Source organism: Aythya fuligula, chromosome 2 (assembly GCF_009819795.1).
Source record: "Aythya fuligula isolate bAytFul2 chromosome 2, bAytFul2.pri, whole genome shotgun sequence".
Classification (NCBI taxonomy): domain Eukaryota; kingdom Metazoa; phylum Chordata; class Aves; order Anseriformes; family Anatidae; genus Aythya; species Aythya fuligula.
The window spans coordinates 118,661,167-118,732,527 of record NC_045560.1 but is presented as its reverse complement, the minus strand read 5'-3'; the positions used below and the strand labels follow the sequence as shown (position 1 = coordinate 118,732,527).

General features: G+C 40.8%; 2 protein-coding genes across 4 annotated transcripts; one reads left to right on the top strand and one right to left on the bottom strand.

Annotated features, from left to right (window-relative positions):
• Nucleotides 1–1,826: 1,826 nt before the first annotated feature.
• Nucleotides 1,827–30,456, top strand: TCEA1 (transcription elongation factor A1). 2 transcript variants are annotated; one of them, XM_032182556.1, is made up of 10 exons: nt 1,827–2,013; nt 7,468–7,530; nt 13,086–13,191; nt 21,809–21,896; nt 22,906–23,054; nt 24,601–24,657; nt 25,163–25,317; nt 28,129–28,275; nt 29,178–29,249; nt 30,341–30,456. In XM_032182556.1, exons 1-10 carry the CDS (start codon nt 1,945–1,947, stop codon nt 30,347–30,349), a joined length of 915 nt encoding a protein of 304 aa, XP_032038447.1. In that variant the 5' UTR covers nt 1,827–1,944; the 3' UTR covers nt 30,350–30,456. The 2 variants fall into 2 exon arrangements, with proteins under 2 accessions (XP_032038447.1, XP_032038448.1); XM_032182557.1 differs by lacking the exon at nt 1,827–2,013 and adding an exon at nt 11,671–11,784 and having other exon boundaries at nt 7,467–7,530.
• A 5,097-nt stretch (nt 30,457–35,553) lies between these two features.
• RGS20 (regulator of G protein signaling 20) lies at nt 35,554–54,281 on the bottom strand. 2 transcript variants are annotated; one of them, XM_032181921.1, is made up of 5 exons: nt 54,240–54,281; nt 43,432–43,580; nt 38,893–38,979; nt 37,796–38,030; nt 35,554–36,502 (listed from the first exon to the last, which is right to left on the bottom strand). In XM_032181921.1, exons 2-5 carry the CDS (start codon nt 43,575–43,577, stop codon nt 36,314–36,316), a joined length of 657 nt encoding a protein of 218 aa, XP_032037812.1. In that variant the 5' UTR covers nt 43,578–43,580; nt 54,240–54,281; the 3' UTR covers nt 35,554–36,313. The 2 variants fall into 2 exon arrangements, with proteins under 2 accessions (XP_032037812.1, XP_032037813.1); XM_032181922.1 differs by lacking the exon at nt 54,240–54,281 and adding an exon at nt 52,693–52,733.
• Between the last annotated feature and the right edge of the window lie 17,080 nt (nt 54,282–71,361).

The window sequence follows — 71,361 nt, the reverse complement described above, 5'->3', positions numbered from 1 at the left end:
GTTTACTAATAATAGTTTCCAGAAGCACACATAAGCACCATCCTGAATCTTAGTAGGGGATAAGCTGCATGTAATCTTTATGTAACGTGTGGATATTCTGATTGCTTTCTTGAGGTAAACACTTTGATTTTACAGTGAAAGTAGTTAAATGGTCACTAGTGGCGTTCCCCAGGGCTCAGTACTGAGGACAGTCCTCTTTAATATCTTTATCAATGATCTGGATGAGGGGATTGAGTGCACCCTCAGTAAGTTTGCAGATGACACCAAGTTAGGTGTGTGTGTCGATCTGCTCGAGGGTAGGAAGGCTCTGCAGGAGGATCTGGATAGGCTGCACCGATGGGCTGAGGTCAACTGAATGAAGTTTAACAAGTGCCGGGTCCTGCACCTGGGGTGCAATAACCCCAAGCAGAGCTAGAGACTGGGAGGGGAATGGTTGGAAAGCTGCCTGGCGGAGAAGGACCTGGGAGTATTGGTTGATAGTTGGCTGAATATGAGCCAGCAGTGTGCTCAGGTGGCCGAGAAGGCCAACGGCATCCTGGCTTGTATAAGAAGCAGTGTGGCCAGCAGGGCTAGGGAAGTGATCATCCCCCTGTACTCGGCTCTGGTGAGGCCGCACCTCGAGTACTGTGTTCAGTTTTGGGCCCCTGGCTACAAGAAGGACATCGAGGTGCTCGAGCAAGTCCAGAGAAGGGCGACAAAGCTGGTGAGGGGCCTGGAGAACAAGTCCTACGAGGAGCGGCTGAGGGAGCTGGGCTTGTTCAGCCTGGAGAAAAGGAGGCTCAGGGGCGACCTTATCGCTCTCTACAGGTACCTTAAAGGAGGCTGTAGCGAGGTCTGTTCTCCCATATGCCTGGTGACAGGATGAGGGGGAATGGGCTAAAGTTGCACCAGGAGAGGTTTAGGTTGGATATTAGGAAAAACCTCTTTACTGAGAGGGTTGTGAGGCATTGGAATGGGCTGCCCAGGGAAGTGGTGGAGTCACCATCCCTGGAGGTCTTTAAAAGACATTTAGATGTTGAACTTAGTGATATGGTTTAGTGGAGGACTTGTTAGTGTTAGGTCAGATGTTGGATTTGGTGATCTTGGAGGTCTCTTCTAGCCTAGACAATTCTGTGATTCAATGATGTGGTTTGCTTTTTTTTTTTTTATTTCCTAACTATAAAAAAAAAAAAAAAGACATTCATGAACAGAAATTGACAGTACATATTACACGTTTATGTCAAACTTTGTGTATCTCAGTCGACCATATACAAAGTTCAGGCTGGTTGAAACACTGGGAAGGAACTGAGGTATTACAGTGTGGTATGTGGCTAACGCAAAAGTTTCTTCCTCATCCGCCTCTCAGTTGTACTGGTTCTTGAGCCTGAATCTGTTCTAAAATCTGAAATCCTCTATGTTATAGAAAAGATGGGCTTTTTAAAAGGCCTTTTCGGTGACGGGGAGGGAGGGCTTTATGTCTTTTCCAAGCCAGGCAGGTTGAACGCTGCCAGCGGGGCTGGCAGCTGAGGGCGGTGGCGCAGCCCTAAGATGTCTGACGCGGCTGGGGCACCTCGTGCCTGAACCAACCCCTCGGCAGGCGCTGAGCTGAAGCTTTAGGGCACACCACCGCGAGCAGCGCCTGGGGTCGGGGCGGCACACCCCGGGAGCGCGTTTCATTGCGCTTTGCCTGTTGCTTGGGGGCAGAAACGTCCCCCCCAGCCCCATTTTTCCACACACACGCTCTCTCGGCGCTCCTTAGCGCTGCCTGGCTCCCGCGGCCGGCGCTCGCCGAGCGCTGCCTGGCGGCGCCGCGCCCATCGCTGGTGCTGCTGGGGCGGGCCGGGAGGCAGCGCCGCGGCCTCGCTCCGGCTCCGGGACCGGCTCCGGCTCCGGCTCCGTGCCCCGACCCCGAGCCCCGAGCCCCGGCGCGGCCCCGGCAGCGGGCGTCCCTGGCGGGGGCACGCCATGACCACGGAGGACGAGATCATCCGCATCGCCAAGAAGATGGACAAGATGGTGCAGAAGAAGAACGCGGTGAGGCGCCGGCACCGGCCTCGCCTCGGCCTCTTCGCGCCGGGGGAGGCTCAGGGTGGAAACGAGGAGGCATTTCTGCTCAGAAAGAGCAGCCAGGCACCGGGACGGGTTGCCCAGGGAGGTGGTGGAGCCACCGTCCCTGGGGGTGTTCAGGGAAGGGCTGGACGTGGTGCTTGGGGACAGGGTTTGTGGGTGGCACTGGTGGGAGGGGGTGGCTGCACCAGGTGGTCTTGGGGGTCTCTTCCAACCTTCACAATTCAATGTTTCTAATTCAAAACTTATCTGTGTGCAACTTCTTAGTACCATACAGTAGCCACATCAACGACTTTTTCCTCTCTAAGATGATATAAATTACCAATAACGCTTTTAGTAATGCTTACCCATCTACGGGAGCACCAGCTGCATTAAACCAGTGAGGTTTATGTGTGTCCCGCTGCGTGTCCCAAATCTCCACAGCAAGCAGCGGCACCGGGTGCTTTCAGTAACAGCTGGCAGCAAGGACAGGGGCATGAAGCTAGTGGATGCTGGAGTTGTGGTCCTCTCCCTTCCCGTACTGAAGGTGTTCACATCTCAGTTCATACCCTTATGAAACTAGTCTATAGGCTTTTCTGGGATGTGCTAATTCACAGCTTTTCCTTTTCTTTTTTCCCTCCTACTCACAAGCACAAAAGGATTTGTGGTCTCACTTTCTCAGTTCTGAAGTTGGAGCAGTGGTTCATTTTGTGATGTATCTCAGGTGCCTCAAGTACCTGTAGGGAGCCTACAGGAAAGCTGGGGAGGGGCTCTCAGGGAGTGCAGTGATAGGATAAGGGGAACAGCTTAAAACTAAAAGAGGGGAGACTTAGAGTAGATATTAGGAGGAAATTCTTCACTCAGAGGGTGGTGGGGCCCTGGCACAGGCTGCCCAGAGAAGCTGTGGATGCCCCATCCCTGGAGGTGCTCAAGGCCAGGCTGGATGGGGCTTTGGGCAGCCTGGTGTGGTGGGAGGTGTCCCTGCCCATGGCAAGGGGAGGAAGCTAAGGGAGCGTTAAGGTCCCTTCTAACCCAGACCATTCTGTGGTTTTGTGATAAAGACATACAGACTGCAAAATGTTTGAATATCGCAGGAGGAGCAATGGTGAAGTACAGTCTGTGCGGTGTTGTTTGGAAGACTTCTGACAAGAGGAAGAAAAAAAAACCTCCCTGATAATCTGGAAACAACTGCTGGTGCTGGGGAGCATCAGTGGGGCAATACCGTAGGTGCTAAGTGACGGCCGGGCATTTTGTGGTGATCTGGGAGGCTTTAGGGTCTGGGCTGTAATCCTTAGCAGCAGCTGGGGTCACGCAGGCGGGTGCTGCAGCACAGGTAACCCGGTGCAGGCAGCTCACAGCTGTAGGGGCAGCACAGCATCTCCATGGGGGCAGCCTCGGTCGGATGCTGCAAAGCCCAGCACTGAGAGGGTATCAGCTATCCAAAGCATGTGTGTGTGCTGTGGTGGTGACCCTGAGCTGTGTGTTAGGAGAGGGAGTGCATCGGTATTTAACTCGGCAGCTCTTTCTCTGTGCTTTTCATGCTGATCTCTGTCAGTTGTAAGGTGTTGGTTGGACTTAGTCCTTCTCTGCAGTTAAAATGCTAGCTTTAGCAAAGTGACTGAGATAATTTCTATACGGAGGTACTTTGTTGTCTCACAAAGATGGAGCTGAGTTGGGAAATGTGCTCTTACATAAGCACACACTAGACGATCATGTTCCTGACAACTTCATGTGTTCCTTTCCCCATTTTTACTCAACATGAACAGGAAAATTTTAGGCAGTTTCCTTATGCTGCCAAGCACCTGTTTTAAAATCTAAAACATTTATGTTTCTCTGTATTTGGTGTGTGTCTTTGAGAATGATTTGATGAAACCCATCAATAAGAAAAGCTTTGATACCTTTTCCCCCTGACGTTGGCAAGAGACACCTCAATCTCGCATACAAGAGGTGTCCGTGTGGTTTGTGACAGAGCCCTGTTTGGCATTTCTTTTGATGAGATGAAAAGGCAGCCAGTGCAGACACCCTTCCTGAGTCAGGTTCCTGGTGACTTGCCTTGACTAAAGCTTTAATTGCAGCTGTGTGGATTTCACAACTATTTACTGAAGCGATAAATACAGTTCTTGGAGGACGAAATAATCGAGCAACGTTGTATTTAACACACTATGAGATGCATATTTCTGCTGTTACTTCAAGTATTGATTGCATATTGGGAATAGATGTCACCACTCCTCTAGAATTAATGTGGTTTCGTTAAAATGCGTGTTGGGCCTTCCTATAGCTTTTGTTGTATGTAAGTACACTCTTCTCTCACTGAGTTACTTTAATGAATGATTATGAAAGATAAGGTTGCACCCATGGATTAAAAAAAAAAACAAAACACACAAACAAAACAGCAGCAGTTGAGTAAGTTTAGGAATAAAGTTGTCCATGTTATTAAATGTTTGCTTCCCTAAGTGGAACAGATCTATAACTACATGTATATAGGCCTGTTGTCTTCAGAAACGTACTCCATTTTCTATAGCCTGAAGCATAGCTTTAAAATATACATACAGAACATCATTCTGCTGCTGTGATCTCGTCAGCTGAGGGAAGCTGAAAGGAGTGGTCTATGAAGGCTGTAGATTAAAGGTCAGGTAAACTGGAAGCCAATAGGAATGGGGCTGGAGCATTACCTTTCACTTTCTATAGAATTACAGAAATGTCTTGCAAAAAAGGATTTGTAATAATGTTTGTAACAGTGTTTAAAGCAGGGCAGTCTTACACTAGAAAAATTGGAATTACAGCATCCACTTTGCTTTGGGTTGAAGAGGATGTCCGACTTTATGATAAGGAAAGTGGTTGTGAAAATCTGTTTAGTCGCTGATACAGTTTGGACTTGGTTTAAATTTAATGCATCTAGTTTTTAGTACACCTGAAGACTAGAGAAGAGTTAAGGCTTAGAAAACACCAGTGCATTAGAGGTTTTGGCAATTTAGTACAGAAAACAGCATGAAATGTAGGTACTGGACAGATAGTGCGTTGTTTTGTGATTTGTTGCATGGCCTGTTAAACTAACAGCTCAATATATAGGTTTGGAAAATATTTAGGCTGGGAACAATGGAATTGTTTTGATACCTACAGTTGGAAAAACAATTAGAAATATATTCCATTTGACATTTTTGCCTGCAAGATGAGTTAAAAAGAGTGCTATAATCCCTACTTTGTATTACAGTATCATTGTTAAGCTGACTGCAGTACCAGACTACATTGTCCTGAGTTTGTTTTGCAATCACAAACTGTGTACAGTTTGCTAATAAGTTAATTGGTTTGGAGGTAAGTGTTACCTGATTATATTTTTGAAAATGACGTTTTGTTTTTTGTAGCTTGTTTGGCTAAGAAAATTTTCTTGAATTTTTTTTTTTTTTTTTGTAGCTGTAAAGGTAATAGGTTTGTTTCACTTCAATCTGTGTTTGCACAGGGGAAAAACAAACAAACAAACACGCTTATGACTGTTTAGAGAAAGATATGGATTAGTATACTAACTCAGTTCAGCACCTGAAAACAGCATGAGATTTACTGGCCTTGCACCACTGCTGCTAAAAGTCCTCCGGGGGAGTTTTATTTAACTTTTATTCAAAAATTAGACTCTTTTCCTGGGACAGCAAAATGTTAAAGCTTTGGTTTTATGAGTGAATTGGGTTTCTGTGAGGTGGGAAATACTGAATTTTTTAGTTTTAGATGGTTCTTTGCTGTCACACACTTGAAAACAAACAAACAAAGGTTGTAGTAGACATTTGAAAGCATCTGAACGTGTGCCTGTGTGGATGTGAGTTTTAAAATGCCACTTTTGTTTTACTCAGCCTGTTGGTGGTTGTTTTATGCGCTATCTTTAGCGGTTAAGTTGGAAGACCGTGCAGGTGCAGCAGCAGATTACGTGAGTTCCTTTGCAACAGGTGTCAGAAGTTGGTTGGGAAGAACTTAAAAACAAAGACCCATGCAAATGAAAAGATGCAAAATGCATGTTGTAATACATACTTTGTGAATATGTAAAATGCATATAGAAGTAAATAAAATAGGATGAGCTGAGAGAGAGGTAAGGAAAGGGATGGATTTCCAAAGAATGGAAAGATGGAAATTGTGTGGAGTTGGTTTCTAAACCTCAGTGATTTTTGTTTATTATTTAAAAAAAAAAAAAAGGCAATAAGGTAATGGGGTTAGTCTGGGCAGAGTGGCCTCTAATATGAGAAGTCCTTTGCCTTCTTGCTGTTCTTAGGTCACAGGTACAGAACCATATGCACTTGAATAACAGCAAGCATTTCTTAACCTTTGGGAGTTTGCTGTGCTCTGCCAACGCATGTGTAGCAAGGAGTGGATGGTGCAGAGATTTGCCTGAGTGAGGAAATTTGGAAGCCTATTGCTTGCATTTATGAAAACTTCTAAGTGAGGCCAGCATCACAAATGAACAAATTGTTAAAGCAGCTGTGTATATAGATTGTCATCAATATTTAGCAGATCAGCTAAGAGTATCATCTCTGAAATGAACTCATCTATCTAGGAAACTAGTGCTTTCATAATGTTAATTTATACCTTTCCTTATCTTAGCAGTGGAAGAGGAATAAAGAAAACTGCATGGCAGCTGTATAATAAACAAAAGCATTAGCTCAGTTGTTTCTAGTGCATTAGGATGGGCTCTGGCTTCCAGTCTGGAAAAAGTTGATGCTTGGCCTGTCTGGTGTAGGCTAAATACTCTTATCTGTCTGCACTAACCTATGCAGTCTAGTATGTATATTTCATTGAATTCATATTTAAGGTCAGTAGTTGAAAATAAGACTTGAAAGCAAGACTTGCTCAACTTTTTTTCTTTTTAATTGGGGCATTAGTTAGCAGACATGCATGCACAGTTGTCATTTCTATGGGGGACAGTAAACCTGTGTCTAGTCAAATAGCGTAATCAGATTGTCATTTTTAAACCAGCGTAATTTTATGTCTTTACCACATCACTATAAATACAGTTAAGAAAGTGAGTTATAATGAGCTGCATTATTGACGGGCTGTACAGAGCTTCCCAACTCAAATTCTTGTCTAAAACAGCAGGTGAGCTTGTTGTAGATTACCAATTGTTGTCTGGTTTGTTTCTGATGCTGTTCAGCAAAATGTGCCTGTGGATGCCTGTTGTTGAGGGTGTGTGTTGGTTAAGTGGCAATTTACAGGATGCTCTGACTGGCATTTGAATTATATGGGATGAAACGTCCCTAGTCTTTCGGTGAATACTTTGAAATCTGAGTTAATTTTTAGTTTGTGAAGCAGAACATTCCTTGGCCCAGAATTGTTCCATGGATAAATTGGGAACTGATGGTTTGAATCCAGTCTGGGACCTTTAAGGCACATAAGAGTATGTTGTTGATACTATTTTTAAAATACCTCATTGCTACTAAATTGACTGTTTCTTTTTCCTTTTTGCAGGCTGGAGCTCTTGATTTATTAAAGGAGCTTAAGAATATTCCCATGACTCTTGAATTATTACAGGTATGACTTTTTATTGTTATGCTGCAAAAATTAACCCCGTAATAACGAAGGTGAGGCCAGCAAATCTGGAAGGTTGCGCTAATTAAAATAGATTCCCGTGGAGAAAGCACTTGAAGAATCTGTTATTTTGGATAAGTAGTCTGATTTCACCCTGATTCAGGGCATTTAAGACTTAGCTTCCACTCTTAAAGGTCATCTTTTGAGTTAAAAATAATGAATGTAGTTACAGACAAAGGAAAAGTACTGCTTATAGATTTGCTTTACTTACATTTGTAGATTCTTATTACCAGAAATGTGATGCATTTCCCTCTCTGTAAGGGAGAATGCACCTGATTAGAGCTCCTCCTTTTTACCTAGTTTGTTCTGTAGCTGGATTTTAAGTGAAGAGAACAGTAGTTCATACCTTCAGGTAGGTTGTATTTGATCATTTCCTTTTTTATCCATCTAACTCTGAGTAGTGTAGTTATAAAGGTAATTACAGTACCGGTTTTGCTCCTCTATGCAGGTGTGGTGCTGTCTCACACTTGCAGGCGTACACTCTCATTTTGCTTATCTCTACATCTCTAACATAGTATATTACTTTTGTAAACTTTTCAAAAAAATAAGTCAATGAACTTCATTTACATGTCAAATTTCAAAGTTTGTCATGTAGTTCTGCAGTGTTTAACTTCTGTTTCAAATTAACTGGGTATTACCAATCTCTATGAAAATTTGCAAATATGGCTAAGTGGAAGACCTGATTTTTGCTGTGGTAGTCACTTAAATTCTAAAAGACTAAAAAGTATCATTTTGCTAAGTGACAATGGCCGCAGATAAAGAATTGGCTACAAAGATAAAAGTATCTGTAGCAGCATCAGTCTTTCCTATATATTTGTAAAATATATTTATTTTGGTTACATTATCAATAAAACCATTTGCCACAAAAAATAGGAATTTGAAAGTTTCACCTTTATGCATGAATGAGCATGGCTGATACAACTCTGCAACTTTTTTCCCTATGTCCAACCTTGTTCCTAAAACAAAGAAACAGAACACCTTCTCCAACCCTATTTTTTTTTTTAGTTTCTTTGTGTAAATCTTATTAATACTATTCGTGTAATATATATATTTATATGTATATATTTCCCCTTTGGAATGAAAAATCCCTGTGTAAGTGCTCCATAAATTCTTTATGTATGTAAATACTGCTTTGCAAATCTCATGTGCTTGGTATGATGAATGAGACCAGGAGTAGTTTGACACAGAACAGCAGAGCTATCTTTATTTACCCTTTAACCTGAAGGATCTGACGAATGTACAAGTAGATAACTGGTAAAGGAATTAGCAGGTGGCTCCATGCTGTTTCACACGTCCCTGAATTAGAGATAGTGAGGAAACAAGTGGTAGAAACAAAAGCTTGAGCAAGGTTGAGATAAAATAAATTGGCTACAGTGTTAAAGATGAGCTTTAACAGCTCTGGGGCAGTGGCTAATTGCTGACCGGCTCAAGGCACCTGTCTGAGGGTCTCTAACCAATTATACGTAGGGATATACATAAGTCCGGTCACTCTAGAACTTAATTTGATACTTTTTTTATTTTGCATCATACAAACATCAATTGTATGACAGATTTGGGTGCCTGGACAGCACGTGGGGCTACGGGGATAGTATTTGTAGTAGTGAAAAAGGGCAATAAATGTCTGCTGTTCAAGAGCCATCAGGAGTCTGTGTCTTGCATCCCTTCAGATAACTCATTCTTTTTTAGTTGCAATGAAAACTTTTCTTACTAGTGTTATTATCAGAGGGGACTCTTAAATCTTGATGAGTATAAACTCAAGTGTCTCTCTTCTGGGGCACTTGTGTGATGCTGATTTAATTTCTATAGATTGCATACTAATCCTGTCTTATTTTTTATTCTTTTTGAAAGAAGCTTATTTATTTCCATCCACATCACAGGTACCTGTTTTTAAAGTGGAATAATATTTCTAATGACAGGTTGTTTTTAATCTGCATTGAGGAGCACCATATGAGTTTTTAAAGAAGATTTCTCTGTAAGTCTAGTAGTAAGTCTAAAGGGATGAGCTATTTTAGTCTTGCTTAGTAGACTGACTGTAGCTTTAAGAAGTTTTTCTGAAGTATCCATTGCTGTATCCCAGATGCTTTTTGGCTGTGTAAGATTTCATTTAAACTCAAATTTATATTATTTTTGTTGAGAGTTTTATCAATATGTAACATCCGTTCTATGTTTCTTTGTTGGTCTCCCAAAATTGCTTAAACAGTGGAGGACTTGGAGCACCAGTTGAAATGGTGGGTCATTAGTGTGCTGATGTTAAGGAGAATGATGGTGAGAAAGTGGGAGTTCTAAATTCCTCTAAGTAGGTTGAGATATCTGTTGCTATGTTTGGACTGATGAAGCACAAGAAAGTATGAAAATCATACTTTGATGCCCATTTTGAAAACTGCTCAAAAATGGACTACTCTGAGAAATTCACTGCAGACTGATGTGATAGTTTCATTATTCCTTTGTAATAAAAGGAGTGACAATTCCTCTTGTGACATGACTGGCAGTTCAGTCTGAACCGGGGAGATCCTCTGACAATTTACAAGTGCAAGGAATAGGAAGGTACATGGCAGTAATTTTGGTTTGTGCTTGTGTCATTGGCCTTTCTTACCTGACTTCTGCCACAGGAAAACGAAGGGATTACATCCACTAATCTGTCATATCTAACAAGTTATGTGTGAGCAAGGCAATGTGCTTCCTTAACAGCTGTTGAGCTGAGCTATGCAAGGAGCCTGTAGCCTTTGTAGCACGTGATTTATGTGGGGATTAGAATTACAAATCTGTTTAGCAGCTGCACAATATTAAAGACGTCGTTTCTCTGATGCTAATTGTGGGTAGTGCTGCAGCTAAAGAGAGACAGCCTTTATTTTAACCAACAGGTTTTACTGGAAATCGCATGCACACATGCGCACACCCCTGTGCAGAAGTAAGCCATGATCTATGGTCCTTGTTAATGACTCGCCAGTCCACTGGCAAGTTGTGGAGACCTGGGAGGTTGTTGGTAGTTATTCTCTAGGACTGAATTTGGCTTTCTTTTCGTCCAAGTGCTCACAGATTCTCTGTCCTATTACTTTCATACAATTTAAAGTTGGTACCACCAGTGCTTGCCTCAGTGGTTGCCTTTCTTCCTTTCATTTTGGCTGCCACTGTATGCTTTGTTTCGGGTTCACGTATAGGTTACTTGTGGTGACTTGTGTAGGCTGTTTGGCCTACAGCTTGAATGCTTTGGAGGTGAAAACAGATGTTTATGGAAGTCTGAGCCTCTTAAAGAAAAGCAAAAGAGGAGTGCTTCGGAATTTGGAGTGAAGAAGAATGATCCATACAGAGACCTGCATGTTTATAAACTGGCACAGAGATGATTCAGTTTCACAGGTTAAATTGGACTGGACAGAAGTACCAATCTTCCACTTAAAATGGCTCTCACAGTAACAGTTCCTTGGAAAACTGAGGAATTTCAAATGCTGACAGCCGATTTGTAGTTGAAGCGTGGTCATTTGGAGAATACAACAATAACCTCTTGTGACTACCTGTGTCAGTTTTCAGGCAAATAGGTAGGAAGATCATACCTTCCTGTCTTTTTAAGTGAGGTCGCATCATGTGTTGAAAATAAATGAAGTGAGTTTACATACTACTTCAAGAAAACTGAGAGTTTAGACAGTTACCAGCATAGGTTCTGCTCGTGATCAGAGAAAAAAAAATAATTAAATTTGAGTTTTACTTGAGATTTTCTACATTAAGTAAAAATGTAGGTTGGTGTCCTTTCCCATTTCTGATAAAAGTAGGCCATAGTTATACCCAGTTATCAGTTTTTTTTTTTTTTTTTTTTTTTTTTTTTTTTTTTTTTTAGGTACATTTTTTTCTCATTCAGATATGACAAGTACTTTATGGATTTCCAAATGTATGTTATTTTTATTGTCTGAACATAATGACCAGAGTATATATTTAACATGCCAAGGCAGTTGGTCAGTACTGCTCTGGTCAGGCCTTTGTGTGATGTAATTGCTGATGGCTAAAGCATATCATGAAAAGAGCATGCAGTCAAAAGTAGAGGAAAAAATGCAAAGTGCCAGCCCGTAAGTGAAGTCCTTGGCTTGTCCTCAGTGCTCAACCACAGAAGGGGAAAAGTGAAAGCAAGAGGAAGAGCTGCTGCATCTAGTTGGTGTTTTCTGTTAGTCTGAGTGTGCAGAGTCCATCCTGAAAAAATCTTTTATACAAGTGAGTAGCCATCTGTTTTCTTTAGTCTAAAATATGCTTAGCACTCATGTTCAGACCTGAGATTTTGATGTGCTTCCTTAGCTGCTGAATATTTCAGTACATTTCCAATCACTTAGCACATCCGTGGAGCACAAAGAAGTGTTTTGTGTGGGCTGTAAGGAGTAATTTACAGGAACAAATCATTTCCATTTTTAGTGTAACACAAAGATTTAAGTTTTCCTTTAAAGGATAAGACGTCTATGACAAACCATTTCAAAAGTACATAGAATAAATTATATTTAACGAGTCTGCCAAATAGTAAATGCAGCAAAGCTGAGCATCTTAAGAACAATCTAAAAATTTACTCATCAATCAAAATACAAAATCGTAGCAAAATGCTTATTTGTCTTGTTAAATGCTTTATTCCTTTCCCAAAACTAAAAATGTGGAAATACTCTGTTATATTAACATGTTAGCTGAAAATACTCTGAAGTGAAGCTTCTTTTGCTGTTAATCTAAATGTAATGTTCACGAGGACACAAATCATAGCTCTTAAAAGGAAAAAATTCTAATTGTTAGAAGGAATGGATTGTAAATAAATCTCATCTTCACCCTGTAGGTGGCAGTAGTGCCGAAGTTTTAAAGCCTGTCACCAGCGTGGCATTTTCAGAAGTGTGGGCAGTTCTTACTGTTTCTACCTAAAAGCAGAAACCTCTGTGCTTAAGGTTTTAAGGAATCTCAATATTGCTAAAATTGCTAGGAACCTAAAACATGGCCACTCCCAACTAATACTACAGCTTCTTCCATAGCCAGTAAATGGGAATTCTAAGAATATGAAGTTGCTGAAGCAGTTAGCAACCTTCTGCTCATGCCAAAATATAAATACAGTCATTGCTTCAAAGAAAAATAAGATGTTGAGTTTAGAACCTTTGCTAAAATATTTTTATAATATTAAAATTTATATAAGGTTTTCACTTTCTTAGATGGCTTGAATGCCATACTTAGTTTAGGTAAGTAGTTCTGTAGAGTTTTTTTTTTTGTTTGTTTGTTTGTTTTTTAATGATTCGGGAACAGGAATCTTCTGATGACTCCTCTTCACCCCCAAACTTCCGTGATGTATACAAATGTTACTGTTGTGCTTCACTGTAAAATGTAGAAGTTCTGTAAAGGTTTGCAGCATTTCATCCTAATATTCTTAAAAACAAACAAAAAAAGTTTATTAAAAAAAAAACGGTTGTCCAAATACAACTTCATAGAAATTTATATTTGTTTAATTATCTTAATGTCACATTTCATAGTGTATGTTTTTATTTCTGTTGCAGTCTACCAGAATCGGAATGTCAGTGAATGCAATACGCAAGCAAAGCACAGATGAAGAAGTTACATCTTTAGCAAAATCTCTGATCAAGTCTTGGAAGAAATTGTTAGGTAAGGTGACACAAACTTTTATTTATTTTTTTTTACTTGTTGTTTTAATGTTTCAGCTATATGCAGATTTGATGCAAATCCTTCCACTTCCTTGCTTCAGATATACTTGTGCTTCTACTTAAGTATTGAAACTATTTGTCTGAAGGTAGTGGGTTTTTTTAATCTCTTTGACTATCACCGGTGCATTACTGTGAAAATGTATTCAGAAACAAAGTTAATATACTTTGATTAGGGCTGACAAACAGTAGGAAACCAACTTCTGCAACATGACTCATTTCTGAAGTCTCATTGCCTGCTGTTGAGCTAGAGTGACTGTGCTGCAGTACTAAAAACTAACGAACCTTTTCTTGACTATTTCCTTTGTCAAATATAACAGATACTCGGAAGAGTTTGTGCAAAACTCATATGAAAGTGTAGAGACTTTGAAGTTTGGATATAAAGTGACATGTGAAGAGAAAAAACAGTTTAAAAAACAACACCTTTAAAATTCTGTTATAACTTACCGATGGTACATATTTCTCTAAAACCTTAATAGTTTTAAATAACTTACTGATTAATGAGTTAATACTTTTTGTTTAATTTCCATTACAGCAATGAATACAGTTATTAAAACCTTTTTGTTAATAGATGGTTATTCAAGGATGCCTTGTAGCACTTAATTCTAATGTGTTTGAAAAGACTCTAATCTGAAGCAGTATCTTTGAGCTATTTTTGCTAATAACACTGGGTTGAACTCAATTTAATTTCTTTGGATTCCATTTTAAGCTTTAGGAAGCTTAAAATTTTGAAACAGGAAACAGGTTTTATTTTCTCCTGATTTAAATATTCAATGTTCTGTCTAGAAAAATATGCTATATACCTGGCTGCCATTTTAGGGGTAGCCTCAGTCAGCCTCATTTTGTCAACTCCGTTAGTCTCATTTGTCAGCCTCATTTTGGCAATTACGAAGTATTTTATTAAATACTTTATTATTCCTTTTGTAAATGTGGTAAAAATGACTTTATATCCCTTTGTCAGTATATGCATGTAAATATGGACAAATGGTGACAGTTTATGTAGTGTTAACTAATCTTCTACAACTTACATACCCTAATAAGAAGCCACAACTTCTATACCACAGATATTTTTTAACGTATCTTTAAAATGTTAGATAACACTCGTTAGGCTAGTAGTAGTAATTAAATTTTACCAGCATATTGAGTATTACCAAAATACTTTTAAAATCATGCTGACTTTTACTATAAATTAAATGCACACTTCATAAAGGATCTGATCAGAAGTCACCAGTAAAAATTAGAAATCATGTACTTCTGATTAAATTTCCACTTATATCTTGATTGAAGTCCAACTGTCTGATGCATAAAAATGGTAAGATATGTAAAAGCAGCAATAGACTTGCATATTAACTTGACCTCCTCTAAATACTTGAAAGCAGCAGCTGGACTGAGGGGACCTAGCTCTCAAGTTATTCATGTAAGTAAGGAATATGTAATAAATGATTCAAAAAAGAAAAGAAAGGCTCTGTTACTGTTTTCTTTTTTAAAGATTTCTGATAGTGCAACTTATTTTAGGCAACAAAGCAGAAGAAATGTTTTCCACAGAATTCTTAACTTTTGGGAATTCTCCCAGATACTGCATTTTGCACTGGCTAAGCATTCTGGGTGTCACTGTCCTTCGAGCAAAGGAATTGCAATTCATGTGTTAAGACAGTAGAAAAAGGTTTCTGTTTCATTATTTTAAACATAATTTCAGTCAGTCAAATTTGTTTTAATATATTGTTACTATAGCTGACTGATATGTAACTGTTTAAACATTGTGAAACACAGGAATTATTATTCCTCCACCTCTGAAGCTGGTCTTGCTATAGAAGTCTGGAATAGGACTCTGATGACGGTAGGTCAATCTGAGTGTAGGCTGCTGCTGAAAGAGGTGGTCTTGACCTCTCTTTTGCAGAGGTGCCTTCTTGCTCCTTCCTGTGCTAAGACTAGTGCTCAAGTGGCTATCCAGAAGGTCAGAGTTGGGAACTGACCAGTTGTAAACTAAACGTCTTGTTCTTCTGGATTACATCTCAGCTGTGTCAGATTCTTGATCCGGCCCTTTTACAGTTCCCGATTCCTGCACAGGGATCGGGGCAGTAACATGCAGCTGGGGAAAGGTGGGATTGCTGCTTTTGATGGTTGCTACATTCAGATTAAGACAATTGTGAAATCTACTGTAAGACTGCTTTCATCAGGTGATGTCAAATATCACAGAATCACAAAATTTCTAGGTTGGAAGAGACCTCAAGATCACCGAGTCCAACCTCTGACCTAACACTAACAGTCCCCACTAAACCATATCCCTAAGCTCTACATCTAAACGCCTTTTAAAGACTTTCAGGGATGGTGACTCCACCACTTCCCTGGGCAGCCTGTTCCAATGCCTCACAACCCTTTCAGTAACGGAAACAATATGAGGAACTGGAATGTAAATAGCAAATATTTGACAACAGTCAGAAGTGAATATGTTCTTGGGGCAGAGGGTATGTGACCTTTGTTTATTCTCTAACTTTTGTTACGGGGGCAGATATTGCTCTATGTACACTACGGTGCTAGGTTTGCTACAGTTGTGATTGTGCATTTATTATATAAAATCAAACAAATTTTGAAAATACAACACTGCTTATATTAAAAAACTGATGTAGTTAAATTCTCCTGTGTAGACCATATAAGAAAGCACAGTAGGTTAAATGTTTCACTTCTTATTTCACTGCTCAGTGTTCATTAGAACTTAGTGTCATAACTCTGGAAGATAGGGTATCTGGGCTGCATGAAGCATGGGTGGGAATCTTACAAAGTGCTCTTATTCTGTTTTATCATTAGTTTTGACTTTCTCAGAAGAATACGAAATACCATATGTTGAGCTGCTTGAGAAATCATTTTCGATTGTGCTGTTTATAGTGCATGTAAAATGGTATGGATCAAAGATGGCAACAGAAGCGGACAGCTGTTAATCGTACCAAGCATTGTACTCAGAGATCTGAAGTCTTTGTGAGTTATTTTTATAAATGACATTTTGAATTTAGGAAAGAATCTTTGACTGTTCAGGGTGCATGTGCTACCTAAGTTTGAATGCTTTTGGAACTTGTGTTTTAAGGATGCATGGGGAACAGAGAAGAAATCAAAATAAGGTTGTGAATCACCAGAGTGTTAAGAGATATTTATGGCTCGCCTGAAACCATGGCAGGTTACAAATGTTTTTTCAGCAGGGTCAGAAGCTGCCCAGCAGAGGGCTCACAGGCATTGTCTGAAGTGAGTCACTGCATGAACTACAGTGAAAGATTGCTTTCAGATGTTGTTATAAAAACGTTAAACCACACAGACTAGTTGGTCACAATTTAGATGAAGAAGCAAATTCAGTTCTCAGAATGAAATACTGTTAAGTCATACCATAGAATTTGCAAGTAGTTATTGTTTTGCCAAGTAGTTGAGTATGCAGAGTATGTTATACAGATGCCTATGTTGTATCCACTCAAGTTATAAGGGTTTTTATGAAGTTATCCTCATTAAAAAAATCTCTAAGGAATTTAACATCCTCTATCACAAATAATTATTCACTGAACTCTAAGAGTATACAGTAAAAAAATAAAGTCCAGACCTTTAACTGAGTAAATTTAACTTCAGTAAGCTTGTGATCTGGACTGAAATTGCAGAATGATTGGACAATAATCTTGTCAGTAACCACAAGTCTGATCATATATTTCCAGGAAAAAAAAAAAACAACAACAAAAAAAAACAAACAACAAAACAAAACACATACCAAAAAACTAAAAATGGGTCCAAGAACATTTTGAAATACCTGTTTCAATATATATATATATATCTTAGAACAAAATTGCTTAGTCATACTTAATAAGTGCTTAATGTTTTTAAGATAATGCCAGCCAGACTACACAGAAGTGTATTGCTCAATGGAATTTGTGCATACTATCTTCTATTATTTCAAATCTGGTTTTGATTCTGCTGGAACAAGCTGGTACAGTCTAGGACTATCTTACAGGTATGTTACTGCTGTCATTAGGTAAAGTTGTTCAAGAGCATCTAAAAACGTACTGATTGTATTTGAAAAACTGTTATTGACAAAACAAGTTCCTAAATGACAATCTAAGAATGTTCAAGAATAGTGTTTACTAAAGGTAAGAATAGTATGTGTCTTTATAGGATATCAAGTGCAAAAATAGTTTTAGAACATCTCTTAATTTACATATCAGGTATGAGCTATAGAATCGTTTAGGTTGGAGAAGACCTTCAAGGTCATCAAGTCCCATCGCTAAACATCGTTCTGCAGTGCCACGTCTACATATCTCTCACACACCTCCAGGAGTGGGGACTCCACTGCTTCCCTGGGCAGCCTGTTCCAAAGCTTGACTGCCCTCTCCATGAAATTCTCCCTAATACCCAATCTAAACCTCCCTGGCGTAACTTGAGGCCATTTTCTTATGTCCTATCACTGTTCGCATGAGAAGAGAGTCCAACACTTGCCTCGCTGCAGCCTTCTTCCAGGTAGTTGTAGAGAGTGATGAGGTCTCCCCTCAGCCTCTTCTTCTCCAGTTCCCTCAGCAGCTCCTCATAACTATTGTTTCTAGTCCCCTCACCAACTTTGTTGTGCATGCTCGGGCAACCCCATATCCTTCCTTTAGTGAGGGGCCCAGAACTGAGCACAGTATTCAAGGTACAATCTCACTGGTGCCATGTACAAGGGGACAATCACTTCCCTTGTCCTGCTGCCCATACTATTTCTGATGCAAACCAGGATGCCACTGGCCTTCATGGCCACCACTGCTGGCTGTAGACCAGCATCCCCGGGTCCCGTTCTGCCAGGCAGCTTTCCAGCCACTCTTCCCCAGGCCTATACCACCACATGGGGTTATGACCCAGGTGCAGGACCTGGCAATCAGCCTTTTTGAATCTAGTGTAATTGGATGTGGCCAGTCCCTATCAACAGCCTTCCTACCCTCAAGCAATTCTGCCAAACTTGCTGTTGTCTGCAGACTTGCAGAGGGTGCACTCATCCAGATTAAAATGTGCAGACTTGCAGAGGGTGTACTCATCCAGGTAAAAATGTTGAACAAAGCCAGCCCTGGGGGGTACCACTGGTGACCAGCCACCATCTGGGTTGAACTTCATTCACTGTGACTCTTTGAGCCTGGCCATCCAGGCAGTTCTTCAGTCAGCACACCTGGGTACCAGGGTACACCTGTCCAAGCCGTGAGCAGCCAGTTTCTCACAGAATACTGTGGGATGCTGTCAAATACTTTACTGAAATTCAGATAAATAACATCTACAGCCTTGCCCTCATCTGCTAAGAAGGTCATTTTGTCATAGGAGATCAGGTTAGTCAAGCAGGACCAGCCTTTCATAAACTCATGCTGGCTGCATCTGATCACTGGGCACAGTTGTCCCATATGTGCTGTGTAAGGACATACAAGGTGGTCTGCTCCATGACCTTCCCTGGTACCAAGGTCAGACTGACAGACCTGTTATTCCCTAGGTCCTTCTTCCTTCACTTCTTGTAGACTGGAGTCCCATTCACTCTAACCTCCTGTTAACTAGGCGTTAGTATAAATTACTTCACGTTATTTAAACAAGGAAAAAAAAAAAGACTTTTTTTTTATGGCCTTCTGAAGCTGCAGTAGCTAAAACTGAAATTATGCTTTTCGTTCTTAAAAGTGATGACGATTTCAGTTTGTTTCTGAAAAAAAATTAAAAATTAAAAATGAAATTTGGGTAAGTTTTAATAGCTGAATGGTTTAAGAAATAATCTTGCCTCTTTAAAGTGACCTAGAATTATAATTGAAATTCTCTAAATATTTTTAATATTTTTCTGCTTCTATAGATTTCCTGACGTGAATCATGTTCTCATTTGAATTTTTAAATGTCTTACACAGAAAGGCTGTTTTTCCCTCTTTCTTTGTTAGAATTTCTGTGGTTGTCTGTAGTTTCCATTAGCTGTCATTTTCCCTTTGCTCTTGAGTCTGACCACTGAATGTAAAATAAGTTAATTAGAAGAGACTTCAGTCTCTCAAGGTTAACTTTTTTTGTCCTCTCCCCAAAGGATAGTTGAAATGCTGTCTAGCAAGCTGTTAATTGCATACTATTCTTTTGTCAGTACAATATTTAATAAAATAAAGTGTCCTTGCTCATGTGTGAGTTTAAGAATAAATGCTGCTTGACACTGAATCCCCTGTCCTTGGTACTTCCCAATAGATAAAAGTGAATGGCTTAGAGTATTTCTACTAAGCAGAGAATATTGTTAACTTCATTTTCAGATTACTGAAGCTGGACTAAACAGAAACGAAGAAAAGATTTCTAATAAAAGATATCTGTGAAATCTGTGTAAACTCTTCTCTAAGAGATTAAAGATAGTGTAGTTTTGAATACATATTTGTTGAAGATCATCCAGGTGTCTTGGCTGGTGGAGTTTGATGTTGGTTTGAGACATACTTGGTTAGACTGGTCTGCAGTTGTAGAAAGAGCCATGTTTTTACCTCTTACTTTAACCCTCTGCCTCACATATACTCTGCCCTTCATAAATGAAAGAAGCAATCAGGGCTAATGTTCACCAATCATAGAACCATAGCATAGTTTGGGTTGGAAGGGTCCTTAAGGATCACCTGGTTCCAACCCCCCTGCCATGGGCAGGGACACCTCCCACCACACCAGGTTGCCCAAAGCCCCATCCAGCCTGGCCTTGAACACCTCCAGGGATGGGGCATCCACAGCTTCTCTGGGCAGCCTGTGCCAGGGCCTCACCACCCTCTGAGTGAAGAATTTCTTCCTAACATCTGATCTAAATCTCCGCTTTTTTCAGTTTAAAGCCATTCCCCCTTGCCCTGTCCCTACGCTCCCTGACACAGAGTCCTTCCCTAGCTTTCCTTTAGGCCACCTCTAGGTACTGGAAGGCTGCTGTAAGGTCTTCCTGAAGCCTGCTCTTCTCCAGGCTGAACAGCCCAAGCTCTCTCAGCCTGTCCTTGTAGGAGAGGTGCTCCAGCCTCATCTTTGTGGTCCTCCTCTGGACTTGTTCTAATACTTTGTGTCCTGAGGCTTGGGGGAAATGCGTAGCCCAGGGTACCTGCTGATCTGTCAGTTTGTCTTAAAACCTCTGACAAAAATGATCATGTACTTAAGATGAGGGTAAATGAGGCAGCATGCTTATAGAGAATATTTTTTAAATTAGGTATTGTTTGTTGCCATAGAGAGTAGTCATGTCAATATGCATGGTAAAATGGGTTTTGTTTCCTTTCTCTGTGCACCTTGGGTGTCATAGCAGAAAACGTCTGTGATCTGTTCAGCTTATAGCCTCATTTGCTTAGTGAATTTTAGTGAGGAAATCTTTAAAGTTTTAAGTTCTTGAAGTCTGGGGGAATATTCTGGAGAAGTATTTTGTGTATTAGCCTGGTTCCCATACTGTTTTGTAGGCATCTATTTTTTGAGGCAGCTGGAGACAGAATATTAGATGTGTGCTTTAAGTGCTCGAATAAGAGACCTGAATCTGTGATCTATACCACTAAGCTCCCACGAGACATATGGAGATGGGGTTCTTTTGGAAATTAGGATACTTTTAGATGCTTAAGCAAAGGTGTAGATACCTGGTTTGGGGTATCTTGACAGGAATGACTAAGCCTTATCAAATTTCCCTATTTTGATCTGGTTTTAGTTCTTTTTAAATATATTTGTAATCAAAATATTAACAGTCTATAGAGTCAGATGTATAATGCCAGATTTATGAGGGCTCAGAGGGGAATTAACAAAATCTAGCTTTAGGTGGGTGACACGAATCTTTCTCTCTACCTAGTGGAGAGAGTCAACCTTTCTGAAAGCAAGTCAAAGCTGGAGCTTGATTTAGCCACTCTGAATTGCCCTTTACAGTAAAAAGGTGTTCACGAGGCTGCAGATCAGTGTTGTGATTGCCCTTTTTAATAAAAGACCGTTCTTATTTTCTGTGATGTTATCATCATTAAATACATCCTGTGTGGGGGAAAGGCAACTTTAAATCTTTCTAAACAATATTCCAAGAGCTATCACAGAAAATACTGTGTGCACGTCTGTAAAACTCCTTCAAAAACTTTTTGTATTTTTGTATTCTGTATTTTTTTGGCAACCATAGGTAGCTTCTACCCTACAGTTCCTTTCATTCAGTGTTTTAAATATAATTGAACAGAATGTGAAACTGTGAATATAGTTGAAAAGAATTAAATGCATTTAGTGGGAACTGGTATTTAAAACATGGGAGATGAACTTCAGAGACTTAACGAAGTCTCTATTTAAGTAGTTATTGTGTATCTCATGCAGTAGAATTGGCAAAAATAAATTGTAGAAGTTTACCTTTTCATCATGTCTTCACTGTCATTTTAAGCAGATATTGGTCTTGACCTGAAGCATCTAAGTGTTAACATATATTTCATTTGCTGGGTTGGTGAGGGTGTTGAGGGTAGAAAGCTGTTTCAGCAAGAGAAAGTCAAGTCAGAGAGTGAGAGCTGATAGCATTTCTAATTGATTCAGAAGAAACCATCAAAGATACTCTGCCACTGTTTTAAATCAGTTATCGAGTAAAAATTTCTCATGTTTTGTATTCCCAGATGGACCTTCAACTGATAAAGATTCTGAGGAAAAGAAAAAGGAGTCTGCATCTTCCTCACAAAACAGCCCTGAAGCAAGAGAAGAAAGGTACTTAGTTCTTGAAGACAAATAATCTCACTCAATATAAATTGGCTTTAACCTGCAAAATCAACCAGTGTGTATATATATTTAACTGTGGCCCAAATTTGTCGTATTAGAGAGAGCTGCTGGCATATTTAAAAAAAAAAAAAAAAAAAAAAAAAAAAAAAGACACAGGCCAAGATAAGGCCAGACTAGTTATTGTTTGTTTATTTATTCTGTTTTATCTGTCAGATACTTTCTTTTCTCAATCTTAGCACTGAGCTTTGAGAACTGTAAAACAACTTTCAGTTACGACCTTGCAGTAATTACATATGCTAGAGGCTTAGAATACTACTTTTGTCTGTTAGCTTATGTGTTTAATAAACAGTCTTGTTCTACACCTTTTTTAGTAGAGACAAAATATATGTTGTCAGAAAGATGAGCCCATGTAAATGACGCTTGAGGAGCTAATGAGCATTTGCAAAATAGTGTCAACAAGTCTAGTTTTCCTGTGTGTTTCTGTTTGTAGTGAATCTGTTTACAAGTGCCATTTTCAAATTGAAATTTAACTTCTAATCATTTGTCCCAAAGTGAATTGAAAACAGTTTTACAGTTTGCAAAAGCAGCCTTACACTATAGTACCACTTCAGTATGCTAAGTAGAGTGAATGCAATGCACTCGCTGCAAACTGAACATTAGAATGGTATTTCTTCACTGTTTTATAAAGCAAAGTTCCATGAGGAAAAAATGGTTTCATGTTAATGTAGAGAACTGAGAATTGAAACTTACCACATCATGGAATGAAATACCTGCTGTCTCTCTTGTGTGAAACACCCTAGCTAACATTCTAAAGACATTTTAAAATTTTATTGCCTCCAGAGCCATAAATAGCTTTTAGAAAGTGACCTGTATTCTCTTTTATTTTTTTCAATATCATCAATGGGTATAGCAAAAGATCTGTGTTTTGCCCCAGAACAAAGTCACCTGAAGAAGGGAAGAAATATGTAATACTAGTTTTCTTCTTGCCTTTTTCTAGCAGTTCAAGTAGCAATTCCAGCAGCAGGAAGGAGGAGGGTAGTGCTTCCTCAAATTCTTTCATCCGTTCTTTTCCCCGAGCTCCAAGCACTTCAGATTCTGTACGAATGAAATGTAGAGAAATGCTCTCTGCAGCTCTCAGAACGGGAGGTGAGCTTTGTAGACCATATTTTCAAGTTTAACTATTTCCTTTTTCATTTCAGTCCTTCCCACTCTGTTCTTCTCCTGCCCTTGTTTATTGTATTCTTTATGCCCAATACCCGTAGGCCAGTTCACCCAAGCTGCAAGAAACTGGGTAGCCTTGGCAGTATGGATATGTTTTGAAATGCTTTTTTGTTGCTGGTGATATGGGACATTTTGTAGCTTCTGTTCAACTGATATCTTGTCTAGAGTGGACCTTCTTTTCAGGAAGTTATTTCCTCTGTAATGCCTCATTTGAATCTTTTAATGGAAGCTGCTATTTTTTGTCTTATCTGTGACTGAATGGCACTTTATTCATGACTGCCTTTCTTACTCCAGTCCTGTGAGCCTTCAGGTTCCAATTTCTGAAGGCTGCCTTTTTGTTTTGATTTAACCTTGGAGTTTCATTGATACAATCACAGTAGCATTCTTGCATTGTTCAGCTTTCATGCCTTATGGGCTTCTGTAAATTGCTTGACTGTTACTGTTGTTTTTGTGTGTGTGTGTGGTGTTTTTTTTTTCCCCATCATGTACACTTCTGTGTCTTTAAACTGGCAAATAAAAAGTTGGACTACTCAGAATGACCCGAATTCTTTCTTGTGGGTCCTTCTCTTCTACCAGAACTTATGACCCACCTCCTCTTTCTCTGTTGTTAGCTTAGGTGAAGCTGACACAGTGTAAGCAGACTTCTGAAGTAATCTTTTTTACTCTTTTCACTCTTTTGTTCTTTACTTTTAATTCACATAAATTACAACACAGACACTAATCAAAGCCGACTAAAGACCTTGAATTTATGGTCCTCTGTATCTGTAGTTCATAGACTTTAAAAACATTTGTAACCAGAAATGTGCATATAGCATCTTAGTTTTCATAATTATATGTATTTGGAATTTTATCTAGGTTTCCAAGAATTCTTTTCCTAATGTTACCAAGATTGCTATGGTTTACTTCTTCTAATTTGCATGTTTTCTGACTCTACAGCTCTGCATTTTTTTTTAATTATAATATTGTTATTTAATTCAAGTGTTTCTAATGAAATCAGTCTCTTGCATGCTTGCAAAACATTGTGTGGCTTTTGTTGTGTGGACTGAAAGAATTGATAAGACCTGATAAAGAATATTTTCTTTTTATAAAAACCTATTTTTTGCACAGATGCATGTTGGAAATGGGTAGATTCTGAGCCTAATAGAAGACTTTTTTTTCTTCTGTATAGCAAAGTGTTTTTTATTACTACTTGTGTTTGCAACTAGACAGAAATTTTTGTGTGAAAGATATAAGGCTATTAAGCTTTTTAAAAATCTTTTATTGTTCTTCATTTCACTTATTTTTCTTCAAAGTAAAGTTTCAAGATAATAAGTTTTTAGTAAATGAAACTTTCTGTATCAAAAAGAAAATTCATTGTGTTTGTTTCATAATTTGTTCTATTTTGATGTTCTGAATGGGCACTCAGTGATATAAAATACTGCTGAGATCATAGAGTGCTAATAAATAATATTTTATTTTTTGTTGTGTTCAGATGATTACATTGCTATTGGTGCTGATGAGGAAGAGCTGGGTTCTCAGATTGAAGAAGATATCCTTTGTTGTGCTTTAGGATAAGAGAACATTGATAATCTTAAAAATTAGTTTATTTTATCTGTATAGTGAATATTTTATTTAACCTAGGACAAAACCAAGCAAACTGTGTTTAACACATCAGTTCAGAAATTCAGTGTTTACAAAAATACCACAGCCTAAACCACATACCTTAAAACCTGTAGTTTTTTTTATGTGTACGATTTTTATTCTTACTTTTTATACAGAAGTTAATTGATCCTCAGGGTGGACTTAAATTTATAGCTGATTTCTGAGAATTTTGATTAAAATTCTATTACCACAAAATTCACATTTCGCAAACTGTGCTAAATTACAATTATGCTTTGGCAGGACGTGAACTAGTGTCTGCTTTGTTGAACAGGAAAGGAACTGTTGTTTGGAGGTGGGGGAAGGACTTGGCTTTAAAAGATTGCCCCCAAAAAAGAATATGCTTTAGCGCTCTGTTTTACTTGCTAATGTTTTGTTCCTTAAATCCAAAGCACCAATTTTTCAGGAGTTTAAAAACACTGATATGAAATACAAAAATAGGGTACGAAGTAGAATAGCAAATCTCAAGGATGCAAAGAATCCAAACCTAAGGAAAAATGTGTTATGTGGGAACATACCTCCTGACAAGCTTGCCAAAATGACAGCAGAGGTAAGTAAACCATATGTCTTGAACTGTTTCCCTATTGGACTTATGTCCTGGCCACAGAAGCAGTTAATATAAGGTGTTTGTACTTCGAGAGGCTATGGCTTGTTTGTGGCTTTCACAGTTTGAATTATACAGGGCTTTATTGGTGCAGAGCAAACGGAAGTGTTAACCGTGTTAATTGTTCCTAAACATCTGATTTTCTCTGTGAGTCATGGGACAGGTAAGCTGTCGTTTGCAAGTTCTGTGAAGCACAGAATATTGGGTAGTTTTTGAAAGGCCACGTGACGTATCAGTGATAGCTTAAGTTCAGGAAGATGTAAATAAATATATCTGGCTAGTGATTTCAAGCTGTTAACCAATTCATGCTTCTGGATATGTAATACTACCATCTGTGGTAGTCTGTCTTGCCATTTATTTTGCAAATACTAACCTCTGCTGTTATACCCCTATGCATGGGATGACACTGGTAAAAATCAGTCCCTCTCCTTTTGGCATTTTCAGTGTTGAGTCAAAGCTTATCTCAAATTTGACAGATTACTTGAAATGATTTTGAAGGAAACTCTTCACAATAAATAGAAAGACAACATAAATGATGGGGTAAAGAAGCTAGGAGAATTGCCCTTTGAATCAAATTAAATTTATGCTATTGGAAGAACACTTTGAGCACTTTAATAGAAATTCTTGTTCAGATGCTCGCTGTCTTTATATTTATGAATCAAAACAAATCTAGGAAGTCTGAAGTAAAAAATTAGATGTTATACGAAAGGAAAATAAAAGCATGGTTAATATCTGATTTCTGTTCTGTACTTCTGCTTGTATGTATTGGATTCTGTTACTTCCCACCCTCCTTATACTGGCCACAATCAGGTAGGTATAAAGGAGTATTATGGAGACTGACAAGAAATTAAATTTATAATCAAGTAATGAAAATCATGACTAGTTTTGATCTGAAGGAATAGCTTTTTATAAAGCTTTATATCAAGGCCAGGGCAAATGAATGCTGATAAAGGAACTTGTAAAGAGCAGTAAGTTAAATGCATATTTTGAGTTTTTCTATTCTACATGCATGTGTATGTAAATATGCACAAAAATATGTTTCATGTTATCCATTGCCCATTCTTTGTTTTAACTGATGTCTTGGACTAAGATTTTAAATGTAATGGCTAAAATAACCTGTTCTATCAAAAAGATGATTTCTGAAGTCAAACCACATTAATACAAGATTTACAAACAAACAAAAAAAGCAAACAGTAAACATGAGCTCTTCAGTTAATATTTTGAAACTAGCTGTACATGTGAAGTTTTATGCAAAGCAAAGTTTGCTTTTACATAATCTTACCCAACAAAATGCTTAAAGTAAAGGAAAACTTACTAGAAGAAGTTGTTAAGCAATTAATTAAAGAAGGTGGCTTGTTTGTGCAGTATTATGAGACATCTCCATTTGAGTAGAGCTACCCCCATTGAGTGTAGGCACTGGTTTAATATCTGTTTTGCCAGGAACTTGGGAAAAGTATCAAAAAATTTGTGTGGTGGTAGGAGAGCATTGTTGAGCTTTGCTCTGACATACATTAAACCATTAAACTTGCAGTTTCTTTATTGACTGCAATAGGAATAAGCTACTGATGTAATTTAATATCTATTTATATTTACATGCTTTAGATACAATGCCTTGAATGAAGAAGAAAAGCCTGAGTAAAAAAGTTCCAAATTTCTTCAAGTATTAGTTCAATTCTTATTAGGTGACAGATAATTATTAGTAATAGGCATTACTGTTTACATTGTCCTACCATGACCGTGCTTCAGCACAAGAAGAAATCCGGTCTGAGCCTTTATTTGGAATCATATTTTGTAGAAGTCACTCTGAAAAGGAAACATGGTCTCTGGCAATCCAGGCTCTCAAGCTAACAGAAAAGTATTAAATTTAGCATACGACTTTTTTTTCTTTTTTCAGATGGAAAAACATTTTATCTAAAACCAGATCCTGTGCCTGTTTGAAAAATGATCTTTTTTTTTTTCTTTTTGTGAGGAGCAACACTTCTGTTCCTTTCTGTTTTCCTCCTGTGTTCCTGATAGCATTGATTTCGTAGCAGATTTTTGGACTTTTTTTTTTCTGTGAGTTACTGCCTGGCATCCAGGCTTGACACAAGGTTTGTTGTTATGACAGGAGATGCGTCCACTGTACATCTAACAGAGGGTTTGTAGGGTATACAATAATAAGGGTAATAAGGGAATGTGCAATTTAGCAAACAGCTTTGAGGTGCATACTTGATGAGGTGTACAGTTTTTAGCTTGGGAAGCATACTTCCAAGGTTAAACGAGAAATACTAAGATTTTTGGACTTCTGCTAACCTGCGGTAAATTATGGCAGAGTTGTATTTCTCTGTACAAATATGTAAATTCTTCCTGCAGTCACTATCATCTGTAGGTCAATGAGATAGTTATGCAAAGATCTAACCTAGGGAGAGGGCCTTTTTCTTTACCTCAAGAGACCTTTTAAATCCTCTCCTACCGTGTATCTGTTACACTTCTGAACTTCAGAAATGTGTTTGCATATAAATGTTTCCAGGTGTTTGAACTTCAGCTGCATTAAAAAAATATTACACCTTTTGTAGCTTGTGTTCTTTGAAACATTCCAACTTAAGTTTTGTAAAAGCAATACTTTGTAGAATTTCTTTGCCCTTTGATAGAGCAGTTATTCATGGATTCTAGATAAGAAATAGTATGTGCGTTTGGAATTGTGTGGTTTGCATGCTAGTGATGATTTCTTTAAAACAAAAACTCCCTAGTAAACTGTCTGCAATTTGTCTATAACAGGAAATGGCAAGTGATGAGCTGAAAGAAATGCGCAAAAATCTGACCAAAGAAGCTATCAGAGAGCACCAGATGGCTAAAACAGGAGGTACCCAAACTGATCTGTTTACATGTGGCAAGTGTAAAAAGAAGAACTGTACATATACCCAGGTACGTGGCTATTGAGACTGTTCATTTTCCTTCTTCAAAGCTGAAATCCTGTACATCTAAACATTGTCAGAGAAAAGTTTTAATTACAAAATGAACATTTAACAAAATACTAACAAATTACGAAATACATGGAGACAGTTGGATCTACTTAGACGTTTTTACACGAAGAATGTTTTTTCTATTAATTTACTAAAGATTGTATTTAAATCTAAGCTGAGTATTTATATAGACTGAAATGCCAGTTTCTTTGCAATCCTGTTTTTTTGCTAATTCTTCTGATTACATTTAATAATCTGGTTTTATATGGATGAGAACTAATTTGCTGGTTGTAATGTATAAACATTTATTTCTAAGAGAGGAAGTGAATACATGTATATAACCTGCCATTTGACTAATTTTAGGCACTGATTTACAGTTGTTCCTGCAACCTTTTTCTATTTTAATATATGCACAAGAAGTGCTTTAATCTGCTTAGCAGTGCTGCAGGGTGTGTAATTTTGATTACAGGATCAGCTATGTTTATAATTTAGTATTTTATGTTAGTTGCTTTAAACAAAGCTGTGTTTTTATCGGGAGACTTTTAAGCCTTTGTATCTGTAAATATATGTAAAGTTGAACTGCTTTACTGCAGTTTTTTGTCCTAGAAGAATATGAACAGTTTTGATGTTGAAATAGGTATTTTAGTGCTTCTAAATCTGTTAAAACGTAAGTTTATGATCACTTTGCAGTCCAATCAAACAAAAAGTCTTCAATGGGTACAAAAAAAGTTAACTCATGTTCTTAATCCAAATGTATTTACTTAACGTTACACTTTGATTTTAAACCTTTGCATTGAACACATGCTAACAAAAGTTGAACGTACTAATTTTCCTTTTCTGCTCTGGCTCTTGCCTTTGCTAAAGGTTCAAACACGCAGTGCTGATGAACCTATGACAACATTTGTTGTCTGTAATGAATGTGGAAACAGATGGAAGGTAAGACTATTAGACTGTTCTGCATATCTGATAGTAGACAGCCAGGCTGTGCTTAATTTTCTGTTTTACAGTAAATGACAGCTGAGTTTCTATTGACTTGTGGTAGTTTCTTAATTCATTAATGGTATTATATGTTGATATTGTGAAATAGTGTTAGGTTGGAAAACTGACTGAAGGTGTTGAGAACACACAAGTGGTTAGCTGGGGGTGGCTAAAAAATCAGGATATTGACTTAGACCTTGTGACATTTAGGTACTATCCATTGCCATACAGAAAAGTGGCAAGTTAGTCACTGTGTTTTCCCATTCTTCACCCAAAGATATTCCTACTGTTTTTAATCTCTGTTGATGGGTGGGTTTGATGGGTGGAATAGGCCTTTTTACACCTTGTGTTGCTTTTTCCTTGTATTTTCTACTCTAAAAAGAACGAGGATAAAAAAGAGAGAACTGCTGCCATATTCCTGTGTCAGATTAAGTGTAGGACAGTGATAATTTGCTTTAATTTTTTTTTTTTAAGATTGGGAAATGGGGATTATAAAACAAACAACAACAAAATCAAAAACCTTCTCAGGAGCCATAGTGGTCCAATCAAGTGGCAAAATATGTTATTGGAATGAAAGCCTTTAAAATTTAGTACTTAAGATGTGAAGGCTTGCAATACGAAGCAAGACATCTTCATTTTGTAAGTCTATATTAAGAAGGCTGCAGCTCCGCAGAACCACGTTGCATAGCATACATTAAGATTATGGCTTAAAAAAATCTTTTATGCATCTTCTTTTATGCATCTTGTTACTGAATACAGTTCAAATCTGTGCTCTGAGATATCTAAATAATTTGTGAAGCTTAGAAGTTGTTTGAGGCATCACGAAGAAAAAGTGCATTTGTCCTTAAAACCCTTTGTAAGGTGGCAGCTATGGAAGTCTCTATAAAATGCTTGAGTGAAGGAATGTTTGTATTATATAAGCAAATGCTTTAACGAGTAATTTCCATATCCTAACTATGGATATGTAACAGTCATATTACTGTTTCTTCTTGCAAGGATTTAGAAATAAGCTGTGTGAAGACCTTATAAAGTTTCTTTTCTTTTGACAGTTCTGTTAGAAGAAGAAATTGTCAAGACATCTGGACCAGTACGAAAGTGGATTTTGTAATTAGCTTTAAAACTAGGCTAAGCATCTAGCTTCCTGCAAATGAGTTGTTTTTCTTTTTATTTCTTTTTTTTTTCAAAGCAGCATACATGCCTGAATTTAGCCTTTGGTTTGACACAACCAACATTTCCTTAAATGCCTTCCTATAGCTAATAGTCGGTAGGGCCAGGTTGCTCAACTGTAATGGTGAATGTTAAAATATTTTTTCATTTTTATAAGTAAGTTCACATTAAAATTCTATCAATTAAAAATTTTGGTAATCAGTTTGTGTTTTTTTTTCCCTATGTGAATGATGTACTTACTGAGTGTGTGTGTATGTATGTATATTATATATATTACATTCTGAAGCATACACCTTCTTCCGATATGTGTTTTACCTCTCCACATTTGCTCGGTTGGAAGACTGGAATTTACTTTTTGCTGCTGTATTCACTAATTTTGGAAAGAGTCAAGGTACCTGACTGAATTTAATTATGTTGAACCTGCTTGCTAACTAAATCTCTGGTGTGTACATACCAGTTCTTAACTTGGACTAAATTTGTGGTCATGGGTTTTGGAGCTTTATTAATGGATGCAGTAACCTCTTTTGTGATGATTGGTTAAGCTTGTTTATGCAACCAGCTTTGATCAATGCAATTTATTTTATTGCCCAAAGCATGTATTTTAGATGTTATCAGTAGGTATTATTTCTAGGAATATCTTAAAATAGTCAGTTAAATCTGATTTGGTTGTTCACTTTTCCTTATTGTGCTCGAAAACCAACTTTGCTTTACACGTTGTATATGAGCAAAACCATTTTGTTGTGGCCTGTCCTGCTGATGCCAAGCTGACCAATTCATGACAAGACAAAATGGCTGGGAAATTAATAGTAAATTCACGTCATATGAATGGCATTTATTTTGTTCATGAACTGAATTTTGAGATGTTGAATATCTGATGTAAATCGTAGACCTGCAGGCAAGAATAAATTTTTAAAACTACAACCTTTTCCATATGTGGGATGATAGAAAAACTGGTTTGCTACAGCCTGCTTTTTAACAGTGCAGGAGGTTAGAAGTACTTTCAGATGCACTCTCCACAAGAACACATCAACGTCTTTAGAAGAGATGGCGATCTCACGCTGTACCTAGGGCTACGTTATCTAATTTATCAAAGCCTGGGGCTGAGGAGGTCCATCCTGACAGTATATATAGGACTTGTGGGGAAGGGTGGGGAGAGTACGTGCAGTCCCTGGAGAATAAATTCATTGACTGTAAAGGAAACAAATGAATTTTTTGGCGGGTGGTTTTTGCATGATGGCGGTAGTCTTAACACGAGATTGAAATAGTGTGACAACACCCGAGCTTTGCGGGACTCTAAGTGTTTGGTAAATACTTCATAGAGCAAACTTTTCCAGTCAGTTCGTTCAAGGAAGAAAAAGTGGCTTTTCTGTTGAAAGAAAAATGTTTAAAACAAAGTTTAGTTATGGATCTAAGCACTTGTTAGGTAGAACATTGTTCAGCATTTCAAAGTTTCCTCCATAATTTTGTATAAAAATGTTTAATTGAACTTATTTGATAACCCTTCCTTAATCTGGAAAACATTTATTTTTCTATTAGCAGAATGGGTTTATTTTCAGCCTATGTGTAGAAACTTTGGCAAGAATGCTTCTTCAGAAGTTATTTAGATGCATAATTGATTATTTAAAAAAAATATTGTTTAAGAGAGCAGCAAACTAATCACAGCTGTTTGATATGAGTACTTTGGACAGTGCTGTGTTTGGGTGCATTTGTAAAGAAACAAGTCCAGAAAATTATGATAAAAAGGATTGCAAATTGGATGACGAGACCTAAATTTCTGTTTCTGTTCAAAGCAAAATACATATGTTATATATGTATATAATATATATATATATGTTCAAAAATATATAAAGGACAGGCAGAAATTGGTTTGCATGATCTTCCTCATGCTGCTTGTCCTTTAATCTTTATGCACATTGGTGACAGGCAAGAAAATTCCTATTTGAGGAAAATACGGTAATTGTCTGTCTGTACTTACCAAATTACATCTGGACTTTATTAAAAGAGCTAGAACTGCAATATTGTTTTCTTTGTTGTAGGTGTATCCAGCAGGAGTTCAAATAAAATGTTTGTTTCACCTGATGTTACCTTACAGCCATGGTAGCAGCTTCACCCCTCGCTCTTGGTCTTTGCAGTAAAGAGGACGGTTTCTTTCTTGCAGGAGAAGGGTGAAGTCCAAGAAGTAGATCCAAAAGAAACCATAGGTGCCTAAAATCCCTTCTTGCTTCATTTTGTTTACCGGAGTCCAAAAATGAACATGCTCAGCAGTGAGCTTTGGATGCACATCTGTGCAACAGGTGCTTCACTTCTCCCAGGCTTATTCCTCTTAAAGGTGGTGTGAGAAAAGGTATTAAAGAAGTGCCATCTTCGTGTTCTTGTTTGAAAGGCTTTAGGTTCCTGCTGCTCAGAAAACAATTCTGGCTTCTGGATCCTGAGCTGGAAGGTATCTCCTCACACATAATTCTGTTAGCACACACAGGAGAATGTTGGGGTTTAAAATTATTTTGTCCTGACCATCTTTTTGATGTGTCTTCTGTTGTGGTAGATCATCACTGCTCTTGACTTATTTATTTATTTTTTTAAGATCATTTATAAAGATTTGGGATAAGTATAGAAAATGTGGGATTAGTATAGAAAATCTTTTATTTTTGTCATTAATATGATACTGATACCATTTAAGGCAGAATACTTGTGTGTGCTCTGTTTAGAGCAAACTTGTTTGAAGATGACATTGAGATAGATGATCACTGATCGCTTTCTGTTTCAGCTATTCTTTTTAATCAGGAAGAATGCATAATGTTTGTGATCAGTTTTAATCTATATAGTAGAATGTTTTGGGCTCTTTTTTTTTTTTTTTTTCATTTGTATTGTGCTAATTACTTTGGAATGTAAAGGTCAGTGCAAAGCACAACACGCTGGCTGAAGGAGCCCATACAATTTTAATACTACTTAGCAGGCTCATGGAAAGAGCAGTCTTTAACAGTATGTGTGTTCAGTGGGAGCTACTGGTTTGTAAAGAGCAGACATTGAAGAAAATAGCAGTGGACTGGAAAGTTGTTACAGCTTAATGATATCCTGCGGTTAGGTAAATGCCAAGGCAAGCCAGCCACGCTTATTTTCAAGCTAGGATAAATCGACTTTGTGGTGTTTTTACTTTATGAATTATAAATAATATCTTGCGTCAATATCATTGTTTTCTCCTCCAAGTCCTAGAACAGCATCTCCACTGTAACATTTCAGTGTAATTCACATTTGCCCTGAGAAAAGTTTGTGCGTAATTAGCAAGTACAAAGTAATGAAATGCAGTTAAAAAATCTGTCTTACGCGGGTGGGTTTTTGTTTTGCCTTTTTTTCCCCCTTCAATTAAATCCAACATTAAACATCCTCAGAATAATGTGGTTTATTGGGGGGGGGTTGTGTATTTTTTGAGATCTTCTCAGGATACCTGGGGACAAGCATTGTGCCACTGGTGTAGAGTGAAAGCTTGAATCTAAAACAAAGGATAAATGTTGAAGATTTTTAAGGAAAGATGGGCATTTTAAACATCAGATGTTGTAATGCAAAAGTATTGCTTAGGTGTTATGGCACATGGAAAGTAAGTTTAGAAATCACTGCTTTTAATGGTCTGATGTTAGCCATAGAACTGCCCAAGCCAATATAGCTTTGTCTCCTCTTTAATTTCAGTGTATCTTTTTCTTGCAGGATAATAGAATATATTGTCTGCTGTAAAGCATGGGTGTTCAGTCTGTCTTCCAGCTCTTAATGAGGTATCTTTTGCAGGGAAGAGAGATAAGTTAAAAGAAACTGTACCATCCATCTCATGAAATGATACACTTTGAACTTTTTCTGATGTGTGTGTCTGATCTTTCCAGCAAGCAGAATTTGACCTAGTTAAACTTACTTTGTCAGCTTAGAGCAGTCTCACCCGACCTGATTAAAAGAGCAGCTATGGCATCCTCAGTTTGACTGCAGGCTCCCATGAATGCTGCCTTACCAACAGGTCTCGTTTGATCTTTTGTTGAAGTTACTGCCTGCCATGTAATATTTTCCATAAACCAAGAGTGTACTGTTAGTGCTTCGGGGGTATGTCTACTACAAAGTCAGCTGAGATGACCAATGTCCAAACATGAAGCAGTCACAATCCCGAACAAGGCCCTGGCCAACCTGGTCTAGTGGGTGGCATCCCTGCCCATGGCAGGAAGGTGTGAGCAAGGTGACCTTTCGGGTCCTTTCCAACCATTCTATGAGTCTGTGATATGATTCATGTCTTCAGTAGTAGTATACAGAAAGAATTCCTCTCAACTTTTTTTGTTGCTCTCAGGGTGTATTATTTTTCTCTATATTTCTAAATGGTGTATTGAATACTGTCTTGGTTTTTGGAAGATGATAGAAACCAGTTCATAGCTGTTGTTAACTTACCTTGTATCAGATCTCCTCCTGTGATGCTATGCAATGAGAAAGCTCCTTACTATTTGTTTGATACTGCAAATGCACCAAGGGGAGCTCATGTCTCCTGGCTAGAGTATTAAGGAAACAAATGGATCTCCTAAATTCTGCCTTATTGGTTCTAGAACCAAATTGCCCAAATTCTAGAATTTGCCCAATTTGGTTCATTTAAATAAATGTGTGGGTAAAACTACAGTTTAATGGAAGTCCACTGTAAGCCCCAAAGTTTAATACAGTGGAATTGTAGTGGATCATGTAATTTAAAATGAAGAATTTACGAGAATAACAGATCTTCAAACGGATTGTGCAGATTCAGCTTACTTTCTTCCTACTGCTTCCTGTGATTACTAATTTTGAGATAGGACTGGAAATCAAGTGCAATGCTTTGGGGATACTGTAATGAATGGAGTTTATTAGTGGACGGAGATGTTGCTTTTCTTTTGGACAGTCTGAAATAGTGCTGTGGAACAGGATAGTGCCGGCTTCCTTCTTTTCTCAATGTAATGTACAAATATCTGTTATATAAACCATAGAAGCTCTGTCAGCTAACAGGACAATTTAATATGTACAAAACCAAGATGATTGATACCACCATCCTTTCAGGAACAAATAGTGAAATGCTTTTTACATCCCTACAGAAGGAAAATAAATATGTGAGAATTGTGCTTTATTTGAGAATTTAAATGCCCAGACTCTTCTTCCTCTTAATTAAATAATTTAACTTTATAAACATGAACAATATGAACTTAAAAATGCTTTCAGCAGACTCTAGTAATAAAATAACATTTTTTCAGCAAAAGGTTTTATAGGCATCATTATTTCAACCATTAGCTTCCATAAACTTGAGATTGCCATACTGATTTCCATTATCACATTGTATGCACCTTAAATATACCAAGGGAAGTGGTGTGTACCTGTGCCAGGCACAATTCATAGAGGTTGTGAAATGCAGTTTAGTGTAACCCAGATTTTGCCAGTACAACTGTTTTTACTTTGGTCACAGTGAGGATGGGGGCAACTGATTTGGCTTTCAAGAAAATTCTGGCACTCCACTTAAAAATTAGTTTTCATGCTCAGTTGGCATTTGTACTTCAGATACACATTATAAGAGATCTGTGTGTGAGTTGCATGCTTCATTGTAAAAATACTGGGTTCTTTTTTTTTTTTTTTTTTTTTTTTTTGAACGTTAACATCTTCTCTTCATTCTCTTTTCCAAAGTAATACTTGATTTGATCAGAAACTGCAGTGAGCTGATTGTGTCAGAGCCCTGTGTGGGTTTCAAACATTCAGTCTGTAGTAAAACTTGCCTGAGTTATTTTCAGGTAAATATCCGATCAATACTAAATTCCCTGTTGATTGGTATAGCCCAGAGTCCCATTTGTTTTAAAATAAATACATTTAAGAAAAAAATCCTATGCTTCGATGGATTTTTCAGATAAGGACCGAAGCAAGTCCTTATAAATAGCAGAGTTCATAAACCGTGGGTAGGAGTCTCTGTGCATTAAGGTATAAATTTGAAGCTGTGCGTCATCGAAGGTGTGTTGTGAGGGTTCCAGCATATTTCGGTTAATAACTTCCCTTACTCTGGAGTCCAGACTGACCTGCATATTAAAATAAAAAGTCATGTAAATAATAGTGGTGTACAGTAGCTGATTTTTCTTTTTTTTTTTCGTGTTGTTCTATTGGCTTGAAAAAGCAAGTATTTTGAATAGCTTCAGGTGGTGTCCTTCCAGAGTCTAAGGACTGTTAAATATACTTACAGGAAAAATGACTGCTCAAATTTGGCAGTAGTAACCTGCTGAGTATGTGGTTAGAGAAACTTTCTCACTGGAGCAACCTTACTTTGAATAGCACTGCCTGCAATCCCGTTGTTACTAAAACCTGAGAGACTGGTAGGCTATTCCCAGCCCAGCATCCTGCTCCGTAGTAGAGAGGCTCTGTAATGTTTTGTGACAGTTTGTTTCCTCGGGAAGTAGCGCTTTTGGAAAGAGACTGAATTTGGAGTAAGCAGGATGACGCAGATGCAAGCTGTAACCTGGGAAGCTGTTGCTTAATCAAATTCCTATGTTAAAAAGCAGAATGAATTGATGTGGACTGAAAGTATGGTTACATAATGATTCCAAGCACCACTTTTATGCTGTATTTTTTTTCCTGCAAGTACTAGAAGGTAGAAAGATGCTAACATTACTGGAAAGCACTGTCTAGATTTAAACATTATTTTTATACGTACAGTTTGCACCACAAATAACGAAGTGTATGAATTTTTTAGGAAAATAGAAGGGTTTAAAATTCCAGCATACTTCTAGGATTATATTCAAACCGTGAACTGAGATGTCTTTGAAATTTGACATGCTTGTTAGCAGCAAGGAGACAAGTAGGTTTGAAATTTCAAGAAGCTGGAGGCTTTGTTCTGTGCTGTACTTTGTCAGCTGCTCTTTGTGCTTTGCAATCATGCAAGTTGCACATATTGCACAAGAGCAGTTTGTGCTGTGCAAGCAACACTTTCTTTGTGGTTACTTTGCTTTTGGAGACCCAATCTCCACACACACAGACACACACCAAACAAAATCCATGCTGATTTGTCCAACAAATAAAATTTAAGGATAAAATCTTCATCTGTACATTAGTTATGCCTCAAACTAAATCCTTCACATCAGCATGTCAAGGTAGCATAGGAAGTGTTTTCTTCTAGCCAAAAAGAAAGTAGTACTGAAAGTAGTACTGACTATCTCACCTCAAGGTTTGCCTTTTAGCCATAGATCTCTCCTTGTTAGCAGTGAAATGTGGGAGCACAGGGAAATAAGAGTTATTCCTGGGTATTTTTGTGGCTTTAAACACGTTAGAATTAACTGTGCAAAATGGCATCAAAGAATGTATTAGGGAAAGTAATATACCTCTTTTGGAGAAAGGATAGAAATGTAATCTTCATAAATTAGCCTTGCTTTTTCTTCAATGACACTTTTGTTGGACTCCTGTTTCAGTTCCTCACAGGCCATCCAGAAAAGCATGTTTTCTTCACTGAATTCTGTTCGTAGAAATTCACGGAAAGCATTTCGGCCGGCTGGCGTAAACATCAGCTTGTCAAATGATTGAGCCCAGGCATTTACTTCTTCAAGAGTAGGAGCAGGGCTGGAGGAAGGAGGAGAGGAGGGCAAGAAGAGAGAAATGAGTGATTGTTGCTTTCAACGCTTTTCATCTGGCAGGAGGCATCTGCCATCGCGATGGAACAAAAATGCAAGGCTCACGTGCCTCTGAATTCTGCACTGCAGCTACCTAGGTGTAAACTCCAGTAAATATATTTATAAGATGCTTTTTTCTCTCAAAAGCATCTTTTGAGAGAAAAAAGATGATCACCTGTACTTTGCAGAAATTGCACTTTACTGCTCTAAGTAATTGCAGTAAAAAAGTGCCTCAGCAACAATTAAGCTTTTTTTTTTTTTAAATTCCTAATAGTTCCTGTGGAATCATTGTTAAAAATTCAATGAAAATATTTAAAAAGTAAGAATCCAAATACTATAAAAGACACGGTCTGTTACAACTTCAGCGGGGCTCCTGTCTGTTTGCCTAACTGGTAAGAGACAATTACCTGATTCTCAAGAGGATCTGAGCTCCCCTTTGTATTTATTCCTTTTTTTAAGGCTGAGAGCTAGCAGTTAGCTTCGGTGTGTATTTGCTGGGTGGGAAAAGGATGTATTTAAAAAATATTTCAGGAAAAAAAAAAAAGGAATCTGTAATTACTATGCTTTTTTATTGTTGTACCGTGAGAGTTGGGATTTGGTGATTTGTTTATATACTGCATATAAATAAGGTAAAAAATTATAGATCAGACCTCTGGTTCTTTGGGGGGCAAGAGACGGATGACTTGCAAATTCATCTCAAATGACAAATGGATAATAGTAGTTAGTTGCACATGTCAGGGGATTCACTTGATTTAGCGTGGTTTGGGTTTGTTTCATTTTTAGTTTGACAGAACACTTCAGAAAGACCATACCTTTCCTCGCAGTTTGGAATACCCTCTGCTTGGAGTTCATGGGATGTTCTCCTTGTTCTCTCCTCCTCTTGATTTCTAACAGTAAGACTGCAAGGTAGCAATTAATTTGTCAGTTTCATAAAAGGAAAGACTGAATATACAGCAGATGCTTCTCCTCTAATACTTAAAAAAAAGAAATAAAAAATCAGCTAAAAGAACAGAAGCTAACTGTAGCCACAGTACTCATAGTTATACTCTGATGCTAGCTCTGCTGTTGTGTAAACCTGCAAACGTAGAGCAGAACTGTTCAATATCATATATATATATCACTGTATAGAAAGTGTACGTACACACAAGGAGCCTTTAATAGCTACAAAATCTCTCTGTACTCCATTGAGGTTTATTATGCTGTGTTGATTGTGTGCTTGATGCAGTGTTCTCACAGGACATACACTTGATGCAGTGGTTTTATGCAAGCTAAACTTCAAGCTTGTTTGTTCATTTGTTTTTCTTTTTGCATCCTGGCTATTTTTTATATCCATAGGGCATGATGAGTGCCGAGATTCTGGTTTAGAGTGGTGACACCGCATTACTCAAGAAAGCCTGAATTCAGGAGCTGAAGCTAAAGTTCTAAGCAAGGTAGATCCTTCTGTATGCCTTGTTGAAAGAGCAAGCATCCTTCAGAGATCACATGGAGACACAACCACATTGTGTGGTTATGAACTGCAGCATTAAGTAAATGCTAGTATATGCATCCAAATTTGAGGCCTGTAGACAAACAGCAGATCATTGCTAAATATCGTTTTGACTATGTTTGACTGGAAATGAGTATTAGCTTGTTTGTAGCATTAAAAGAAAAAAAATTGTGCTGCAGTCACTAGTGATCACTGAGAATTTTTAATGACCCTTGGAAGGGTAGGTGTCAACTCCAGCTGCTTTTCTCAAAGGTCAATATGAGTAAGTAGTTAGTTGCACAGAAGTTTGAGAGCAAGCATGTTGCCTACTGCAAACACATTTTTCTGCAACATCTGAACCATACATTCAAACCAATGAACTATTTGAATTCACTTTTTCAGAAAAGAAAACAAGTAGTTAAAGAATGTTAGTGCTCTGTTCTCTTTGGGACTATGGGATTCAGACTTTTACTAAGTACCAGTAGTGTTGGCCTTTTTAATATGAGAAGTGGTATATTGTGCATTCCTCACACACATACACAAGAATTTATGTGCTTGTCAGAGTTATTAATCTGAAGGAGCCATCAGATCCGATGGAAAGGATTTCAGTCTTCATAGGATAATGCGCAGAAGGGTAGAAAGATGAAATGAAGTTTCCTTAAGAGAACACGCCATGTCTCACAAAGTACCCCTGCAGGCTGGCCGACTTCCCAGAAATGTACAGGTAAACATAGCAAAGAGACTAAACATGCAATGCTGCATCTTCTCAGGTTTTGGAAGAGTGACGGACTGCGGGCTTGAGTTTTAACTGTAGTGCGAACACAGGCTGTGAGAATCTGGCTGAGAGACTTGTTTCACCATTTCTTCTTTCTAAGTCTACTATTAGGACTATGCTGAATATTGGATGTTCTGCAACTCAGCTGCATGACTCATGCAGACTGTTATTTTTGCTCCTATTCATAATTTTTCTGCTCAAAGCACTTGAGCTATTTTGAGGAAAGGCTTTATGAATAGGAAATAAAAATAGCTTAATTACGGTTTGTTTTGCATTTCTTGCTACTAGAAAACAATTGTTCTACAAGAAATCACAAATTATTTTAAAGCTAAAACAAGCTGCTCTGTTTTGGAGCTTGTATTGGTTTCCCAGATGATTCTGAAATGCAAATAGGAATTTTAAGCATCATGAAATTTGGGTAATTTAACACACTCTGAGTAAATTGCTTTCTCTGAATTGTTTGAATAGTGGGATGCACAGATAATGAGCATTCTCAAGAATATCAGGTAAGACATTAAAAAAAGCAGTTTAGCAACAATTTAAAAGATGGAATGCAATTTTTATGTACTCTGATTTGACAGATTATTTTTTTTTCTTTTATGGAAAGATGCTTGTATGTGTAACATGCAGCTCCAGCCTGAGCCACTTGAGATGGCACTGGACAGTTGTTCAGATGACACTGGTATTTGTATAGCGAGGCTTTAACATAGGTACCACTCTGCGAGGTAACAAACTCCAATCCTGACCAGGCACAGTAATTACCTCTCTCTAAACGTTACCTTAGTTTACCTCTATGCACCTGCTGAAAAGCTTTGTAGAATCAGAGCCAGAGTACTTGACATCTTGCAAAAAACGAAGCTTTTTGACCCTACAAGATATTCACTGTTTGCATTAAGGCAGAGTTGGGTCTGTATAACTTCTGATAAGCTGAGTACCAACAGCAGAGAAATGATGAGCCTGCTTTGCCCTTACTGCTCATGTTCTTCTCTAAAGCATTTACTTCTAACTGCTGGTACATGTGTGTAAGGGGGAAGTAATGGTGAATAGATTCCCTGTCTGGCCAGGCAGGTTGTTTTACGACTTCTTCCCTTCACCTCAGTGCCAGGTTTACTTGCTCTGAAGTACTTATGTGGTGGATAGTGCGTTTATAAGAAGCATTCAGCTTGCTGTCAGTGTTTTGGCTGAACTCCTATGGATGTTTAAGACTTGTCTTTATTTCAGTGCAACTTCTGGTCTCAGCCATTAATAATGGGCCCAAATAGAAACAGAACTGAGTGCAGCAAGCTTTACTTGAATTTTGAATGGAATCAGCTGGATCTGGAGGAGCTGATATGAGAGAGAAAGTGAACAAATCATTACTTTAAGGAATCAAGTGATTCCTTTTCCTCTCTTGCTGTGCTTCCTTGATTAATTTTCCTGTTCAACACCTTGCAGTGGTAGTTCTTTGGAATTGGGTTCTGCCTCATCCTTATTTAATAATGCATGCAGTGTTTAAAGTCTCTAATCCCAAGGGTTAAATTCATATGAATTGTAGGTGCCATGGGTTGACGCTGCTAATTAATGACAACAGATCTGTTGGAATGGACACTTGGTTATTAGTTTCCTGACTAATGAATTCTTACACCTACTCCTAACTCCCTTTAATACAGTCTATGCTGCTCCTAAGTCCCAATCCTAAATCCAAAACTATTACATATTCTGGTATTGCTTTCAGTTTTTAGTGAGAGCCCGGTTGAAGCTCAAGGCTGAGAAGTACACAGTGGTGGCAACAGGTGTAATGGCAGAGTAAAACTTCAAGGCGTAAAGTGTTGAGAAACAAGTGAAAGATGGTTTAAAAACTGGCGGTGACTGAGGATCACTGGTATTATTCAAAAACGTGGTCAGATGATTCTTATAACTAGTATAAGCAGTGAAGTATTCATTTAGAATGTGATATACCAGGTAAGAACTGCCAGTTCAAGGAGAAGGCTAAGAACAAGCAACAGAAAAAAAACAGATACCAGGAATTAAAAAAAAGAAAAAAAAAAAAAGTGTGTGTGTTAGATTTTTCATTCTGTTTCCAAAAAACGTTAAAAAAGCAAGATATATCCTCACACACGCAGTTACGTAGGGATTGGTTAAGCTTGTCCTATTCCTTCAGCTGTTCAGGTGTTGCAAGCTCTGACCTTAAGTTGGACAACAGAAAGGGAGTGCTTTTTGGAGCCACGGGCTGAGATGCAAGCTATTTGGTACCATAGCATTAGCAGAGTACGCATTTTAAAGTGCAGAGCTGTGATATAACCAGGATTTTGGACATCACCATAACTATGTACATAATACATTATTTTTTTTAGCTTCTTTTTTTTTTTTAATAAAAATAATCTGATTTCAATAATAAGTGCTGCTTTTGGTTCTGTATAAAATCACACCAAGAATATATTTGCTGTTTGTCAAAGGCATATTAGCTATACAGCTCCCTTTTTGTGTAACTGGAGTTGTGTAGAAATGCTTTAGACGAAGGTATCTATTTAGGTATGAAATCCTGATAAAATAGAATAGCAATTTTGTCTAGGGGTGAATAGCTATATAGGTAGAAATCGAATCAGAGTTGGATGCTCTTCAGCAGAAATATGCAGAGTGAGGATGATAAGGATTTCTAAAAGGAGGCATGTAAGAGCCCTTAATGCCCGTAGGGAAAAAAAAAAAAAAAACTCTTCTTACTGCTGCATTGTTGTTGTGGTGGTTTTTTAAAACTTCAGCTGAATGTGTTAGCTGAGCTTCATTAAAAGGGGGTCACTTCCGTGTATAGATGTGCACCTGCAAAGCCTAGCGGAAAGCTAAGGCAAGGACTAAAATATCATTTTTTTTAAAATGCTTTCCTACTCCGATCTCTTCTGATGATACTTTACAGAGATTTTATATATATATATATATCCATTATATCAATGGCAAGAAAAATGCACTACAGCAGAAGGCTGTGTCTAGTACTAGCGCACAGTCATCTCTCTCACGGTCCCAGCCCTGCCGAATTTCCCAGGTGTTTTGTTTAGCTTATGCTGTCCTACATGCTGCCTGTTAACTCCCTCCCCTGCTACTCTGTTCCCCAGAGGCTTGAATAAGAGCGTGTAGTACCATGAGCAGCTGCAGCAGCAGCACCAACAAAAGCAGCAGGCATTGGACCCTCGATTGCCCGTGCTGTGCTGAGCCTGTGCAGTGCCCGGGGTCTCCTGGGTCGTGGACATCTGCCGCTTGCGCATCTCCATCCGCTCCGATCCCATGGGCTGCAAGACAAAAAGAGAAGGGGAAAGTAAGACACGTGTTTTTATTTTATTTTGCTTTTGTTACAAAAACCTTACCAAGAACTACGGAAAGCCACAGCTTCAAAAGAACCAAGAAGCTAAATGCTTCCTTTTATTCGCTATCAAATCTCCGAGGTGTTGAGTCCTGTGGAAAATTCACGCGTTTCATTGAAGTGCTGTGATGGAAGGCAAGGGGCCTATGAGTTCTGCACACAAATGGGAATACAAATGAGAATAGGGAGCCTAGGAGCATGCTGGTGAAGTCAGGTGTGTCTGTTCTTGGAGAGCCACAGCTCTCAGGGCGCTGGCATACAAGCCTAGTGGTTGCAAGGGATTTCCTGAGGTTTTTGACTTGCAAGGTTGATTCTCGGATCCATAGCTAGCCACCCTTCTGTAGCAAGATCTCCCTTTGCAGGTAGGTTTTTTCAGGTTGCTGAACCTTGTGAGGCTGTGATGATTGTAGGGGAACTAAAATCAGTTGCTACAGATGTTAGTTGTGTGTTGATAATTTAATATCACACTTGAAACACAATCTGATGAGCTGAACACCAGACAGTTAGAACTTGCCTTCCTCTCTAAAATGTTCAGTAAAGTTTAGGAAGTAGTGTTGTAACTTGGAGGGAGGATGCGGGGACATTGTCACAGGCTTCAGAAGTGCCAGAAGTAAGTGGATTTATTTTAGCAGAGTGCAGCACTGAATTCTGCTGGATTTTTTTTTTTCCTGCTGAATTTGTTTTTCTATTATAGAGCTTAATAGTTTTTATTTTGTTTTTATGAGAACCACCCACTCTCCCAAGGGAAAAACGTATGACATGCTGAGTAGAAGATGCTCCAGTTTTGCAGGAGAAATAAAACATAAGAACGATGCAGATAGAAATGATAACCAATTTGGTAACTCCGCAGGCCTGTTCTCACAAGCAATTCCTAAATGACCAGAAACAGAAAATCAGAAAAAGTATATAGCTTCCAGAAAACTCAGGACATTTTTCATTTCAAAACGTGGAAACATAAATGTGAAATGCAGAGGACATCTGTAAATTCAGATTTCTTTCCTTCAGAGTTTTATAATATTAAAATAATAAGTATTAATTCCTTTCCAGATACCTATCCTTTTTAAAAAATAATGCATTTTTGTATTTCAGTTAGAAAGTAAAGAACTATAAAGCATTGTTGGGATGATACTATATCTAACAGCATTTCAGGCTTTCTTGGACATTAAACAATTATTAATTATTAGAAAAGCATAATTTGGAATTAAATGTATGCTGTCTATATAGCCTAATCCAGCCACTCTTTCTCTTGAGATGTTTTATGTGGATAGTTCATAAATTCATCTCTCTAATCCATTTTACAATTGAACTGACAGTGGTTCCTGTTTGCTTTTTTCCAAGCAGAAAGGTAAAAGATGGTGGAAATAGGAGGAATCCACTCTTCCTCCCCACTTCATCCCACTATGACTTAATTAAACAAAACTCTTTCTGGATCCACTGTTGCCATCTCAGGTTCTTCTTCAGAATTGTCCTTTGACATCTTTGATGAAGTAGCTGTACAGCCCAGTCGTGTTGTGCTCTTTGGTTTACTTCTGAATCATTCCCCTAACTTGGAAGTTTTCTGGCACTACACATTTTTATGAATCTTCAGCACTGCATGACTTCTCACACAACTTACAGAAAGGGAAGGATTGAGCAAAACAAATTCAACACGTTTTTTTTTTTTTTCAGATCAAGTTACGCGTTTTCGTTTTTATTTGGCAGATGTAGACCAACTTTCTCATTGAATAGGCAAGTAGTTTTTGGTCACTTATGTGGTGAAGACTTGTTTTGAAAGATACTTGTAGCAGATAAAGCATGTTTTTGTGATAGCAGAGCTGGGTTAGCGTAACATATATAAGAGGACTGTTGGCTTAAAGACAGCCCAAGCTTTTATTACAGAGTTTTTCAATGATTTTCTACCACAGGAAATGCAGGCTTGTTGACAGCCATACTGCACATATGATAGAGGTTTGGGGTGGATCACAAACTAAACAGGATGTGACTTTCTGAGGTGCATTAGCAGGAATAGTGTTCAGATACAGAAAGTAATTTACTCCTCTGTGTAAACTTACTCCTTGTGAGCATCACATGCCAAGAAAGACAGAGCGAGTAGGGTACGCAAGATGTTTAGGAAGCACAACTTACATGGAGAAATTGTAGAAGTTAGGGTTGTTAACCTAGAAAAGCAAACCAAGAAGCATGTTGATCTTCTGATCAGGAAAAGGTTGTTATTGCTCCCTATTCCTTTCAGAGGCAAATAATGGGTTAGCCTGGAGTAAATAAAATCTAGGCTAGATTTTATAGAGTAGCAAGGTAGACAACTTTGTAATAAAAAAAAGTTGAAGAAACTCCTTTGGCAAATAGAGTTAAGACCTGTGAGACAAAAAAAATACATCAGGCTGGCCCAGGTCACAGGACAGGCAATGAGTAAGAGACCCATCCAGCACCACTGTCCTGTTTTTTTTTTTTTTTTTTTTTTTAACGTAGCTTTGGTTCTAAGCCAAAATATAGTCAAGCACATTGTTATCTATAATCACCCACTGGAACCCAACTCCCTTTGGCCACATAGTAAAGATAAAAAAGATTAAAAAAAAAATCATGTTTGCACCACAGTTTGTTGCAAATGGATATTCCAGTTGTGATCGTGCTGAGACCGTGTACTGCCAAACATGAACCTGAACATGCTGTAAGACACAGACCCTGCTCCAAGCTATGTCAGTGCCATGCGTCTAGTCAGGATATGTACTTGTTTTCTGAATTTCTTTGCCTTTTTATTTTTTTAAAAGATGATTATAAAAAAAAAAGTAACAAAAATGCTGCAATTTTACAGCCATGTGTGGTGATATAAGAAGTTTACCAAGAGCTCCCTATTTCCCACTGAACCACGCTGTAGCGGAAACAGAGGCAAAGGCACAAAGGCTGAGGTTATGCAATTCATCTAGGCACTCAAAGAAAAGTACTTTAAAAAGCATTGAAACCACCTGGGTATGGATTTGTACACATAAAAGTATGTGTATTGGAAGGTGTAATGGAAAAAAGTTATAGAGATGTTACAACTTTTCTGAGATCATGCAGTGAGCTACCAACAGGACCCAAACCAGAAAAGACTCATGTCCGTAGTACTTTTTCTGCTGACTCTACTGGATCCAGAATTTCTCCATCACTCTTTCCTTCTTTTTCCTACAGTTACCACAGCTATGTAATGAGCCCTCCCAGTCAGTCACCAGAATTACTGTTTTGAATTGTGCTGTATGCTTGAATGGGCAGTGGCTTTCCCAACAACTCCAGTGACTAGTATTGGTAGGAATTTACAAAACCACTTGTTGCTAACATTAATTGTAATATAAAGCAGCAATTTAAACAATTGCTTGACTACCTTGCGTATCTATGGGAATGATGGCCATTACTTTTGTCTTCAGTAGATTTTAAATGCTAATGGCAAAAAGGAGAGGGTTTTTTAGACCTCCAAGTAAACAGTTCTCTGTTCATTAAATGTTATGGTTGCTAATTTTGGGATATCAGATGGTCTGACTGGGTCTTGCGGTAGGTGTAAAACCACTTAAAAAAAAATCTAGTCTGTGTTCTTTGCATCAGTGAAGAGACTTGCAGTCAACATTGTTAATTGGAAGAATTACTGACCTGTGGATCCTACTGCTATAGTAGCTAGTATCAGTGACTTGTTATCTCCTCAAGTTTATCTCATAGTATTCAACTGAAGGGCCTGAACTATCTGAAATCAAAATGAAAGTGTGACGGCTCATGCTGCAAGAGGACTTTATGTTCCAGACCAACACTGTAGGTGATTAATAACATTTCAATCATCATTAGCATTTTGAGCTAATAGCTTACTTTTAAAGTTGTTAAAGGGAATGACATATGTTGATGCTTATGTTTAGCTAAATCTTTTTCCTTCCCATTCCCAGCTGTGATTACACTTCGCAGACTCACAGGTGGTGGAGTGAGGAAGGAGGGTGAGAGGTACCTGTGCACTGCTCCCCTGCCAGCTGCTGCTTTTCATAGGTAGCATAAGAGATGGTTTAAATTCATCCTCACAACCTGATTATAATGCATTGCTTTCTTATTCTGTTGTAAGCTGAAATAATGATCTCTGTTTTCTTGAACCAGTAGCATGATTTTGAAGAGAAACACATGTACAGAAATGGCCAGGGAAAACATTAGGTGCAGCAATCAGCTAGAAGACTTTGGAGCTTGAGAAACCCAGACTGATGAAGTACGTATAAATATAAGTGTGTTGAAAGGTGAGGGGTTCCCCAGAGCTGTTACTTGGCTGTGGAACAAGAGGGTGCATTCCTGAGGAAAGCAAGGTGTACGGGCATCCTCCTGCATCTGGTGCCTTCAGGTCACTCAAATCAGACAGCAGACTGTTGTTCTGCCACTATGGCACTGAAATGGGAAAGGAGCAGTGGATAGGTTTATCCTTAGAGAAATTTTGTAATCTTCATGAAAGTCAGAATCTCACAGGTTCAAGTCCAAATTACTGGCCTGTTGATTTTGAAAGTCACTTGGATAGTCACACAGAGCTCTAGTGCTCTGCCCTTTTAAGTTTCAGGCAAAACTATATCACTTCTTCAAGGTAGGAAAAGTCCAGGAGGAGAGTTTATGGAGAAATTCATCAACCTCATTTGTGAGACATGTATTCCAGAATATGCCTGGGTTTCAAAAACCTCAGCTACTGCCTAGTTTCGTGTTCTTTTTTAATTCCCTATTACCTTAAATGCTCTTAGTAAGTTGTTGTACCACATGAGAGATCCACGCTCTAAAGTCTGGTTTGGAAGGGAGAAATAAGACAATCAGGAATTGTTTTTCTTCTTATAGGTAATGTCCTCGTACCAAAATGGAAATTTCACTGCTCCAAACTTCCTGTGTTGTGGGCATCCTTTATCTTAGATTTTCAGGCCTCGGGGAAGGTGTTATGAACAAGAGCAAACTGTGTGAGAATCCTCTGTGCTGGGTGCTGTTCGCACTTGAGAATTGGCATCTGCCTTCTCTGTCCCCCACCACCTGGAGCAGAAATGTGCCTTGTTAAAAATGGGTTTGAGAATAAAAGGCAGGGGAGAAAGACTTAAAAACTGGAGGTGGGCTGCTCTCTCGTACGTGTTTTGAAAGGAATCTTTCAAAAGAAAAGAAAAATACTTTCAGATTTTTTTATGGAATGAGATGAGATACCTTTAACCAAAGGTCTTTAACCTCTACTGTCTCCAGCGTTATTTAACTCCAGCCTGGATACAGTTTTAGCAAACTGCTGGATATAACATGAAATGCATCTCTGTCTACTTCTATTAGTTTGCCTATGGCGCTGTCAAAGACACCTATATCTGCTTGGTGAAGGACATAACTTCATAGAAAAAAACAAACTGGCTCATAGGGATGGTGAAGGAATAAAAGGTGCTATTCTGCTGGCTCTTGTCCAGGCAACAAGAGGAGTTTCTGTTGCAAAGGTCACAGAATAGGCCTTTGGGTTGGAAGGGACCTCTGAAGATCATCTAGTCCAACCCACTGCTGAGCGGGATCACCTACAGCATGTTGTGCAGGATGGCATCCAGGTAGGTTTTGAATATCTCCATGGAAGGAGACTCCACAACCTCTCTGGGCAACCTGTCCCAGTGCTCTGTCACCCTCACGGTAAAGAAGTGCCCCCTCACGTTCAGCCCAAACCTCCTGTGCTTCAGTTTGTGCCCATTGCCTCTCGTCCTGTTGCTGGGCACAACTGCAAAGAGACGGGCTCCATCCTTTCAACACCCTCCCCTCAGATATTTATACACGTTGATGAGGTCTCCCCTCAGTCTCCTCTTTCCCAGGCTAAACGGGCCCAGTTCTCTCAGCCTGTCCTTGTACAACAGGTGCTCCAGGCCTCTCATCATCTTCGTAGCCCTCCTCTGAACTTGCTCCAGTATCTCCATGTCCCTCTTGTACTGGGGAGCCCAGACCTGGACACAATACTCCAGGCGAGGCCTCACCAGGGCTGAGTAGAGGGGGAGGATCACCTCCCTTGGCCTGCTGGCAACACTCTTCCGAGGTCCTTGTGGCATTGAAGGCTAGATCAGGTAAGACTCCCTCAGCCATGCACAGTTCTTGCATCCAACTGCCCCGTGCTCCTTGGGACCACTCTGGCACATCCCCGATCCACCCCTAGTGATTACCTTAGGCTACACACACAGCATGTCCTAACTGCCTAAGTCACGTAGGCCAGTTTCATAGGTAATCGTTTCTGCATCTGCAGGAAGTTTCTTCTGACTGCTTCCACGTGAGGAACAAGCTTCCCCTGACTACTTGCAACCTACGTGGGGTCTGACCAGTCTTGCAGCCTTGGCATCTCTGGAAGGACCAGATTAAGGCAGACAGCAGGATCTGCCTGGAGAAATCCACACAACTGTCTGATTCCCCCCATGGTGAAGTGCCAATTAGTCAAGTGTTTAATTGAGAAGGGCAGTAGTTGTTGACCAGATCAGCTTGTCTCTGGTCAGTTCACTGCTGTAAGTCAGCACACAGATATGGAGTTTCTAGATCTCCCAGGGAGAGCGAGATCCTTCTCTATTTAATAACAGCAAACTTAATCCATTAGAAAAATATCCCTAAAAAGCAGTGAACTAAAAATAGAGAAAAATAATGGCCCATAATCTTGCTCCTTATCTAGCTAGACAGCATCTATGATTCATAAAAATGAAAAAAAAGCACACACATTATTACTGAATGCTAATGAGTAATTCAGAAAACAAAAATACAACAGCAAAGTCTCCCAAGGACTTCAGCAAGTATTTTTACTTTTGAAAACCGTGGAGAAGCAATCCTGTATGCCTTAAGAGCAACACTGAAGTACTGGAAATAAGTACGACTGTCATACGTTTTCCACTCCATGGGATGCCTATCTGATATTCGGGTTAGGAGGCATTTCTGTATGTAACATTATGAACACAGCAAAGCATGAAGGTCAGGAATGAAAAATTACTGCCCTGGTTAAAAGCACCTCTAATGGTATTCAACTTGTAACATTTCTAGCATTTGCTCATCTCTGGGTAGAAAGGTGGTCTACCCAGAAAAGAGCCTTCGCAAAGGAGGAATATTTAAAATATAAATTGCAAAGATTAAAAAAAAAAATCACAATACCACTCCCCCCAAAAAGATGGTAGACAATGCTTACACTTTTATCCTCGCTTTATGCTAAAGCACAATAAAGTTTTCTTAGCTTAGCGAAGAGCAAAGATTCTGTTAAACATAAAACACCTTCCCTCCCTACACACGCTACAGGTAAGCAGGTGTGCAAGCCCTAGCTTGTGCCAGGGCCTGATTTGCACAGCCACAGCCTGAAGATTTTGCAGTGAGTGCACAGCGTGTGAAGCCACATGCTATGAAAATAGCTGGCAGCCAGTGGGAGTGCCCGGTTTGGATGGCTGTAGTCCAGCCTTTTTTCAGTAGACACTTTGGGCCTGATCCAAACTCCACCGAAACCATGAAGAACACTCACGGGTTTCAGTGAGCTTTAGGTGAGGCTACATAAATATTGCAATTGCTGCTCTTTCTTCAGGCCAGTAATGGCAGCCAGAGTTAGAAGAAAGAGATTGTCCTTGTCCACTGATGTCAGACAAGGCTTGCAGGTAAGTCTGAAGCTGCATTTTATTAATTCAGAAGTAGCTGGGGCCACTACGTGCTTTCACTGGCAATGTTGTCAGCTGAAATATGAACAGGAAGGCTGACACTCATGCCTCTTCCTCTTCATTGACAAATCTGACACGTGCTTTCTGCACTGAGCAGCGTGCTATTTTAAATAAAGAGCTGTCATTTGTGTCAATGAACTCACCCACACGTATGCACACACTTTATGCATAGTTATCGGACTGCCCACTTAATAGTAAGAGCTCTGTGGAGATCTGATATCACTGGAGATTTGATCTCTTGTAATAGAAATGGGAGGATTTAAGTGTTTAAGAAGGCAAGACGGGCGTTCATAGAGTGGATACCAGGAGCCACGCCACGTAATGCAGCTTCAGATGGGTTGCACCCAAGTCTGTCAAAGGCTTCAGTGCATGGATGAGAGACAGGAGAAGGCAGTACCCTTCCCTGAGTGTAAGCACCAGCTCTGGGCTGCTTTTAGATAAGATGCCCAGAAACCAAGGGCCTTTACCTGTTCTATTTCATTTATCTTTTTCCAGAGGAGCAGCAGCTCCGAGGAGCTTGGTTCATCTCTCCAGATGAACGCCTTGCTTTACATTTCAAAAGGAATAGCTGAAAATGTATCACTCCCACACAGTAACAGGTAACAGTGCCTAGATCGTGCCACTTGTAGCTTACATCTTTTTCTACCGAGGGCTTACATGTGCTCTGCTCCTTCTTCAGTATTCGGTGCTGCACGTTTGGCTGCAAGATCAGCCTGCTCCCTGCAAAACACCACCTGCACTAGAACCTCTTTCTGAGTAAAGTCTGGCTTTCTTGCTAAGAAACAGTTACGGGGTGGAGGGGGTGTGTTTAAGAGTGTTGCCCTGTTTCTGTTTCCCTGCTGGTGCTATTGCAGAGCAAAGTATGTCTTTGATTTGGACTGCAACATGTTAAGACTTCACGGAAAAAGTTACTCCAAAATGCAGCCAGCAGGGTCATTCTCTGTCACTTTTTCTCCTGTGATATGCAAAGGACATGAGAGAATTTTAAGCCTTTTAGCCAGAAAAAGCAACAAAAGCAACCTGTCGCTCCGGTCTAGCCATTTACGTGAGTGCTGAGACTGTCGAGCAGCATGCAAGCAAGTACGTACACAACTCTGTCCCTTCACAACCCAAGTCATTGTAAACAGGAATTAAGTTAAGTCAGCACCAAGCCCATATCCTCTGTAGGGCACCAACTCTCAGCATCCCTTGCCTCGTCTTTTGTGGCTGCTGGAGACAGCCTCAGAGGACCAGGGGGTAGCTCCAGTGCCAGCAGTTGTACCGCCTCTTCAGCCCTGCCTGGGCTGCCTTTAAAGTCAGAGGAAGCCTCTGCTTCTGGTTATTTTTATGCAGCTCGCTGTAAACCAAGCACGCACACACGGAGTTCATTCAGCCTAGCATCTTACAAACCTCCTTACTATGCGCGCAGTGGAGCCGGTGCGCAGAGCAGATTGATGGGAGCGAGCAGAGCGTCTCCAACCGAGCGCTTGGTTGCATCGTGCTTCATTATGAATGGTCTCCAGAAAGCCCATTTCCCTGTACTACGAAGTGACTCAGAGCACGCAGCGGCTCCGGCAGCTCGCGCTGGGTTCTGGAGTCACATGGAGCAGCCGGTGACTCACGCCGCGTTGTACTCGGGCTGAGATCTGACTCATTCCCAACCTGGTAGGAGCTGACTGACATTGTCCTGGGCTGAAAGCTGCTTTCAGTCAGGATGACTCACGCCGGAGTGCATTAAACAGTGATTCACAAGCCGGTCCCTATTGATCCTGGTTGTCGCGATTCACTTCGGGTTGTACTACGCTGGAATCCGGCCGCGCCGGGCGGGCAGGTGCCTTCACCGTGCCCCTGCCCACCGTCAGCCCCATGGATGATGGAGCCTGGGAAGCCTTACCAACCCCATTTAAGGCTGAGGTAAGGTCAGGACCAGCTCAGCACCTTTCAGCCACAACAACCCATGGACTTCTTGGCATCAGCTGGCTGTGAAAGCATCTGAAACATGCCTGCTCACTGAGAGTTAAGGGTCGGGAGCCTCTAGCTAATATCCTGTTGCTCTGAGTGCTAGGAGGTCTCTGCAATATTCCCCACGCCTGCTGCCTCCTTGGGACAGCTCGGTGGGAAAAAGACGGGGTCACTTCGCAGAAGTGGCTGGGTACTGGCACCGGCCTGGCTGATGGTTCATCAGCTGCCACCTGGGATCCAGGAGAGGCAGAGAGGAGCCTCAGTGCCCTGAGCTGCCCAGGTTCAGCACTTCACCCCAAGACGAAAAACATGAGCTGCTCTTTCAGGAGGATAGGCTGGCGGTAACAGTGAGCATGGTCCCTCCACGTCAGCCAGCTAGAGCCCCAAAGGGAAGGTATCCAAACGGGCTCTGACCCGTGTGGGCAGAGCAGAAATTCCCGGAGACCCGAAGTAACCACCCTATGGTCCTGGAAGCGGTCTGTCACCACGGTGCCACCACCACCCACTTGGTCTCAGCATGCTCCTGGCTAGCCGGGACACAACCAGGGCCGTGCCCCGTGCACCCCAAAAGCCAACAGCGGGGTGGTTACAGCGAGTTAACCACCCGGCTGCCAACCAGCCCTGCTGCCAGACACAGGGATACCCTAACCCCGCTTCCACAGCACCACAGCCCCATTAGGGCTGGGAAACCCCTGCAGGGCCACCACATCCAACCACCCCCTACCCCTTTTCCTCCCCTGAACCCCATCCCTGAGCACCGCGTCCAGCCTAACACCCCCAGGGAGGGTACCAGCAGCACCCACCCCAAACCCCCCTCCCCTCTCTCCTTCCTCCCCCTCCTCCTCCTCCTCCTCCTCCTCCCGGCCGTGCAGTGCCGCCCCCAGCCGCCAGGGGTCGCTGCGCGGGGCCGGGGGCAGCGCCCCATGGCGGGGAGGGGTCGGGGTGTGTGGGGTGCGTGGGGTGTGCGGGGGCTCCGCGCCCCGCTCGCTACTCACGGGGTCGCTGCCGGCGGGGCCCCGCGGGGCGGCCTTGGCCCCTTCCCCTCCGGTGCTGGCGGTGGCAGCGGCGGCGGCTCCGGGCTCCGCGCCCGCTGCCGGCGGCGGCTCCGCGGCCCCGCGCATGCGGCCGGGGCGGGTCCCGCTGGGGCTTCAGCGGCGCCCAGCGCGGGGAGGGGGCGCGGGGGGAGCCACCATGGGGCCGGCCCCGGGGCTGGGATCTTCCCCCCCCACACACCCCCGCCGCCGCCGCCGCCGCCGTTTCCAAAAAGCGGCCCCGGCGCCGCCGCCGTGTTTTAAGGCACCGCAGGGCTGCGGCTCCCCGCCCGCCACACGCCCCCCCCCCCCCCCCCATCCTCCCCTCCCCGCCCCCAGGCTCAGGGGGAAGGGGGAAGGGGTGGGGAGGGGTGAGGGGGATGAGGGGAGGGGGGGAGAGGGGATAGTGTGGGATTTGGGGGGGTTTTTTGCGGGTAGGTGGGTGTCATGTGCAGCCCGGTGTCTAAGGGAGACCCTCCGGTGTGGTGGTGGTCTGAGGGGTGGAGGGAGCACGGGGAGCCCCGGGAGGATGAAATGAAAATAAAGGGAAGGGAATGGGAATGGGAAGGGGAAGGGGAAGGGAAAGGGAAAGGGAAAGGGAAAGGGAAAGGGAAAGGGAAAGGGAAAGGGAAAGGGAAAGGGAAAGGGAAATGGGAAAGAAAAGGAAAAGAAAGGGAGAGGAAAGGGAAAGGAAAGGCAAAGGGAAAGGAAAGAGAAAGGAAAGGGAAAGGAAAGGAAAAGGGAAAAGAAAGGGAAAGGAAAGGGGAAGGGAAAGGGAAAGGGAAAGGGAAAGGGAAAGGGAAAAGAAAGGGAAAGGGAAAAGAAAGGGAAAAGGAAGGGAAAGGGGGAAGGGAAGGGAAGGGAAGGGAAGGGAAGGGAAGGGAAGGGAAGGGAAGGGAAGGGAAGGGAAGGGAAGGGAAGGGAAGGGAAGGGAAAAAAGTAAAATTAAATTAAATAATAAAGTAAAATAAATAATAAAGTCAAATAAACAAAATAAATAAACAAGACCAGGAGGTCCCTGCCAGCCGCAGCCGGGCCCGGCCGCTCTCCAGGGTCCTGCAGGCCGCGCTCCCCCCCAGCCCGGCGGAGCCGTGCCAGGCTCAGGCTTTGCCCTGTTCCCTGGCAGCGATTTCTGCCTTTCCCGGCGCTGGGCTCTGTTTCAGCCCGTCCCAGAATATCTTCCCTGCTCCTGGCCCACAGCCCTTCTCCTGGCATCGCCTGCCCGGTGTGAAGACAGCCCTTCCTTCCCACAGCGATGGCACCGTCCCCAGCCGAGCCAGGCCTGATGGTTGGGATTGCAAGATCCTGCCTCGCTCCTTGGCGGGGAAAAGGGAAGAGAGACCCAGTAGGTGTGCCATGGTGGTTCCTCCTGTGTCCTGGGATCCAGAGCAAATCACCTGCTACACCACTGGTGTCTGAACCCACCTCTGAGCCATTCGGCTGCGAAGGGCGGTCACCGCTCTAGGCTCTGGTCTCAGGTGGCTTTCAAAGCACTATCAGGAGTGTTTCAGCAAGTGCTGGCACAGCGTGACCCTTTGGGAGGCATGGTCTTGCCCCATCCTTCACGTATCTCTTAGGAGGGTCATGGTCACCTAACACCATATTAAAGATGTTACTTCAACAGGAATAGTGCATAGTGACAGCACATGGCTTTGTGTAAAAAGATAGCGCCCCTTCTCCCTAGTGTGAATTTCTCACGTGCATAGGGGAAGAAAATTCCCCCAGCCATCGGAGTTGCTTGCTCTGCATGCACATCTGAGGCTGTACTCCGAGTCCCCGCTGCTGCCCCACTTTGTGCAGGTTCATTCACCTTCACCAGGAAAGAGAGGAAGGGAAACGCGGACACCCTGTCAACCCAGCTGGGAGCACTGGCCCCAGCCGGGCCTTGCTTTTGTTACAAAAAATATCCTATGGACAATTCTTGGTTGACACACGAACTGTGGGTTTAATGAAAGTACCTCCTAATCCCACATCGTGGCACCTCTTTTTGTAATATGCAAGGTAAATAGCAAATCACAATTTGATTTCAATATTGATATTAGCTACTATGTAAGGCATTAAGTTATATATATATATATATTAGACTTTTCTGAGTATTTGTGGGAATGAAGAAACCTCAGTTACCACAAACCTAAACAGTAACTTTTTAAAGAAATTTGTTTCCATTGAAAATGTTAAGAATGGGTTACGATAAAGGCAAAATAGAACACATCTATTTTTTAATAACATTATTGTATTTCAAGATTCTGGCAATCACAGGTCAATGGGTGACATAATGTCAAAAACTTTTTTTTTTTTTTTTTTTTTTTTTGGTCTTGCTTTGCTTTAAGGTGTTCAGACAGATTGCTGGGCCTCGCACTTCAGCTTCTGCTCCTTGCCCAAGGAGAGGGTTTCCACATTTTTACGTGAAGGAGCAGGTAACCTGGTGGCTTTATGAGTGCTAATCTATTTTACTGCTTCCTGCTCACTTAGATTGTGAAATAGGGAGTTTCTGGACTGTAGAGTAGAGCCAATTCATAGTGAATTAGTGAGCGATTCAAACAGCAAGCGAGGAGCCATTTTTGTCTGTTTTCATCAACATGAAAGTGCTCTTGCTGCAAATCACTTTGAGAACCGATAGGCTTTTTGGGGAGAGGAGACATTTTCAGAAGTAAAATGACTTTCCAGGGACTTTAGTTGAACTCTCCACTTAGTATTTATTTCTTTATTTATTTTAAATATCAGCAATGTTCTAGTATTTGCTTTATTTTGTTCCTTAATGAAAACAAAAATGTAAATATATATATATGTAATTTAAAAAGATCATTTGAAGTAAACGTATTTTGTGGTGAATGTATTCCTAGTGATATTCGTTCTTTAACTTTTTAATATTTGCATTCTTTCAACATTAGTCACTGACAGGTGTAAGCAGCTTTTCTTAATGGATCTGTTAGTAGATAACTTGAAACAGAAGATTTAGGTTCAAGGCTGACTAGAGGCAAAGATAAACCAGGGTCTTCAAACATGTATAACAAACTATAGAGCTGCACGGAGCAGTCCTTAAAGGAACCATCTTACGTGCAGGCACTGCACGTTAGTACTTGATGTGTTATAAACATTAACAGCAATGCATTAATTCTCCAGCAGAACTGATTTGGTGTGAGTCCATGTGTGAAACTCACACTGGGGAGAAGTTTCTCCCAAGGCTATTTCATTTACACTGTTAGAGTGTAACGCTCAGTAGGAGATATGTAAATCATAGGGTTTCTCTTAGGCTTTTGCCGGAGGATTAATTTTCCTCGAGGTCTTGTGCTCAAACCTGGGATTGCATTAGGTTAGGCAATTGCATTAACTCATGCTTGAAAAGCCATTGTAATGGTTGGACTTAGGTCTCGGTGCATCCAGAACTGGTTGCTATTGATGGCTCTGCTTAGCACTTTGCTAATGATTACAGCTCCATAAGGTACTTTTCTAGGGCAATGTATTTTCCCAGGGTTGGCTGGGCCTAGATGGATGTCCTGCCAGAACTGTCAGCCTTTATTTCTTTCTGCTACACAATGATTACTTTTACATAGTGCTACTCTTTTGCCAAAAGTGCAGACCACTGTGGGAAGACGTGGCTCTCTATGCAGTTTACTTCTGAATCTGTAGTGACTGTGTCATTTTAGATAGTGGCGAAACAGATTTCTCCAGATACATCAGGGGAACTCTCTTTGGAAACCAAAGTGTCAGCCCACAGCGGGTGTGAATCACAAGCCTATTTGGGTTCAGTGGGTCTCCAAGTATCCATATCAGTTAGCACCTACTGTGTTGTCTCGGGAAGGCTGGAAATCAGCCTCTGCTGTCTCCAAACACAGCCCTGTTCCTTTTCCACTCCTACATATCACATCTTTGTTGCTTCTAAGCAACAGGAAGCTTAAGGAGAAGTAATCTTTGAGCTGGAATAAAATATTAGAAATAAGGAGTTGTTTTCCAGTAATGGGACCGAATGCCGGGCATTGGAGCATCACAGTCGGCTCAGCGATGCTCCGCTTCCCAATTCTGGCCTCTGTCCAGCTGATGCATGCAGGCACTGTGGGGTTTGCGAGCCCTCGGACCGAGGTCTGTGGCACAACTCACGGGCTTAAAATCCTCCGTGACTCAGAGATCCTGGCAGACTGGCAGGCAGACTACCCAGGAAGTCAGCAGCCTGGGCAAAGAGTGTCTAGTTAGAAACTGCAATATAACACACATTAAAATGAAATCTTTGCTGAAGCAAGATTGCAGCAAGAATCTACGCCATTCATTTCATTTCCTGTTCGCAAATTGCTGTCCCCCTACCCTATATTTTGTCTGACTCTCTTTCCTTATCTGTATCAATAAAGAGTTAAGAATGTAATACCATTTTTTTTTTATCACACAGTTAACATACATCACTAAATCTATCCTCTATTTTTTTTTTCATTTGTTTCTTGCGTAAACATTTGAATTTTTTGTGATCATTAAAAAACCCTACACTTTTGGGTTGATTTTTGAAGAAAACTCTCCCATCAGGACAATGTTCTGCTACTATATGTCCCGATGACATTACAGAACTCGTGCCAAAAAGCTGTGCAAAATGTTGATCAGAAAAGGATTAGCTTCTACATGTAAAATTTGTGTTTAGGAATGAGGGAAGCTGCTCAAGTACCTCTCATTACAGGCCTCCAGAAGGTGTCACTGTGCACCCACAGTTTGAATGGAGAACCTCATCAATTGAGGACTGATAACGTTATGTGCCAAGGCTCTGTTCCTATTAGGGGTGCCCCTCTCTGCCTATAATGGAAATCAACAGAACTAGATCTGGAGACAAAAATATTTTCCTCTTTTCGTGACTAGCAAAGCAATAACGATCTTCACAGTATCGACATCACTCAAGAGATGCGTATCAACCATGACACGCAGAAATACCCCTGATATTCTGTGGCATACAGAATCGTTATGAATTGTTAATCTAATTGTTAATCTAATTGTTTTGCAGACTCCTTACTACAGAGGACCTGGTAAATAACTATAGTTAAATTAAAGAAAAACCCCAAACTGACATGACTGCAACTTCAAGGTCTATCAAGCTACAGAAGTAGTTTGTCTTCTTCCAGAGCTGACTCATTAAGGAAGATCAATGGAGTGAGTTGAAACTAATGTTCCTGAACAGCTTGACTTTTGGGGATAGTTCAACATGAGTTTGGGAACCTGATTGCCCAAAGTGGCTGCACGGTAATGTTGCAGCTTGACAAGATTCCTGAGGAAGCCAACGGGACTTGTGCCACTGACTTTTGGTCAGATTTTGGACCTTAGAAAATCTGGAGGAATTATGCAGCCATGTTAAAAGGCTGATGGCAGAAAATACAATCCACTTACAGGATGTGGCTGAGAGCACGAAAAGACACCATGGCTGAAACACACTGTAATTCCTTTTATAAGTACAGTGTAATGTAATGACACTGTAATCCCACAATGATGTGAGGAAGAGGAGCAGACCTGATAAGAATGATGGTGAGGAGCAGCTGTGAGCAGCTGTGAAATGGGAATGCTCCAGGTGATATTTTCCCCAGTGTACTAGATTATCAATGGTAGTTAACGAGTACTAGTTTGGAAAGGCCAGATTATCCCTGTCGTGTTTATACTCCTGTGGCAGCAAGAAGAAAGGCTGGGGGCTTCCCTGCAGAATTTCTTACTAATCTTTTTCAGAGATGCCCTGCACGATCTCGCAGTAGGTGTGCATGCCTGGATTACACAGACCGTGACTGCAGACAGCACAAATTGCTGGCTAAATGTCATGCTTGCTTTAGGCTTAGGAGCAGCCTTACAAATGGTAACAGTTCCCAGGTCTCCTTTGATACCATAGGTAGTGAGTTACAGGCTGTAGATGCAAAGGACCTGCTCTGAGCTTCTGGGGAAAGTATTTGATTTTTTCTTCATCCTGTGAAACCACATTTCTTCCATCTGATGCCGAGAGAAACCTGCACTGCAGGCTGGTCCTTCTTCCCTGGCCACACCAGGGTTGTCTGCCACGTTTCTCTGTCATTGAAAACCCAATGTACTTTGCTGCAGATTCCAGAAGTGTCTTACAGAGGGAGTACAGAAGTCCAGATGGGTAGAAACTGGTACAAACCCATTTTTACATCCCCCCTCTATGTGTTGTCGCTCAAACCAACTCATTAGAAGACCAGACTCGTGGCAGTTGCTCTGTTACCCTGCTGTTTCTAGAGACCACGTCCTCCTCCTGGGACAAAACGTCCCTCCCAACCTCCTTTCTGCCGTTCATTTCAAACCTACCATTTGCCCAAACACAAAGATGACAAAGCGGGCCTGAAAGTGTTCTGTCTGCAACAGCCTGTACTTTTTCTCTGATCTGTAACACCTTTAACTTATTTCTCCTGGTGATTTGGAATGGCTGCAGGTTGGCTTTTCTTTCTGTGTAACGTGTGTCTGCTTACAACACAGTAAGATACTCAAGAGAGCACAGATTTTTATGAGTCTGAAGCAATTTTGTAGTCTAAGCATGAGACTCTTGATCAGGTAAATCATTCAAGCAGATGCTTTTCTTGTACTTAAATGAAGCACATTCATTCATCTGCACAGGGCCTGTGTCCCCGCAATAGAGAGTGCAGTGAGGAAGGTCTGTCATATGGGGTCTGTCATAAGAACAGCAGCTATCTTTTGGAATAAAATATTTCAGTGAACATTAAGAAATTCCATTTTGAAGAAATGTCCTTGGCATTTAAGGCTGTGACTAAATGCATCAGTCTTTGACAGAGAGCTAGCCTGCAATTTCATGGCAAACCATCCAGAAGATGTGGTAAACCGAGAAACACCCCTTAAAACTCTTGTTTAGCAACTTCTGAGCACTCGTGTGACTCTGAACACAAGTTCCAAGTACCAAAAGTTACAAAGAGCGTGGGTGCCAAAGCTTATTTGGGATTCCCAACTCCAGGATTGGTAAGGAGGCCCTAAAACGAGATTCCTTTCCCCAGAGACATCCACCACAGGAGAATGCTGGTGTTTAAACCAGGAAGTTTGGCAATAAAATTCAAAGATCATGTTTTTATCAAAATCAAGTGTTGTGATGCAAAAAAAAAATAAAAAATCAAAAACAAAACAATATTTTAAAATATTATAATCCCTCTACCACTTAAAATAAATGCTGATTGCTATTCAGAACAAGATTCAAGAACAAATACGTTAGAATCATAGAATCATAGAATAACCTGAGTTGGAAGGGACCTAGAAAAATCATCAAGGCCAACTCCTGGCTCCATACAGGACCACCCAAAACTCAGATCATGCATCTGAGAGCGTTGTCCAAACACTTCTTGAGCTCCAACAGGCTCAGTGCCATGACTGCTTCCCTGGGAGCCTGTCCCAGTGCCCGACCACCCTCTGGGTGCAGAACCTTTCCCTAACCCCCAGCCTGACCCTCCCCTGTCCCAGCTCCATGCCGTTCCCTTGGGTCCTGTCGCTGTCTCCAGAGAGCAGAGCTCAGCGCCTGCCCCTCCTCATGAGGGAGCTGCAGGCCGCCATGAGGCCTCCCCTCAGCCTCTGGGCTGAACAAACCAAGGGACCCCAGCCACTCCTCGTGCGTCTTGCCCTCCAGACCCTTCGTTATTTTATCTCAAAGTCTGATCCCCTGTTTTTGCTCATTATCCTGATAACCCCCAGTGGAAACGCTTAAGCTGTAAGAACCAGTAAGAACCATCTTCTCATGTACTGAATGCTGCAGAGAACTCCAAGTTCCCCGAAGTCTCATTAGAAGCAGTGCCCAGCGCGGAGGTGGGCTGTGGGAGAGGCACTGGCTTCTCAGATATTGTAATCAGTCAGTAGGCAGGTGCAGATGCCCTGGGAGCCAGGCTTCACCACTTCACATGCTCACAGATCCCTTCCATTTCACAAGCATTACCATTCAGCACATCTTTTGGACGTGGCTGGTAGAAAAATAACACTCAGCCTGCCTCAGAGTTGTCTTAATGCTTATGATGAAACAGAGAGTCCCTCATATTGTACATCAACACAGCGGTTTTGTTCCCTGTGTGGACTCTGGGAGAAGTGTGAAGGTCTCCCCCCTGCAAACCTGGGGGACTTTGTCCTGCTCTGAGCAGGACGCACCCAGCTCTCACCTAGCAACCTGGAGCTGGGCTTTGAGAGCAGGGTCTCTGTGGCAGGATTTTATTGTCTCTTTTTGCATCTTTCTTTTAACTGGGTAAAGATGATTTATAAAGACATGTAACTAAATGTGAGTTAAAAAGCTCTCCTGCTATTGCGGGGAAAGCGTCAGCTAAATGTAGGACTGGGTAAGCTTTAAATGGATTGAAAGAAACATTTCTCTTCCCCTGGAGTCTCTGATATTTTTATTTTTTATTTTTTATTTTTGTGTAAAGAAACTGCTGTGAAAAAACGTTTGTGATTCATGAATTTTCTGTGTTTTTTTTTTTGCTTCACTCATGAGAAACACATGCCAGGCAGTGTGCGTTGTATGCAGGCAGGGAAGGGGAAGTAATAAATTCCTCTCCGTGCTCGCTACATGTAATACAATGAATAATGGATTTAAATTGCAGGCAGGCATATTTAGGTGAAAAATGGGTTTTTAATGGTAGCAGTGTGAAGCACGGGAGCAGGCTGCCTAGACTGTGGCATCTGTGTTAGTGAGATTTTAACAAGCAAGTGAAGTAAACCTGTGCCAGGAAGGGCTCAGGGGTAGTTGATCATAGCAGCAAGGGTCAGAAGATGCTTTCAAGCTCATACCCAGAAGTGCCTTTGACAATACTGCACCCCAGGTGATTCTCCTGGTCACTGGAAGGATTTGCTAATTAAAGTGGACTGGCTGATGCCTGTAACCCAGGCACAGCTTGTTCTGGCACTTAGGGATTCCTCTGCCACTCAGAAATCTCTCACAAATTTGAACTGAAAAACAAAATAAAGCAACCCACAACAATTCCTCTTTCTTATTCTGCACCATTGGCACCATGGGCATAAGGTGTAGTGGAAATAAAACCAGGTGTGATAGGAACACATGGTGCTCATATGATCTCCATCACATGATGTCCTCTAGACGGCATAAATTAGAGCAACCTTAACTGTATTGCATCTTATCATTCTGGGATCAGTGATGCACAAAGCTACTTCATTTTAGTTTTGTTTTTTTATTGGAAATCATTTTCTTTCATCAGTCTGTGTGTGAGACGTATCATGGAATAAATGTTAATCCCTCCCATTTCACAGACACCCAAGATAACTGCCTTTTAAAGAAGATACCCGTATGGTCTTCCAGAGAGAAAGGGTTGCTGCTTTATCTCAGGATCCTTTATCTAAACCGTCAAATCTTGCTCATGGAAGGAAATCCTAAATTAGCATATTTTTAAGTCCTAAGTTACCCATAGCCATACCTTGAATTAGTTCATTTAGATTTAGGTTGAGCAGGTAATTTATTAGCCATCCTGACATTTTGTTCCACTTAAAGAAGGTCATCTTACATTAATAAAAACAAACTTTGTAATTCAGGCTGATCTGGGATTGCTTTGCTGAAAAAATTCTGGAACTGCTACAAAAAAACAATTTGCCTTGTTTTTTGTAGTCATAACTTTCTCTGACAGTAATGTCCTAATCAGCCCAGGCTTCTGCATTTTCCGTTTCAAAGACGCACAGCTAAAAAGAAGTTTTAGAGTTATTTCAAAGGTAAAATATGTAAATCACTAAATTGGAAAAACACATGATTGCTAATTAGTACAAATTATCTCAGAGGCCTAGAAAATTCACAAATCATTAATATGCAAGTTTTCCTCCCATTACTGCGTAGTACATTATTATTTTGACAACTTTTACAAAAGAATGCCCTCTGATTTTTGTCTGCACAGCTATTATTGGCTCACAGACAACACGGAACAATACAAATTATCTATTCCCAAAACGCTGTTTATGGATGCAAAAGAAAAATCTTTTATAAAGTAAAAAGCTATTATTATGCCATTTAGACTTAGCAATTATGGAACAGTTTAAAAAGGACCTTGTGATGAGCTCTTTGTTTCACAGAATAGTTGAAGTTGGAAGGGGCCTCTGGAGATCGTCTAGTCCAGCCCCTGTCACCCAGAGCAGGCTTCTCAGGACAGTACCAAGCAGGGTCTGAATACCTCTGGGATGGAAGCTCCAGAACCTCCCTGGGCAACCTGTGCCACTGCTCAACCACTCTCCCAGTAGTTAACAAACAGTGTTTTCTGCCTAATAGAACAATTTATCCATAAGCCACATTCATCGGTTCTTACATTCACATATGATGCTAAAAATTAAAGCATATTATTATTTTTCAAGGGAGTTACATGTAATGGTTTGAGCTGCCTAGAGCACATTGGTATGCCAAGGGCATTCAGAGGAGACATAGGGAGAAGGAAACCCCAAACCAAACAGTAAAGAGATCTGCATGGTCGCACAGGGATAGCAAGCAGGTGGTGAAATGAGTCTCATATGCTGGTATTTCAGGGCATATCCTTTGCAGCACCCAGCAGGACTCACAGGCCTGAGTTTGGCAGCAGGGCCTTCTCCCTTCTCATACATGGATGGAGCTGGGTATTGATTAAGGAGGTATTGGGGAGGCATTGGGGAGGCAAGGACAATCCCCAGACATGGACTGTATATCTCGAAACAAGACACTGGAACTCATGATAAGGAAGCGGCAGACGGACAGAGAAACAAACGTAAGGACTATAAATCTCAAAACTGGACATTGGAATTCATTATAAAGATACAACAAATGGAAGAATTAGCAACAACCAGCTCTTGCAATTAAGAAACCTGCCAATTCAGCAGATTCCTGACCAAAGGTGAAAAGTACACTGTGAGGAAGACTCGGGGTCTTCCTCCCAAAGACCCCTGCCCACGTCCCAAAGACCCCTGCCCACAATTCTTGGGAGGCTCTACGCAGGCGCAAGGTGCCAAAAGGCTAATTAGCATAAGAAGCGAGGGAAGGCGGGGATAGGTAATGCATATGTATAGGTGCTTGTAGAATATTGATAGATTGATTGTATAAATTCAAGACTGCTTTCCGCTTTAGGTATGCACGATAGGTGGAGAGATCCCCTGTGCATCCAGCGCTGCAATAAAGAATATACCACTTAAAGGAATTTCGGCTTCGATCTTTGAATCAGTATCCAAACACGCTGTCCAAAAAAACCAAACACACCGAACAGGGAGCTGCCCCATGGGGGCAGAGGGAACTCCCAAACACAAGAACAAGCATTTGTATTGCATATTTCAAAGGAAGCGATGGGACTGATTTGGCACTGTATATGCATCACTGATACCTCCTTAGTCACTGTCACAGGCCTCCATGCTGTTGTTAACATATTTATTGGTGATACAGGTCCAGATCCTTCTTTCATTGTGAATTTTTATGGGCTGATCTCCCAGACTGGTGGTCTAGCTGCTGGAGGCTTTCTACACCAGCCTCTGCTTCCAGAAGTGCCTGGACTTGGCTAACAGGTGGAGGGCAAGGGGGATGATTTTCCAATCTGGCTGCAAGGGAATCCCCTATGGATTTCATTCTGGGCCTCACTGAATCCCTGATAAAAATGAAAAGGAAAATGGAAGTATTTCTCAGTGAATCTCAGATCTTTGCTTGGTAAATGCCTTAAACACAGTAAAGCATCACCACCCACTCTATCCTACAAGGAATATTTAATTATGATTCAGAAAAGAATAATTTCAACAATAAGAAAGGAAGGGACACCTGCCATCCTTCTCACAGATACACTGCAGTAAGCAGTTAGGTTGCTCTTCCAGAGTGTGTGGTTTTGTAGTGAGTTTACATGGCAAGGTTTTGGTAGCTGGGGGGTCATAGAGGTGGCTTCTGCGAGAAGAATCCAGAAGCTGCCCCATGTTAGATAAGAACTCTGCTGCTGGCCATAACCCAGTCATCAGCGATGCTGTTTGCACCTCTGTGAGAGCAGATTTAAGAAAGGGAAAAAACTGCTGCATAGCAGTAGCTGTGAGAGCAAGGAGTGAGAACCAGCCCTGCAGGCCCCAAGGAAGACAGGAGGTGCTCCAGGCAGGCAGCAGCAGTGCCCCTGCAGCCTGTGGAGAGGCCCCTGGTGCAGCAGGCTGTCCCCCTGCAGCCCATGGGTCCCACATGGAGCAGATCTCCACGCTGCAGCACGTGGAAGAGCCCCTGATGGAGCAGGCCCCGGGCTGGAGCTACAGCCTGTGGAGGACCCATTTTGGAGCAGTTTGCTTGTGACACATAAACCCCGTGGTACAGAGCCGTGTGGGAGCAGTTCTTGAAGAGCTGCTGCCTGTGGGCAGCCCCCGCAGGCTCAGTTCAGGAGGGATGGCATCCCGTGGGAGGGACCCCATGGGGAGCAGGGGCAGAGAGGGACCGTGAAGGAGCGGCAGAGATGAAGCGTCAGGGTCTGACCACAGCTCCCATTGCCCGTTCCCCTGCGCCGCTCAAGGGGAGGAGGTGGAAGAGGGTGTGTGGGAGGAAGGCATTTTTGTTTTCTTTCCTTTGTTTCTCACTTCTCCAGCTTGTTAGTAATAGGCAATAAATCTTACTATCTCCCTACCCTTAGTCTGTTTTGCCTGTGACGATAATTGTTGAGTGATCTCCCTGTCCCTATCTCAATCCTTGAGCTTTTTGCATTGTATTTTCTCCCCCGTCCCTTTGAGTAGGAGGAGTGAGAGAGTGGCTGAAGTGGAGCTCAGCTGCCCACATGAGTAAAACCTCCGCGGGTTTCAAGCCACTTCAGAGGAAGATTTTAAACCTGGACTTCCCATAATTTGGGTGACAGCAGTAAGTGCTGGGCTATCAAATGAGAAAGCACTTCTTTGCCCTCTTTGAGGCCTAATTTCAGGAGAGTGTCTGAGTCCGTGGTTCACAAATGAAAGGACAGGCACATCTCCATGTCATTTGGTGTTTCTGCTGATGGCCGCCTCTCCAGAAGAGTGGCTTTTTGAATCCTCTTACTGTGTATTCAGTTTTGTTCACACATTACACAGGTAGCTGGTCCCTAACTTGGAACTTGGGCTCTAGTGGACACCAATGCACCTACATGCAGCAGGATTTCAGTCCTGTACCTTTTAATTTCAAGCTATTTGTTTTACTTCCCTCACACAATACAGAAAACTGTAGGAGCTTCACCTGACCTGCAGAGTAAAGGAAATTGGCCCTAATTAAAGGAAATTCTTCAAAAACAAAATGTCTTTACCACAGTTACATATACTATAGTTAAGCTAGAAGACATCCCTCTTCAGATTAATATCTTGAGAGGCAGGACTCTCACCCCTAAATGACTACTACAGTCTTTCTCACAACATATATGACCTGACCCTAATACGTGCTATAGGCTGGGGTATGAGTAACCCTGAAATACTGCCAGAGTGCTTCCTGAGCTCTGCAGGTGGCAATTAATGCAACAGGTTTTCCTTTGGAGGAATTCTCACGCAAACAAGAAACCACTACCAGTTTCCACCTGACCCTGTGTAGGATGGGGTCTGATGGGACTTAATCCTGCTAATAGATCTGCTTAAGAGATGAACCCCAATATTTAGTGGGACACTGCAGCTCTCAAAAAGATTGATACTCTAAAAGTGTGCAGGAGTAGCACTTTCTTAACTAGTAAAAACACATCAGGAACAAAATACATCCTTCTTATATAGGATACATGTCAGGAAAATAAAATTAAACAGCACAGAAAACTACAGAGAAATAACGTTCTCTGGTTTGTACTATCTGGAGAATCTTTTTTGTTTAACTTTAAAACCAATGATACTTTATTTTACTTCTCTGTCTTATTCTAATCTCTAACTATTCAGCAAAATAGGCACCCTTTTTCCTACCTACAAATATACTGTATCCTCAGAGAAGTTTTCAGTAAGACTAGACACTCATAATCTGTTGATGTCCATACCCTGTAATACTCCTATTTCTCTCCCAGAAGTCTGGCTTTGGTTGAAGCAATGTTGCCCATTAATAAAACAGAGCATCAAACATATCTCAAATGTAAGGGCTGCTATGTAAGAAAAAATGTTTTGGCATAGATGAAGAGTGCTAGCTGCCAAGTGATTCAATCCACAGCCTACAGTTAGCATCCCCTGCCCATCTCAAACAGAAGAATTAAATAAAATGTGACTATTAAACTATGTTTCCGCCTATTTAGCTAGGCACGACACCTGTTAAAAAGAACAGCAAGAATGTGTTCTTGGTATACATTAGTTTGGCTTGCTTCTAACATCCTGTGACACAATCACAAGCTTTAAGACATACAAATGCTACTGTGACTAAGTGTGAAAAATTGAATTCACCAAATAAACACTACTGCCATGGAGATCTACTTGGGAGAGATTACATTGACTGAAGAGGGTGAGTATACTTACTAATATCAGAAATCTTCCTATTCTTATGAAAGATAACAAAAATATCTGACTTCAGCAGGACTGCTAACAGTAATTAATAACTATCACCTGAAGACACTACAGTGCTTTGCAGAACATTGTAATCCCACAACTGGCATGCTGTCCTTCACAAATAATGTCTTTTATGATTTCTGACCTTTCTGGAGTTGTTTGTGAATGGATCCATATTTCATCAAACAAATCATGATTCACAGCAATTGCTGACTAATCTAGATGAACTATGCATGGTCACGAGCGATTTCCATGTTGTGCAGTTCATGGAATAACGTTTGACATCCACAAACCCAAAGGATTTCTGCAGAGCTGAGATCAGTGACGCGAAGGAAAAAGGATGCTGTACTTCCCTCTGGTTGCTCCTCCAGTGTGCTTGTGGCCATTTCAGGTTCTGCCTGAAATTGCACACAACTCAGGCAGGTGGGACTTGGGAAGCAGAAAGGCAGTGATGGTGTAACTGAGGTTGCATCTGGGTGCTCAGCCTGAGGTTGATGGTCTCAGCCTACAGGTTGACATTTAAGAAAGCTTAAAAATTTATCTCTGCTACACACCTCATTTCACACTCTGATTTTCTCCACTTCTCTGCTCCCCACCTTGGGAACAGCGCAAAGAAAGCACTTACAGGTAAGACAATTTTAGCAGAAGCTGGAAAGGATGTTGCTTGTCAGGGAGCAGCAAGAACAGCAGGGCTGCTCCCTAGGCAAGTTCAGCTAGGAGCCACAGGGATCCCACAGCCAGCAGGACAAATGCCTCACCTGCCACAGTGCCTCAGCAAGGCAAACAGGAGAGGCATGGAGACGGTGGCCAGGCCCAACCACGAGTACAGACCATCAGGCAATATCTCAATATCATGGCAGGGCAGAAGTTATTCCCCAGATCAGGGTTAAGATCAGGTCCCACAAACATCAGGCAAGGACATATGGACCAGGGATAGCCAAGGGCAAGCCAGGAAGTCAGCCCAGGGCTTATGGGCTCAACCAGGTGGCTTCATTACCACACTGAACGTGGCTGGAGCTTGGCTGGAGGCCAACACTCCTCCTACACAGCTCAAGCAAGAAATAAGCCCTCAGGGTTGAGCTTAAATAGCACTGCTGGTCCTATGCATGTGGGTGGAAGCCCGAGGTGAGGCTGGTCAGGGCCATTAAGGCTTATTAGTGCCCTTAGGGACCTGACACTGTCATCCTATCTGCACTCCCCCAGTCACATATTGTCCGTAGGTGTATTATTCAGTAAAACCAATTGAATCTGTGGCCAGCATGCTTAAAAAGTCATATTTACATGACATGAGTGAAATGGGTCCTACTCAGATGTAAGCTGGGCATGAACTAAAACGTGGCATCTTTGCAAACAGGCTTATTCTCTTCTGAGGAAGTGATGACACTGAGCTCTGTGTAACAGGAGTTTAGACAAATGTCATTAGGAAAATATTAAGTGACCTATTTGCACCCTCTCACTATCTTCCTCCTCAGTGTAATGTTTCTTGGGAGTTGTTACTGGCAAAAAGTACACTGTGAGTACATGAGAATGTGTCCCTGTTAGCTTTGGGTTAAATCAGTCTCTGCATAGTTGCATTGAGACTGGTAAAAAAAAGTTTATTCACTTTTGCTTTTTAACACTTTTATAAAACAAGCTGTAAACATGTCAGAGGGAAAGGCGTTTTCAGCAATGCAAATGGAGTTGAGAAATAAACAACTCACTGGGTTGATTTAAATGTCATGAAGATAATTTAAAAGGCCTTTAAACTCTGCCTACCATTTTCCAAAAACATTTCTCTTCAGTTTCTCTTTGAAAGCGTGTTCAAGAATAAAAAAGTCTAATTCAAGTGTTCTGTTAAAATATTAAAAACAACAACAACAACAACAACAACAACAACAACAACAACAACAACAACCAAAACAATTTATTTAATATTTCAATGATTTTTACTACTTGGCATGTTGGATTACTATGCAAGTTGCTCTTCGAAGCAGCCCCTGCTCAGATTCAGAAGCATCAAATTCAAAACCTCCTCTAAGGCTGATGGGAACACCAGAATTAATGAGGACTGTGCAATCAGTCTGATCAAAGTCCCTGTCAGTCAAGCAAATGTATGGGTCTAGTGATATTGTTTGTCCTTAGTGATCAATGTCACATATAGAAACACTATACCAGAAAGAATCTGAACTTTCTGAAGGCTTCAGTGTCACCAAGAAAAAAAGTTCTAATATGATCTTGTCTGTTCTGGGACTGTAAGTGACAAACTGGTCTTGAACTTCACAAACTTCAAGCTTATTTCCTGAGACCTGGGAAATCATGTCAACCCTCTGTGCCTTGGCCCCCTATCAGTAAAAAGTAAAACTATTGCTTTCCGAGATGAAGCAAGGCTTGCCAGTTATATTTCCTCAGCCTTAGGGCTGCACATATTTCTAGATAGGTAAGTTTTGTAATTTCTAACACAGCCCTTTTGGACAGTTGTTATCTGCTAGTAACATTACTCATGTTGCATATTGAACCATTTGCTGATATGATTTATGAAGTTGTGGAGCCATGTTCCCCCAGAGCATGCAGCCTTATTCAAGAGCTTCCACGTGATAGGAATTTCACCACAGCTGAGCTCATGAAGTGGTTACAGAGCACCTCCTGGGGCGTCCAAGCTACCAGAGGTCAGAGCCACACCAGTGGAGCTGCAGCATTTAGAAATATAAGCACAAATCAAAGT

Bases quoted from the DNA above. Each gene is read 5' to 3' on its own strand.
- RGS20 (XM_032181921.1), bottom strand. From the start codon at position 43,577: ATGGGATCGGAGCGGATGGAGATGCGCAAGCGGCAGATGTCCACGACC. The intron at 38,980-43,431 runs GTACTACACGCT...GCTACCTTGCAG, and splicing joins TGCTGCTGCAGCTGCTCATG to TCTTACTGTTAGAAATCAAG. The intron at 36,503-37,795 runs GTATATTACTTT...TTTAATATGCAG, and splicing joins CTATCCTTTCTCCAAAAGAG to GTCAGTCTGGACTCCAGAGT.
- TCEA1 (XM_032182556.1), top strand. From the start codon at position 1,945: ATGACCACGGAGGACGAGATCATCCGCATCGCCAAGAAGATGGACAAG. The intron at 2,014-7,467 runs GTGAGGCGCCGG...TCCTTTTTGCAG, and splicing joins TGGTGCAGAAGAAGAACGCG to GCTGGAGCTCTTGATTTATT. The intron at 23,055-24,600 runs GTGAGCTTTGTA...TGTTGTGTTCAG, and splicing joins TGCAGCTCTCAGAACGGGAG to ATGATTACATTGCTATTGGT.